Source organism: Nerophis ophidion, linkage group LG11, assembly GCF_033978795.1.
Source record: "Nerophis ophidion isolate RoL-2023_Sa linkage group LG11, RoL_Noph_v1.0, whole genome shotgun sequence".
Classification (NCBI taxonomy): Eukaryota; Metazoa; Chordata; class Actinopteri; order Syngnathiformes; family Syngnathidae; genus Nerophis; species Nerophis ophidion.
The window spans coordinates 53,523,694-53,595,782 of record NC_084621.1 but is presented as its reverse complement, the minus strand read 5'-3'; positions in this window follow the sequence as shown (position 1 = coordinate 53,595,782).

The window sequence follows — 72,089 nt, the reverse complement described above, 5'->3', positions numbered from 1 at the left end:
TGATTATGATAATTAACATACTAAGCAATGCAGTTTATTTACCAAAGTGGAGGTGGTGATTAACTTACTGTACTTTATTATATTGTATTGTTTTTTTCAATACAATATTTCTAATCTGAAAGTTTGTTTTTCTTTCTAATAGGTATCTGTGGAGGGGGGCGTGGTCTGCGGGCCTGCCGCGGAGTAGGGTGTGAAAGGACTGGCCTCAAAGCAAGCGGCAGGTGAGTGTACTGCCCGGCTGGCACTGGTTATCTACTCACCTGTCGCCCTTATTAGTGTGATGGAACACAAGTATGGAATTTTATCTTTTTATGTTTCATTGCCATGCATGTCTTAGAGTGTTTTATTGCTGTGGATGTTGATTGCATTTTTATACTTGTGGCATTTGATTGTATTTTTAATTGCATGTTTTTACTCCTTGTGAACTTTGCTTGTATTTTAAGAGGTTGCCCCTTTTAGCTTGTTGCCCTAACAGCCCAATCAAACGGCACCTGAAATCAGACGCACCTGTGGAGCATTAGGACTGCACACATTTAAAAGGAGAGAACAGGCACGGCATGGAGGAAGGATCGACAGGCTTTGACAAGAGTGACCGAGTGGACACACGCAGGCTAGGATGGAATCCCCAGGACTACACAGCAGACCCCGCAGGCTACCGGAGCGAACCCCAAGAAGCCCACAACACGCAGTAAGTGTTGTGCATTGTGGATCTGTGGGGGTGTTCAACTGCCTTGGGCTGTGGTCTTGCGGGCTCGTGTGTTGTGCGCTGGCTGTGTGGTTCTGTGGGCAGGAGCGATCAGGACCCAGAGACCTGTGGTGATCCCCGGGAGAAACCAAGAGGCAGAGCGAGACGGGACGAGTACGGCCACGTAGGTCCCATGAGAGACTTTACCGATCGGGACCCGGAGACCTGCAGTGACCCCCGGGAGCGACCGAATTTAACAAAGTGTGAACAACCATAATTATCTTTCCTTATTTTGGGACGGTTGCTCTCACTACATTGGGTTCTTAATATTCATATTTGTTTAAGCAAAATTGTATTAGATTTTAATATTCTACCACTCGGGTCCGTTACATTAGCAGCAGCCGGTCTGAGACACGTGGTTGGAGTTGGAGCGAGAGCGAGACACTTGGTAGAGAGCAGAGCGAGACACATGCTGGAGAGCAGAGCAGAGCAGCAGGAGAGATAGAGAATGGAAAGTTGCAAGAACGATGTGCTGTGTTGGCACGTGTGCGCACAAATAAAAGACCTACACCAGACTACCGGGCTCACGAGGTGGTCTATTGCGGTCAGGAGGACACACAAGGGGGAAACTTTACTGAATCTTAAATATTAAAATTGTGATTTTTACAGTTAGATTGATTTTTAAACCATTTAAATAGGCAACGTTGATTTGAGATACAAGTGTTCTGTGTTACAAGCTCGCTCGTACCAATTAAGCTTCTACGTTGAAGTTTTAAAAGGCAGGTATCCTCGTCGTTGCTACACTGACTTGAATCAGCCATCGTTGTTTAAATTACTTCTTCACATTCACGTTTCTGCTGCAATTTGGATTTACTTTGTATTTTTTAGCATACACATTTGTATGCAGGACTTGTCATTGTTGATGAGTTTCTGCCTTCCTGACCTTGACATGACACATGTCCTAAATGGGGTAAATGGTTAAAAACCAGGTGAGGTAAATCCAGCTAAAGCTGATGACTCCACTGTCAACACATTCACAAGCATTGGTCGAATGTGGTGCGTAAGAACGTTATTTATTTGTATTGTTATTTTATTTATTATCAATTCACTAAAATACTTCTTCTTATTTTAAATTGACCCAAAAGATCTTCTAAATTTATGCCTATTGGAAGCACATTCTTGTCAGAACTGGCTGCGGTGCCTTGGTCCTTGTTTTTGACCGTGAACATTCTCTTCTTCTTTGTCTTCTTCACACCTTTTTTAAGCAGACAGATGCCTCCCTTCTGTGATCAGAACAATTTCTATTTCCTGTGCGTCGCGCCCGCTTGGTCTCCACCACTTTTTTCTAAATTTATCACTTCACCTGTTTTAGTTCTTTACACAAAAAGTGAGGTCACAAAACTTTCAAAGACAAATAGATAAGTACATATATATATATATATATATATATATATATATATATATATATATATATGACGTGCGGTGAACTAAACACTAGATGAGGCATAGCTACTTTTGGAGTTTTTGGTGTTGTTTTTTTTTACTTAAATTCAAATGTGCAGCTCTAATCATTGTATATTTAGGATGCACATTAGAAAAACAGGAAAAAGAAGGGAGTTATTCGCTTTCATAAAAATGGTGTCATAATGAAATGATAAATGGGTCCAAAAAGTATTTGATAAAGGTGTTATTGAATACTTGTCTGATCCATTTGCTTTTAACAAAATGAATCAAGTATTGTGAGTGTATCTTACCTTTCTGTATTTGTATATGAAGCAGCAATAGCTATCCTCCATGAAAACCTACTTTGCATGATCACATTCATTTTTTCTTAAAGTCGAGTTTAGAGAACTATTTAATATTGGATACAGTATATAATCCTCCATATTAGCGGATGACACCACAGTAGTGGGGCTCATCTCGGAGGGAGACGAGGCTGCATATCGGGACGAGTTGGAGAAGCTGCCGGATTGGTGCACAGTCAACAACCTGGCCCTGAACACCTCCAAGACCAAGGAGCTGGTCATAGACTTCAGGAGGAGTAAAACGGATATCCTGCTCCTGATCATCAGCGGTAACTGCGTGGAGAGGGTCTCCGACTTCCGCTTCCTGGGAGTCCACCTGGTCGACGACCTATCCTGGAGCATCAACACCACGGCTCCTATCAAGGAGGCTCAGACTGCACTTCCTGAGAATACTCTGGAACAACCACCTCTCACAGGAACTGCTGGTGTCCTTCTACCGGTGCTCTATTGAGAGCATCCTGACCTACTGCATCTGCGCGTGGTTCAGCAGCCGCACGGCCGCAGAGAGAACGGCGCTCCAGAGAGTCATAAAGACCGCCCAGAAGATCACTGGAAGCCCCCTCCCCTCCCTGGCGGACCAGTACAGTTCCCGCTGCCTCAGGAAAGCACAGAGCATCCCGAAAGACCCATTCCACCCCGGGCACTGCCACCTAGAACTGCTACCCTCGGGCAGACGCTATAGGGTGCTAAAAGCGAGCACAAATAGACTAAAAAACAGCTTTTACCCAAGAGCCATAGTAGCATTGAACAGGTACTGAGTGAGCACAATATGTCCATCATGTCCTCATGTGTCATGTTTTTTTTATTTTTTTATTTTTTCGGACTATACACATATATATATATATACATATATATATATATATATATATACATATATATATATATACATATATATATATATATATATATATATATATATATATATATATATATATATATATATATATATATATATATATATATATATATATATGTATGTATGTATGTATGTATGTATGTAGGAAAAATCACAAGACTACTTCATCTCTACAGAACTGTTTAGTCTTGTGATTTTTCCTACACACATATTGCGCTCTGCCACGGTATCGAGCACTATTCTCTGGATAATTCAATTTATATATATATATATATATATATGTATATATATATATATATATATATATATATATATATATATGCCAGAGAGAAAGACAAGTGCCAGAAGGAAAGCGAGAAAGAGAAAGAGAAAAAAAAAAAATAAATATATATATATATATATATATATATATATATATAAATGATAAATGGGTTGTACTTGTATAGCGCTTTTCTACCTTCAAGGTACTCAAAGCGCTTTGACACTACTTCCACATTTACCCATTCACACACACATTCACACACTGATGGAGGGAGCTGCCATGCAAGGCGCTAACCAGCACCCATCAGGAGCAAGGGTGAAGTGTCTTGCTCAGGACACAACGGACATGACAAGGTTGGTACTAGGTGGGGATTGAACCAGGGACCCTCGGGTTGCGCACGGCCACTCTCCCATATATATATATATATATATATATATATATATATATATATAATATGTTTAATCCTGGACCTGATGCCACCCAGGTACTCGGGGGCTTCCGGGACTTGAGCGACAGGGGCTCGGTCCTGGAAGAGCATCGGTTCTCGTGACACACCCCCGGACTCCTCCCTTTCCCTTTTCCCCCCTCTAACCTTTTGGTAAACATGACTTGCCATCGGAGCGGCCCCCACCGGCCGGCGTCAGCTGGTTACCCAGGTGGGAATATCCTCCGGAACTGCAGGTCTGGCTCTATTGCCACCCGGCAAGCCTGATTTGAAGCGAGACCAAGACGACCCGTCTGCCCTAGTTGTCCTGCATCGGACCCGCTCTGGCTCGGCCCTAGCGACTCCCGTCGGCGGATACCACCTGGGCCCACGCCCCAGGTGGTTCCTTCAGGCCTGGGCAGCGACGGCTGCGGTGCTTCCGGAAACACGTTTTTTGAACCCTCGGCCGCGCCTTGAGACACTGCGCGCACCCCATGCCACCCCATCGTAGACCCGGCAGGACAGCGAGCCGAAAACCACTCTCAGCCGAGCATGACGTCGGCCCCGCGGGACTCCCTTGGTCGTCTGCGACAGCCCACAACCGGGGCAAGCCGCTTGCGTGCTGACCGAAAGGTCATTGTCACTGAACGTTCGGCTTGGCCGCTGGGCATCCCGGCCCGGGGTTCCAGAAGCCAGTAAACACGCTAGCGGGTCTACCTGGTTGATCCTGCCGGTAGCATATGCTTGTCTCTGGTCAAAAGTTTACATACACTTGTAAAGAACATAATCTCATGGCTGTCTTAAGTCTCCAATAATTTCTACAACTTTTATTTTTTTTTGTGATAGAGTGATTGGAGCACATACTTGTTGGTCACAAAAAACATTCATGAAGTTTGGTTCTTTTATGAATTTATTATGGGTCTACTGAAAATGTGTCCAAATCTGCTGGGTCAAAAATATACATACAGCAATATTAATATTTGGTTACATGTCACAAGCTTCTTGCAAGCTTCTGGTTGAATTTTTGACCACTCTCTTGACAAAATTGGTGCAGTTTAGCCAAGTTTGTTGGTTTTCTGACATGGACTTGTTTCTTCAGCATTGTCCACATGTTCTCATTGCGGTTTAAGTCAGGACTTTTGGAAGGCCATTCTAAAACCTTAATTCTAGCCTGATTTATCAAATCCTTTCCCACTTTTGATGTATGTTTGGGGTCATTGTCCTGTTGGGACACCCAACTGCGCCCAAGACCCAACGTCCAGGCTGATGATTTTAGGTTGTCCTGAAGAATTTGGAGGTAATCCTCCTTCTTCATTGTCCCATTTACTTTCTGTAAAGCACCAGTTCCATTGGCAGCAAAACAGGCCCAGAGCAAAATATTACCGCCACCATGCTTGACGGTAGGGATTGGTGTTCTTGGGATTAAAGGCCTCACCTTTTCTCCTCCAAACATATTACTGGGTATTGTGGCCAAACAGCTCAAATTTTGTTTTTTCTGACTACAGAACTTTCCTCCAGAAGGTCTTATCTTTGTCTATGTGATGTCAGATGACACACAAAAAATAGCTGTTTGGCCACGATACCCAGCAATATGTTTGGAGGAGAAAAAGACACATATGAGTATAGTACTCCCAAACATAGGTGGCGTTGATGTGGTTCCTTTTTAGTTATCCGACCACAGACCCATCCATTTAGTCCAGCAGGAGTAAATATTTTTATCAGCCACTAAAAGCATTTTAAAATCTTGACACTTAAACTTGTGAATCTATTCAGTGGTGTTTTAGCCATCTTTACCTCGGACATAATTCTAAGCACTTTATATCTTCTGTAATTCTGGATGCTGCCGGTGAGTGGAATAAAATGCTGGCACAGGAGGATAATGTGTTCCTAGTCTCTTCATGTTTGATTTGTTTATACGTCTATACTAGTCCGTTTGCAGAATTTGGTTTCAACAAAAATTTAAAAGTGATTTTATAATAATAACACTTCTCATTTTCAGTTAAATCTTTATTTGTCCCATTTTTTGACAATGATTGCAGACTAATAAGAGGGATTGAACCATTTAGCCACGTCCTTTTTCATTACATGTCACCTAAGGATGGCCAAATACAGTAAACACTAAAGATTATTTTGGAAAATAAGTTAACTACAAACTCACTCATCTAATTATGAAGGAAAAAGTGCATTGTTACACGATTATCTTTGCTAGTGAAGAAACAATCAAGCCACGTCCACATGGAGAGAAATATTTTGTCTTTTTCTGCAATAAAAGTGGATATTACATTTTCTAAAAAATATTTTCATATACAAATGTTTTTTCATCAAATAATTGTTATGGTTACAAATCGTTTTTTATTTTAAAAAACTGTTTCCTAGGTTTCCTTGTTATTTCCACCTCGCATATTTATTGTGACGGGACGTGAGTTGTATGGGACGTATAATCTGAGCAAAGACCTATACTGAACAATAAAACATATTTATTTATAATATGTTGCAAAAATGATTTTCAAACAAAAATATCTAGTTGTAACCCCAAAATATATTTGCAACTGTAATTTATTTTTGTTTGAAACTATTTTTTCAAATATCAAATTCATCTTTATGGTTGCAATTATATTGTTTGTTGGCCAATCTTTTTTTGGTTTGGTTGCAAAAAAATACATAACTCTCCATTATATTCTGTTAAAGAAGTTTTGAAAAAAATAGATAACGTTGACCATTTCTTATCACACAGATCAAAACGCTCAGTTTTACACATCGACTGTTATGGTTAAACAGGGAGGACTTTGGGGAGGTGACGGCAACCGACACCAGAGAATTGGGGGAGTATAGTTTTAATTATTTATTATATGAATATATACTTACTATATACAATAAACAAACAATAATAACTAAACTAATTAAGGAAATGGAGCGTGACAAAATCCTAGAGTGTGTATGGTGTAAGAAATGTGTGTAGATTAACTAAAATGTGCGTTACCAAGTGTTGTCGAGGGCAAAGGAACATGCAAGTCCGTGGGCCAAGCAGATGAACCAAGGCAAGGGAGAGGTGTCGAGAGAAACGTGTCCAAGCAGAAAGTCGAGAATCCAAAAAGAGCAGTACGGGAGGGAAGGGGAACAACGGAAGAAAACACGGGAAGCGAAAGGAACAAAAGACTATACTCCGGCGCCGCATGGCAGATTGTGCGAGCTTATGAAGGCAGCTCGTTCGTCCCATGCAGGTGCGCTGATTACAGATATCCTGCAGCCATGCAGAGGTGCGCCCGCAGCGGAGAAGAAAGCCCGTGTTGTGCTCTCACTGAAGCGCACAGACGGATGAGTGGCGTTGGCAGCAGTCTGAGCCGTAACATCCACACACTAACGCTAAAGCTCTTAGTTTTTCTAAAGTCTTACATTTAGGGCCTGATCTACTAAGATCAAACTACCACACGCCAGACACCGTGTGCAATCCAAAAGTTTTGTAAATCAGGCCCTTAGACCTTTTTTTGAGGGTAGACGAGAGGACAAAATGCACGAATGTAATCATGTAGACATGACATAAGAGCTCCATTATTTAAAGTCAAAGTCTTACATCAACAACTTCTCTGACTTGAGCCAATCAGTGATGCGTGAAAACAACAAATAAAATGTTTTTTTGATGAGTCGGGATTGTTTGGTGAGGGTGTGTCCTCCGGCGGCAAAGCAAGGCGGACAAGCACAATCCAGTTTGTTACTAGTGTGAAGATGAAAAAGAAGCATCTGCGATGGTATTTGGTAGAGTCGAATGCGGGTGGCTGTTAGCGCCCGTGGCGTCGTATGTTACTTGCACATCTGTGATGGCTCTATTAATGCTGAAAGGTTTTACCGCAACATATGCTGCCATCCAGATGACATATTTCTCAGGGGCGTCCCTGCTTGTCCTAGCATTCTGTTGCCAACTTACATTCTGCATGTGTTACTGTAGCATGCCATTATTTTACAAGACTGCAAATAAATTGGCCTGCCTGCAGTCCTCACCTGACCTCTGATAAAGATTTAGACATGCAAACCTCACCAGCTCGCATGCTTGGAAGTACATTTTCAAACAGCTTTGCCTAAAATCTACCCAATATGCAATAAATAGGGGCGGCATAGCTCGGTTGGTAGAGTGGCCGTGCCAGCAACTTGAGAGTTGCAGGTTCGATTCCCGCTTGTGCCATCCTAGTTACTGCCGTTGTGTCCTTGAGCAAGACACTTTACCCACCTGTTCCCAGTGCCACCCACACTGGTTTAAATGTAACTTAGATATTAGGTGTCACTATGTAAAGCGCTTTGAGTCACTTGAGAAAAGCGCTATATAAATATACAAAAGGGAGGGCAGGGACAACAACCTCTTGCTGAATGTCAGCAAGACAAAATAGATTGTTGTCAATTTCCAGAGAGGCCACACTCAACACCTGCCACTGACCATTGATGGTGCTGCAGTGGAGAGAGTAAGGAGCACCAAATTCCTGGGGGTGCACATCAGTGAGGACCTGTCATGGACTACCAACACTGCATCACTGGTGAAGAAGGCCCAACAGCGCCTCTACTTCCTGCCAAAACTAAAGCGGGCAAGTGCTCCACCACCCATCCTGACCACTTTTTACATAGGCACCATGGAAAGCATCCTTTCTAGCTGCATCACTGTGTGGGGCGGGAGCTACACTCAACACAACAGAAGAGACCTGCAGCGCATCGTGAAAACAGCTGGGAAAATCATTGGTGCACCACTCCCATCTCTTCAGGACTTATACACCACCCGCCTCACCCGCAAAGCACTCACAATTGTGAGCGACGCAAGCCACCCTGCACACAACCTGTTCAGTCTCCTTCCCTCTGGAAGACGATACAAGAGCCTCCGCTCCCGCACCACCAGACTCACCAACAGCTAAATCCTCAGCCCGATCCATCAGGATGTCAGGACTTTGAAATCCCCCTCCCTGTAACAACCTGAACTCTAAACCCCATGACCCACAGAAAAAATGACTATGCAAAATTGCACACATCTGCTGCTATATCATAAGTATTTGCACTACTGATGAAACACTCATTGTTTACAGCCATATCCTATTTAAAAAACAACAGAAACTATATATATTGTCACTTTAGTAGGTAGACATATTTATGTTGCACTTTACTGTTTGTGTTTTCTTTTTCTTTTTGTCCACGCATGGGAGAGTGCGAAACAAAATTTCGATTCCTTTGTATGTCTTTACATGTAAAGAAATTGACAAATAAAGCTGACTTGACTTGACTTGAAAAGCACAACACAAAATGACTACAAACTCTTGAGTGACAAAGTATGATATTATATATTATACATGCACTAAGAGTCGTCACGGTGATGGAGCTGTTATAACAATTGACAGTCAGGCTGTCTAATAATGTGATTAAACAGAACATTATTTTTCTGAGTATCTGACTTGATTTTCAAAATGATTAAAGTATTTAGATAATGGTATGATGATACATCTGTCATGCCCTCGTGACTGTTTTGGACTCATGTTTACTTTTGCCCGGGATGTGGTATTTTAGTTCCTGTCCTGTGCCCTTACTTTGTTATTTCTACTTCTTCCCTTTTTGCACAGGCATCCGCACCTGCTACTTGACCCGGGTTGTCAATCGCGTCTGTTTAGTCCGGCGGTCAGTTCATTGTTGTTTATGTTGTCGTACATCAATGCTAGATGCTCTGTTGTTTCAGATCGCTAAACCTGATATTAACAAAACTATTCTCGTGTCAATGCCCTATTTAGTTGCAGTTGCCTTCTTTTCTTTCCTTCTTCTATCACTTCAAATTATTTCTGTTCTGTTTCCCAGTGCGTTTTCGTTTGATTATTAAATCATATTATTTTGACTCATCTCCCATTCTTCTCATTTCAACGCCATTAAACAATCCAACAATTTTTTGTCAATCTGAATGCTATTTTAGACTGATATCCTGTTACCAAAAATAAATACTTAATTTTCTAGTACCTCTAGTAGTATCTTTAGAGGTACTAAACTACCTTTAGAGCACTGCAAAAACATATTAGAGATCTACCAACATCTTGGAGTTCAATTTTAGTTGTAACAGCAGGGATATTCAACTAAATAGTTTTGAGGGCAATTTTTCCAGAAAGCTAAAGACTGAGGGGCCTTCAGAATTATTCCTAATTTGTGTATTTCAGAGAAACATTGTCCTGTACATTAGACATTTGATTTGTGTCTGTTTATTTGGTCAGACCAACAGAAGCGCTCTGCTATTTTCAAGGACCTTCAACAAAAAAGCTAGTCAAAGATAATCTTCATAACAGACCTCTCATGTGTTTATGAATCTGCTGCAATAAGGTCTTTCACAAGTTGTTTGAACTGAATTCGTGGGCCACCAGTTGAATTGCCCAAAGAGGACCTAAAGTGGAACATTGAGCAACACTACCAGTACAACTTAAGAAGTCAAACAGATAAATAATGACTTCATCTGAAGTAAACAAGCTACAGCAACAACAAATCACATAACAAAAAAAACAAACAAATAAGTAACTGCCAGGAAGGAGAGGACTTAAAATGGTGCCAGGGTTCTATGTTGTTTTAGCAAGGTTAACATGTCAATGCAAGGAACTGCCAATGTGTTTACAGTAATCCAAGTTCCTCTATACACTCTTGTCTTTTTAGAAATTTTACGTAAAAAGTTTTACCTGAACTCGGTGGGCTGGAATGATGTCGGGCTGCCAATTAAATATAGGCCTTGGTTTCAATCCAGAGAATGAGCAACAGAGTGCAGTGATCCCACATAGAATACCACAGTTATTATATATATGCAATGGTCGATTAAATATGTGTAAATGTGGCCCTCTAGCCAGTTTTTTTGTTTGTTTGTTTGTTTGTTTGTTTTGTTTTTGTTGAAAATGTATTTATTTGCTGTGTTAAAGGATTTTAAACAAAACAGTGAAGATCCAAACTAAACTAGTTACAAATAAGAGAATGCATCTGAGACCATGTCAGAGCACCAACAAGTGGATCGGCCTGGGTCAGCAAGCAAGGTGTCCTCCACCATAATATTCTGGCAGATAAATGTGTCGTCCTGGATCAGCGTTTCTCAAAGTGTGGGGCGGGCCCCACCTGTGGGGAATAGAGACATGACAGGTGGGGCGCGAGGAACGGGAGGGAATTTCACTTGAAAACTTTGTTTTATTATTATATTCTTGCGGCGGCAATGACCAAGAAGAACGCGGAGTTGGAATATAATTACAACACTTTATGTACATATTTATATCATATTTACATATTTATATAATATGTAACTACAAGCTCCATTCACAGACAGAGTCCCACTGCTTTTATGAGTGGTCAAGCGAGTCAAAAGTCAAATTTTTTTTAAATTTTTTATCTGTGGCGGCCGTATTTCTTTCGTGGCGAGCCGCCACAAATAAATGAAATAAATGAATGTGTGGGAAACCCTGACTTGAATGTTACTTGATGTTCGATAAATTTGAAAATGTTAAGCTTGGCATTAGCGTTCTGTTGTGGCGATGGGGGCAGGTGGGGCTTGAAAACTCCCCCTTGTCCAAAGTGGGGGATGACAAAAAAAGTTTGAGAACCACTGTCCTAGATAATCACAATGGGGCCAATATTGAAGAACTTAAACTGTTAAGTTAAGTTAAGTTAAGTTAAGTTAAGTTAAGTTAAAGTACCAATGATTGTCACAAACAAACTAGGTGTGGTGAAATTTTTTAGCATTAGCCAGTATGCTAACATATTGACAAGTGTTTGTGTTAGTATTATTAACTTACAATGGCATTCTTTTTGTATTGTTTCAGTTTCGTCAATTCACCTAGAGGTCACCGGGGAGTTATTGAGTCTGATTCGCTACTGTAAAGCTAAATCCGCAGCGAGTGGGTCCATGACGATGACTTCTGTTTTGTTTGGTCAGCCGTTTTACTGCCGTGAGACAGGCACTGCTTGGAAATTAAGGTTTGTAAATAAACATTGACAAAATATTTTGTATTGATGTATATATCTGCGGCTTATAGTCCGGTGCGGATAATGTATGTAAATGTATTCTTCTCAAATTTGGTGGGTGTGGCTTAAATAAGGGTGCGCGCTCTAGTCTGGAAAACGCAATAAATTAGTGGCAGAGATGCATGTGTAGTAATGCTGTTTTCAAAATGTATTGGTTTAGGTCCAATTCGACATTACAAATCAGCATTAGTCCTTTTTAATTATAAGAAAAATACACTAACTCTAGTTTGAGCAGAAAATGACTTTTATCTTCACAAAATAGATCACAGCTTGCAGACTGCACACAATGTGGGTGAAAGGAACAATAAATGTTTATCCAGCAAGTCTCATTGTCCTTTATGTGCTAACCTCTCACTCATCAAGTCCTATGTATTTAATAACAATATTACCTACACTTTCTGTGAATTGCATCAATAATTATACTGTTTTTGGACGAATTTTTAACAATATATGACGGAATCACTAAGGGGGACCAAAGTCATTTGATTGCCGTCTTCTTCCTTGTTCATACCGCATTCTGCTCCAAGCTATTACATCCAATTTCCACCCTGATGATTATTATATTGTATGTTCTAATAGAATAATGGCTGAAGAATAGAGGAGTGCCAAGGTAATTAAGAAACAGTGGGTTGTGCTGTTTCTCCAGAGGAGGGTGTGAAGAGAATTACCTGGTCCATTACAAAGGGAGGAAAAAATGAGAGAGGAAATCAAATATGGAGGGAGAGACAGAAAGGAGGATGAATAAAAAAAAAAAAAACTAAGTGAGACTAAAGAAGTGAAGTGCAACAGAGGCTGGCAACGGCGACGAGAGACGGAAAGAAAACAATGAGACTGGTTTCATTTTGAAATGATGGAATATGTTCCTACCCCAGAGCTCCGTTCAATAAACCACCTTCTGTTGTTGGTGGAGATGGAAAGCGTGTGTGTATGTGTGTATGTATGTGTGTGTGTGTGTGTGTGTGTGTGCGTGTCCAACCTGCTATTTTAAAGCAACATTAGTCGATACACACTACAGCCTTCCATGACTTCCACTCATTCAATGATATGACTGATTATTTTGGAAGAACCATCTATGTAGAAAAATATGACAATGATAATCTGTCAATCAATCAAATATTTTCCTTAGGGATGGGCAACACTGGAAATTTTGGTATCGATTCAATATCTGTTCATTTCATTTTCATTTGATCCAAAACTTAAATATAAAACGAAAACCTGTTTTTGTTTTATATTTTTTTTTTAAAATGAAACAAAAAAATGAAGAATATATTTCTTATTAATTTAATCCTGTATGAAGTGATTCAATTGATAAGAAAAATATTATTAATTTTTTTGTTTCACTTAAAAAAAAAAATGTAATCATGTATGAAGAAGGGTTGGTGCGTCTGCCTCACAATACAAAGGTCCTGGGTTTGATCCTACGCTCCTTTACTCTCTTTGTGGAGTTTGAATGTTCTGCCCGTGACTGCGTGGGTTCCCTCCGGGTACTCCGGCTTCCTCCCACCTCCAAAGATATGCACCTGGGGATAGGTTGATTGGCAACACTAAATTGGCCCTAGTGTGTGAATGTTGTCCGTCTATCTGTGTTGGCCCTGTGATGAGGTAGCGACTTGTCCAGGGTGTATGCCGCCTTCCGCCCAAATGTAGCTGAGAGAGGCTCCAGACCCCCCGCGACCCCGAACGAGACAAGCGGTAGAACATGGATAGATGTATGGATGGATGGATGAAGTGTATGAATAACAAGCGTCTAAACCTAATTTTTGCAAATCCATTTGATTTGCAGACTTTACCTGGAGGTAGTTGTACGTGGACTTGCTCTTGCAGGTAAACACACAATGAAGAAGACAAAGGAAGACTGTAATGCCATAGATTTATGTGTACTGCGATTTGAGTTAAAGTTAGCCAAGATCTCTTCTTGGTTTTTCTACCATAACCAGCTATAACACTGAAAATGTGGAATATAATTTACAGCATAGAATGTTTGTGTCAGTGGTGATGTTCTGAAAAAAAAAATGCCGCTTCATAGTCAGCGACTTAAGTAATGGATGGATTTTAATGATACTTTCAGAAAATGTCCGAAATGGGTCCTGGAAGTGTTTTTTTGTTGTTTTATTATCATTCATATACTGCATGAGTTTGTCAAAATACTTATTGTTGAAGGTCATTCTGTCACGATACAGTTTAAACAAACAACCAGCCGTGCATTTTAGGTTAAACAAGGTTTATATTGTTTTTGTTTTGGTTTGTTTTCTGGTATGTAAAATAACGCTAAAACCAACCACAAAATAGCTAAATGTTTTTTGCCTAATAAATATATACTTATTTTGTTCGCGGAAACCTTTAATGTTGATGAGCATGCATCCGCATGCTCAGTAGCGTTGGGTAGCAATTTTTTACGGGTTGAACATTTTCTCAGAACACAGACCCTGGTCACGGATAAGCTGGAGTCTATGCTACCTGATTTAAGGTGAAAGGCAGGGTACACCTTAGGCCAGGGTTGGGCATTACGTCGATCGCGATCGACTGGTCAATCTCGGAGGGTGTGTCAGTCGATCTCAAGCCAGGCATTAAAAAATAGACATAAAAATGAGCAATCATCAATCATACCAAGACTTCACTTTCGTCAGTTGTTTGACATTCTCGGCACCCGAGGATCTTGTGAGATGACGCTGGCTGCTGCGAGCTCATATTTAAGAAAAAAATCACTAACAGGGCGGACGCAGAGAAACACATTTTATTTCTAGAGACTCCATACCTACTGTCAAAACTCTAAAGACTGACTGCACAGTTCCTGTCTTCACCATAAAAGACCTGTTTCATCCTGCCTGTGCTAACAAAATAAGAGTCTCAGAAAGCTAGCGTGCACAAGCTAGCAAGCTACGGAGTTTGATGCCAATGTATTTCTCCCCCGCCCTCAGCGACCGCTTTCTCACTTGCTTGCCCACCCGCACACTCACTGACGTCACTCACCTGCTGCCAGACATTAAAGGGCCACACACATATGCTACTCTCATAACAAAGTGTTTAAAAACAAGTATGCAAGTTGGACAAATGAGATGCCAAATCCAACCACTTTCATGTGGTATTGGACAGAAAGGAGGACTTTTTTTTCTCCTCCATTTGAAAATGCGTACGTTATCAGCAGCACTGTCTAATTCCAATCAATGCAAGTCATCAGAATCAAATACACCAACTTATATTCTTGTCTTCATGAAAGAAAGGAATCTATGTGTGTTAAACATGCTTGTATTATCATTAAACACCATTAACTTGTTAACAAAAATGTCTCTTTCATAAATAAATAAATATACATTATAAATAGGAATGAGGTAGATCTCCTCGACTTGGTCAATTGAAAAGTAGCTCACCTGCAGAAAAAGTGTGAGCGCCCCTGCCTTAGGCCATGTCCACACGGACATAGATACTTAATAAACACAAACGGTTGAGTGTCATTTCGAAGCTCAACAACACTGTCGTGCTGGCTTTAAACACACTATCAGCTGACTTACTGTATGTTTGAACGTAAACATGCTGCTCTTTTCACTCAACATTAATAAAAAAGACACATCATAATGGGCTTTGCGATACTCCCGCCAGCGCTCATGACAGTCAGCTATTTTGGATATGATCGCTGTTGAACCTCCACCTGATGGGACAACTTTGACAAGCAAGACTTTTTGCTCCATGTCACAAGAAAGATGCAACATTATCTTATGTTTTTAGTCATTATTTAACGACAAATCATGAAGTTAACGTATGTGTATTGCTTCCATTTTTGGAGATGGAGCCTGGCGCGACCGTGCACGCGCGTAAAAAGCGACCAAGCAACTAAAAAAAAAATAATGTAGTGTCCTCCTTGTAGTGTGTACTGATGTTAAAGACAATATACACTTCATTACACATGTACAGTATCACAAAATCGATGATTAAATGTTTTATAATCCCCTTAAACATGAAAACTGATTTCCTTGGTCCGTCAGTGCGTGCTGATTTGAGAAATAATACTTCACTGCACATGTAAACATCACCATGTTGCTGTTTAAACATGTTATAATTCTAGGAGTGTCGGGTTTCAGTAGCACAGGCATGCATTCGCTCTTTAATAACGTTCCCAGGATTCTGTGTTCATGCAGGCTGGTTTTAAAGATAATGTACATGTCATTGTACGTCTAAAGTATATCAAAATAAACATAACAGAAGGTGTAATTCTACCAAGTCAGCTAGTGCTGCTTTTTTCAGGCTTCTGATTGGACAAAATGTGCCTGATGACAGGTGTATGTGTTTGTGTGTAGACATAGATCATTTTGAAACTAAACCTGTGTGGATGAAGACTGTTTTAACCCCAATTATGTGTTTTTGAAACTCTCCGTGTTCGTGTGGACATGACCTTAGAATGCTCACCACTCACCAGTCACTCACAAGTCACATCCTGTATATACAATCAACCATTCATACAACTATGGACAATTTGGACTAGTCTTCGATGAATCTAACATCCATGGTTTTAGAATGTGGGAGGAAGCTGGAGTACCTGCAGAAAACCCGCCCAGGCACAGGAATATCATATAGACTCCACACAGAAAAGCAAAGATGAAGATTTGAATCCAGATCTCCTGACTGTTCAAAATACTGATAGAACTGAATCCTTTAGATAAGAACTGAGGTGCAATTTTGCTTTACATAGGAGCACAGCCTGGCTAAACATCTTCTTCGTCTTGTTCAAACTCAACCATCCCTTCCTCAGCCAGCACCAACATTACTGGTGCCAGGCACAGCAGTCCACAAAGTAGATTTGATAAAACATTTGGCTTTACTGGCTGTTTCTTGGCTCACATCCCAAAATATGTTAGATGAAACATTTCTATCAGGGTCACTTTGAGTTTTCATCACACATCTAATTACTATTTTGCATTTATGTGATCATGTTCATTATGACCCCTGCATTCATACCAGTTTATTTGAGGGATATGGCAGCCTTAAAATCTCGCCCTGTTGTTCAAATGTAGATACACAAACCCTGAAGCAACATGATTTGCTCTGCCTCCCTTCCAACCATCCATCCTTTTTCGTACCACTTATCCTGTTCAGGGCCACAGGGAAGCTGGAGACCATCCCCATTGACATAGGGTTAGAGGTGGGGAACAACCAAGACTGATCAATACTCAATCACAGGACTGACATACTGTGGAGACAGACAACCACTCACAGTCTTGCATTTGCACGTGGAGCATTATCAAGCTTCGGCAAGCGCAACATAAATATTACTGTATCATAATAACCAACATATATTATTATAGTAACTCAGTAATTTGTCTGATGGCAAAATTAAAGTTGTTACAAAAGTTTAAAAAAGCTTGTCAAACAATTGAAATATCTAACACCAGTTTATAATGTTTCATCCATAATCAACTCATAATTATGTATGTGTGTGTATATATATATATATATATATATATATATATATATATAAATATATATATATATATATATATATATATATATATATATATATATATATATATATATATATATATATATATATGTATATATATATATATATAAATATACATATATATATATATATATATAGTGTGTGTGTGTGTACACACACACACACACAAACACACACATACACACGTATACACACACACACACGTATATATATATGTATGTATATACTGTATGTGTGTATGTGTGTGTGTGTGTGTGTGTACACACACACACACACAAACACACACATACACACGTATACACACACACACGTATATATATATATATATATACGTGTGTGTGTGTGTATGTGTGTGTATGTGTGTGTTTGTGTGTGTGTGTACACACACACACACACACACATACACACATACAGTATATACATACATATATATATACGTGTGTGTGTGTATACGTGTGTATGTGTGTGTTTGTGTGTGTGTGTGTGTACACACACACACAAACACACACATACACACACATACACACACACAAACACACACACACACAAACACACCCACGTATATATATAAATATATATATATATATATATATATATATATATATATATATATATATATATACACGTGTGTGTGTGTATACGTGTGTATGTGTGTGTGTGTATACGTGTGTATGTGTGTGTTTGTGTGTGTGTGTGTGTGTGTACACACACACACACACACACACACACACACATACACACATACAGTATATACATACATATATATGTGTGTATGTATATTGTTGCGATCCGCTGCTCGGATCGTTCCATTTTGTAGTTTTGATTCTTTTCTGTATCACATTTTGTAGTTCGACCTCCTTATTTCCTGTTTAGTCCCTCACCATGGTAGCTCTTTAGTTCACCTGCCCCTTGATGTCTACGCACACCTGTTTCGTGTAATCACCTCCCTTATTTAAACTCGCCCCTTTTCGTTCTTCATTCTGGGTTCCTAATTTGCCTTCGTGCAACAAGTGACGACTGCTTCGTATGTACATTCTCGCTAGCTTACATGCTACACCTTTTTTATTCTAGCTCTCATGCGAATGGTTTGTTTTCCCTTTTGTGTGCCTTCGTGCCAAGTTTAGTGTTTCCGTTTATTATTCCTGGCCTCCATGCTAGCACCTTGTGTTTGCTTTTTCTGTTTAGCTCCAGTGTTTTGTTTCTTAGCCCTTTATTAGTTAAATAAATATATTATATCTTACCTTTGCCGTGTTCTTGCCGACGCAACACTGGAGGAACAAACCATCGCTATGCCAACCAGACGTTTTATATATGTATATATATATATATATATATATATATATATATATATATATATATATATATATATATATATATATATATATATATATATAGAGAGAGAGAGAGAGGCGTGGACTCACGTCACATGACTAGGGCTCGAGTCAGACTCGAGTCATGAATTTGATGACTTTAGACTCGACTTGACAAAATGTAAAGAGACTTGCAACTAAACTTAGACTTTAACATCAATGACTTGTGACTTCAATTGGACTTGAGCCTTTTGACTTGACAAAACTTGCTACTTTCCTCAAAACCCAAAGATTAAAAAGTTATTCAGGAGCGCTCCGTATCTTTCATTGTATACGTGTGTGTCTGTCAGCGTGTGTGCTGCCTGTCGGTACATAATCCAATCAAATTACATCCACGTTGTTTTCATCCCGCAGCATTCATCCAAACACATTTCAGAACAACCAATGAAGAAGAGCTGTCAAACAACGTGCCATTGAGGAAAAATTATGCCAAAAGAAAGCATGCGGTTCGAAGATTACAGACGGAGACGCAACAAATTCTACCTTCGTTCAACTTTTGAAGTTGCACAAAGAACGGTAAATTTTAAATGTAAGCTAACCTTTATTAACTAAGTAACATAACTTTTATTTGCTGAGTAGAAAAATCAGTGAGGTTGTAAACTCACTGCTAACGTTATAAACATAGATATCATATAAGTAGACAAAGTATCGAGCGCTACTGCCTACAGGCTGACGAGACGCAGGGCCGCCATCTTGGAGTGGTGATCCGCTCCAGTCAGTGCAATTCATTTGGCAGGAGCAATGAACTGTCAGCATATTTAATTAATCTTACCTCACTGAATACCACTGATTTTCACGCGTTTTATTTTGTCATAGGTGTAGCTATGATAAAGGACACATGTTTTGGCGTGTTTTATTATTCATAGTTTGCAATGTCGGCACTATTTTTTTTCAAATGCACTAGTTTTAATAAATAAATACAGCATTTTAAAACCATACACAATCTGTGTAAATATATTAGTCTGTGGTTAAAAGGACTTGAAAGGACTCGAAACTCAAAATGCAGGACTTGGGACTTGACTTGAGACTTTGCAGTCCTGACTTTGGACTTGACTCGGGACTTGCCTGTTTGACTCGGGACTTGCCTGTTTGACTCGGGACTTGAGGGCAAATACTTGAGAATTACTTATGACTTGTAAAATAAATGACTTTGTCATACCTCTGAGATATATATGTATATATATATACATATATATATATATATATATATATATATATATATATATATATATATATATATATATGTTGTGTCCTTGGGCACGATACTTCACCCACTTTGCTCCTAGTTCCACCCACACTTGTTTAAGTTTAAACAATGGGTTTCACAATGTAAAAGTGCTTTGATACACGACAGCCAACATAATTCACTTCACTTCACTTTAATACGTGTACCTTATTAAAATGTACATCTAACATGGGGCTTGACAATATGTGTGATTTATGCAAATTTTTTTTTAATAAAGGAGACCTATGATAACTGTTCTGACCTCTTGTAACGGCCATCGTGGTCCATCGAAGTATATATATATATATATATATATATATATATATATATATATATATATATATATATATATATATATATATAAAATAATTTTTGCAAGTCAGAATTAACTTGTGCTCAGCTGGGAAAAGAAGTGTATACTTAACTTAAAAGAATGTGGGGATATAAAGAGCATCCGGTGCTATCAGACCGGGCGGAAGCAGAAATTGACTTCACACACCACCTGGAGCACCTGTCAGCCACCGCATGTTTGCTACGAGCCCACTGCATGGAAGGATCCTTATATTTTTGACTGTTTTTGTGGACTTACCTTTGGCCTGTGGAGAAATAGGACGAAGAGACACTCCCTACCTGGAGGACTTTGAGTTGGACTGTGCGGTACCGTGAGCACATTGCGGCTCCTAAACATTTGATCTCTTGCCCGTACGTGCATGCCGTTATGTGCATGTCACGTACGTAACCTGGGGGACTTTGGGGAAACATATGAACTGTGTGGCGGTGAACTGTACTTTGGGCTGTGGGATTGATTGTGTTGTGCAGGTGTTTAACTTGTATTGTCGGGTTATATGGACGGTAGGGGGGAGATGTTTGTTATGCGGGATTAATTTGTGGCAGATTAAATATAAGCCTGATCGTGTTGTGGGTAGTAGTTATATATGTATTCCATCCATCATCATCTTCCGCTTATCCGAGGTCGGGTTGCGGGGGCAACAGCCTAAGTAGGGAAACCCAGACTTCCCTCTCCCCAGCCACTTCGTCTAGCTCTTCCCGGGGGATCCCGAGGCGTTCCCAGGCCAGCCGGGAGACATAGTCTTCCCAACGTGTCCTGGGTCTTCCCCGTGGCCTCCTACCGGTTGGACGTGCCCTAAACACCTCCCTAGGGAGGCGTTCGGGTGGCATCCTGACCAGATGCCCGAACCACCTCATCTGGCTCCTCTCGATGTGAAGGAGCAGCGGCTTTACTTTGAGTTCCTCCCGGATGGCAGAGCTTCTCACCGTATCTCTAAGGGAGAGCCCCGCCACACGGCGGAGGAAACTTATTTCGGCCGCTTGTACCCGTGATCTTATCCTTTCGGTCATGACCCAAAGCTCATGACCAGAGGTGAGGATGGGAACGTAGATCGACCGGTAAATTGAGAGCTTTGCCTTCCGGCTCAGCTCCTTCTTCACCACAACGGATCGGTACAACGTCCGCATTACTGAAGACGCCGCACCGATCCGCCTGTCGATCTCACGATCCACTCTTCCCTCACTCGTGAACTGGACTCCTAGGTACTTGAACGCCTCCACTTGGGGCAGGGTCTCCTCCCCAACCCGGAGATGGCATTCCACCCTTTTTCGGGCGAGAACCACGGACTCGGACTTGGAGGTGCTGATTCTCATTCCGGTCGCTTCACACTCGGCAGCAAACCGATCCAGCGAGAGCTGAAGATCCCGGTCAGATGAAGCCATCAGGACCACATCATCTGCAAAAAGCAGAGACCTAATCCTGCGGTTACCAAACCGGAACCCCTCAACACCTTGACTGCGCCTAGAAGTTCTGTCCATAAAAGTTATGAACAGAATCGGTGACAAAGGACAGCCTTGGCGGAGTCCAACCCTCACTGGAAATGTGTTCGACTTACTCCCGGCAATGCGGACCAAGCTCTGGCACTGATCGTACAGGGAGCGGACCGCCACAATAAGACAGTCCGATACCCCATACTCTCTGAGCACTCCCCACAGGACTTCCCGAGGGACACGGTCGAATGCCTTCTCCAAGTCCACAAAGCACATGTAGACTGGTTGGGCAAACTCCCATGCACCCTCAAGAACCCTGCCGAGAGTATAGAGCTGGTCCACAGTTCCACAACCAGGACAAAAACCACACTGTTCCTCCTGAATCCGAGGTTCGACTATCCGGCGTAGCCTCCTCTCCAGTACACCTGAATAAACCTTACCGGGAAGGCTGAGGAGTGTGATCCCACGATAGTTGGAACACTCCCTCCGGTCCCCCTTCTTAAAGAGAGGAACCACCACCCCGGTCTGCCAATCCAGAGGTACTGCCCCTGATCTGCACGCGATGCTGCAAAGTCTTGTCAACCAAGACAGCCCCACAGCATCCAGAGCCTTAAGGAACTCCGGGCGGATCTGGTCCACCCCTGGGGCCTTGCCACCAAGGAGCTTTTTAACTACCTCAGCGACCTCAGCCCCAGAAATAGGAGATCCCACCACAGATTCCCCAGGCACTGCTTCCTCATAGGAAGACGTGTTGGTGGGATTGAGGAGGTCTTCGAAGTATTCCTTCCACCTATCCACAACATCTGCAGTTGAGGTCAGCAGAACACCATCCGCACCATACACGGTGTTGATAGTGCACTGCTTCCCCTTCCTGAGGCGGCGGACGGTGGTCCAGAATCGCCTCGAAGCCGTCCGGAAGTCGTTTTCCATGGCTTCCCCGAATTCCTCCCATGTCCGGGTTTTTGCCTCCGCGACCGCTGAAGCTGCACACCGCTTGGCCTGTCGGTACCTGTCCACTGCCTCCGGAGTCCTATGAGCCAAAAGGACCCGATAGGACTCCTTCTTCAGCTTGACGGCATCCCTCACCGCTGGTGTCCACCAAGGGGTTTTAGGATTGCCACCCCGACAGGCACCAACTACCTTACGGCCATAGCTCCGATCTGCCGCCTCGACAATAGAGGCGCGGAACATGGTCCACTCGGACTCAATGTCCAGCACCTCCCTCGTGACATGTTCAAAGTTCTTCCGGAGGTGGGAATTGAAACTTTGTCTCACAGGAGACTCTGCCAGACGTTCCCAGCAGACCCTCACAATGCGTTTGGGCCTGCCAGGTCTGTCCGGCATCCTCCCCCACCATCGCAGCCAACTCACCACCAGGTGGTGATCGGTAAAAAGCTCCGCCCCTCTCTTCACCCGAGTGTCCAAAACATAAGGCCGCAAATCCGATGACACAACAACAAAGTCGATCATGGAACTGCGGCCTAGGGTGTCCTGGTGCCAAGTGCACATATGGACACCCTTATGTTTGAACATGGTGTTTGTTATGGACAAACTGTGATGAGCACAAAAGTCCAATAACAAAACACCACTCGGGTTCAGATCCGGGCGGCCATTCTTCCCAATCACGCCTCTCCAGGTTTCACTGTCGTTGCCAACGTGAGCGTTGAAGTCTCACAGTAGGACAAGGGAATCACCCGGGGGAGCACTTTCCAGTACTCCCTCGAGTGTTCCCAAAAAGGGTGGGTACTCTGAACTGCCGTTTGGTGCGTAAGCACAAACAACAGTCAGGACCCGTCCCCCCACCCGAAGGCGGAGGGAGGCTACCCTTTCGTCCACCGGGTTGAACTCCAACGTACAGGCTTTGAGCCGGGGAGAAACAAGAATTGCTACCCCAGCCCGTCGCCTCTCACTGCCGGCAACGCCGGAGTGGAAGAGGGTACAATCCCTCTCGAGAGAAGTGGTTCCAGAGCCCTTGCTGTGCGTCGAAGTGAGTCCGACTATATCCAGCCGGAATTTCTCGACTTCGCGCACTAGCTCAGGCTCTTTCCCCCCAGTGACGTGACGTTCCACGTCCCAAGAGCTAGCTTCTGTAGCCGAGGATCGGACCGCCAAGTGCCCTGCCTTCGGCTGCCGCCCAGCTCACATTGCACCCGACCTCTATGGCCCCTGCTATGGGTGGTGAGCCCATTAGAGGGGTGACCCACGTTGCCTCTTTGGGCTGTGCCCGGCCGGGCCCCATGGGAACAGGCCCGACCACCAGGCGCTCGCCATCGTGCCCCACCTCCGGGCCTGGCTCCAAAGGGGGGCCCCAGTGACCCGCGTCCGGGCGAGGGAACTCTGGGTCCATGCTTTTTCTTCTTCATAAAGGTCTTCGAGCTGCTCTTTGTCTGATCCCTCACCTAGAACCTGTTTGCCTTGGGAGACTCTACCAGGGGGCTTTATGCCCCCGGACAACATAGCTCCTAGGATCATTGGGACACGCAAACTCCTCTACCACGATAAGGTTGCAGCTCAGAGAGGAGTTATATATGTATTGTGTTTATTTATTGCTTTAGTCATTCCCAGCCGAATTTCAGGTCTCCTTAATTTGCGTAGTGGCCGTGACACCTGGAGAACTTGGATGTGTTTGTTATAATAACCTAGATTTATATCGCGCTCTTATAGACATGCAAAGCGCTCACAGAGAAGTGGGACTCATCATTCATTCACACCTGGTGGTGGTAAGCTACATCAGTAGCCACAGCTGCCCTGGGGTAGACTGACGAAAGCGTGGCTGCCAGTTTGCGCCTACGGCCCCTCCGACCACCACCCGTCATTCATTCATCATTCATTCACCAGTGTGAGCGGCACCGGGGGCAAAGGGTGAAGTGTCCTGCCCAAGGACACAACGGCAGCGATTTTTTGGATGTCAATAGGTGGGAAGCGAACCTGCAACCCTCAGGTTTCTGGCCAGCCGCTCTACCCACTACGCCATGCCACCCCTTACACTCTAAATGTTACGTTTGGATTACAATGTTGGATACTCGTGGTAAACAATGACAAAAAATAAAATCATAAGTTTCATGAATTTTAGTGTAAGCATGCAAGCAGTTTTGGATCCTTCTGTGGGCAAGGAAACATGACGATAGGACAATGACGAACAGAGAACTGCAGTAAGTACACAGGCTAATTGGACAAACGAATATACCTGGACTAGACACAAAAGAAAATAGACAGCATATGGGAGGAAACTAGGACCAGGGCAAGACACAAGTGCAAATAGTGAACAAACGAGTACATAGGGAACTGAACACACGACAACCAGACACAGATCAATGACAGTATCCTCCCCACAAGAGACCGATTCCAGACATCCCAAAGCCCAAACCCTAGAACATGTCCAACATTTCAGGACAGGCTGGGTGGAGGGAGGTCTAAGTCCAACATAAACAGTCACTTGACCAACCACAAACGGAGGGAACCTTGAGAGAAGTCAGTGGGCTGGCCAGGACGGAAAGGCATGTGAAAACGACGGAAACCGGCCGCCCACAGGAATTGACGCAAGGCCTCCGTAGGCCGGCGGAGTCAGTACGGCCAGTGGAGTAAAAACTTCCCAGGGTATTTGACCAAGGATGGACTGGAGTTGGGCTACTGCAGGAAATGCATAGCTAAGCTAGGCAAATATGAGGACACTATCTGCCCAGCTGGAACAGAAACTGCAGGAGACGTTGAAGTGGTTTTGGGCTTCCCGCTCAGCCGGAACAGGAACTGAAGGCCACCAGTTCTAGCCTCTTGACTGTTGTGGCACTGGAACAGGATGCAATTGTGCGTCCCCAGCACCAGCCGGGCAAGGAAGGTCAAGTAAACTAAAATAAATGAGCTCCTCTGCCTCACCAGCGTAGTCCAGTGGTTGCGTTGCCACAAACATTTGATGCTTTGAATTTTAGCGTTTTGCCTTTGACAGACAAATATAGTGTGTGAAAGTTCATTTTTAAAGTATCTTCACCCTGTTAGTCATCAACCCCGACATGCCTCATGTGGTCTTTTAAAGGGTATTCACAGTGGGAATGGTGATAGAAGGCCTTGATTGCTAACCTTTTGATGAATTAAGCAAAATTAAAACCCTCTTCCCTTCAGAACACTCATTTCGAAACGGTATTATCATGGATTTTTTTTCACCCCGTTATATTCCTGTTGCGTCATAGTTTTTTTCCCCTTGTAGTTTAATGCTAGATTCAAGAAGAATAATGTCTTAAAACAGAAGATCCATATACGTCTACCCCATCAGAGGAGAGAGGACTAATAAAGAAAGTCTCACTGCAGTCCGTCAACACACACACACACACACACACACACACACACACACACACACACACACACACACACACACACACACACACGCACACACATGCACACGCACACACACGTGAGGGTCTGTGTCTAAAGTAACGATCCTTGTCTATATAGTAGTGCCACATTGTAGTTCATATAAAAATAGTTGATGCCAAACTAAGACACACAGCAAATTATTAATAATATAGTTCACCTAAATGTCGTTTTGTTCCAGTGTAAAAATAGGCATCAGATATTGTTCATTCTGCGGAGACCTACATTTCCCTCATATATATTTTTGTTTTTTATACAAAAAAAAAGATACAAAATAATCACAGAATGCAAAGCCGCCTCATCCCCTTATTGACTCCCTCCCAACAACATGTTCATCTACCACCTGTTGATGTTCAGGCACAGATGATCTACAGTACGTCATCTCAACATATCCTTGATAGATTCAAAATGTTCTACTGTTGGCTGTCCAACATCATCATCCATGGTAAATACGAACTCCATTGGTTCTGTGACAAAGCTCTTAACTAAAAACACTTTTATCTCACATCCAATTGTAATTGAAATCAATTCAATTTGATTCCTGTTCTGTCCAAAACAGCACTTTTAATATGAAACACAAAACCTAACTGAGAAAATATTAAGTATTGTATTAAAATACGATAGATTATAGTAGTAACTGGTATTACGATATCAATCGTGATTGACACATACTCAAAATCAATATGAATTGCGCTTGATAAAATATTCAATATACATTTATATTTTTTGGTCGCAAGATACTAGAAATGATGATGCAAGGTTCGTTTCATGAAGTCAATCACACTTGGGGAACCCAGCGAACAGGAGACAGGAAGTTTGACTGAGCAATGGGAGAGACACTCAAACAGTCAATCACGTAACTGTCAGGCTTGTCACTGACAGGTTGGTTATGTTTCAGTTTTTCCTCTGTGTTTGTGTTTTATTTCCTGTCAGTGCTTCTAATGTGGTTCAGTTTCCTGCTTGTCTCCCTGAGCAATGTTTCCCCTCACCTGCGGCTGATTGGCAGCCTGGCCACACCTGTCAATCAGCCGGCTACTATTTATACCTGCCTCGCCCTACAGTGCTGGAGTATTGTTAGCTGTGTCCTAGTTCCTGTTTCCTGAATGCTGTTAGCTATTTCCACTTTGCCTGGTTCCTGGTTCCTGTTTTCCTGAATTTTATTTTTGACATTAAAATCCTGTTTTCCTGCAACAAGCCTGCCATCTCTATATCTTGTTATTCGTCACCAACGCTTCCTGACTGTAACAGTATCAACTACTGAGTGTTACACCATTCCTGCTGTTCGGCTCCCAGTTCCAGACCGTAGTCAAGGAGCAGAGGGGAGATGTTCCCTCCTGGACCGATGTGTTTGTCTGGGGTATCACCCTTTACTTTACCCGAGACTGGGTCTGCTAAGCTCCGCTTTCAGGTCGGAATGACGAGCTCGCCAACTCGTGACAATTTGGTCGCTGTATTCTTATTTCTGCTGGACAAAACCTGATACATTGGCAAGTCGCCACTACTGCTCCACTTGAATGCGACCGCTTGCTTTCGTCACTCTTTCGCTCCCTCACTGATGTCACTTACCAGACATTACACACTGCCATTCTTAAGGGAGTACACACACACATACACTACTCTCATAACACTAGCGTGATTGCATCGTCTTTCTGTCTTGCTGTGGATTCTCTTCATGGAGTGGGAAGAGAAACTGTAATATCTTGTTACATCGACTCAGTAACTTGTCTTTAGTTTTATGCAGATGTGTGGTAACCGGTAATGTGCGTCAAACACATCTTGAGCAGATTTTTAGATATTATTTGAACATTATCAGCTGGTGTTATCGACTCATTTTTTTTTTTTTTTTTGATGCTGACTAGCAGTGATACACACATGTTGCTTTGCCAAGATGGTGACTCGCTCAGTCATGTTTTTGATGATTTGTTTTATTAATTCCATAAACATCATCACTTCTTCCTCTCAGCACTGTCCATCACACCTACTTTTTTCAATGTAATGGTCTGAAAACACAGTTATGTTGATCTCTAGCTATAAGCTAATGCTAGCGTTAATTTTTTGGGCGATGTTACTAGCTTCACTGTGACATTTGGTACCTAATCAAATTTGCTTATACTCAGCTTCCGGTTTGGGCAAGATGGAGTAGACACAGGTTGAGTCACCCTCCCACTACTTTTTACATTGCCACTCTTTTAAAACTCCACAAACTACGCCAGTGAGCCGGCGAACGGGTGATTATATTACACCAGAGTTGCAACCGACAAGAAATGCCAACTCACTCGACGAAGCGGAGCCCGACCTAACTCCTCCGATGGGAGTGCCGTCGAAGTCAACATGTTGGCTATAGCTAGTTTTCTGGAAGAAGACCGCCAGGCCCTCTCCACGGACTTCAGGACAGCTATTTCTTCACTCGAGACAAAGATTGACAATGTACACACCAAGGTCTCTGAACACTCTCAGAAAAGTATTTCACTCGAGGAAAATGACACCTTGCAAGACGAAGGCCTGCTAGCATTGAAAGCAACATGTGCTAAGCTAACGGAGATCGAAGCTAAGCTACGGGCTAAAGTTAGCGACCTCGAATCCCGGAGTCGGTGAAATAACATTCGAGTGGTCGGCATACCAGAGTCCGTGGATGGGCCACGTCCAATTACATTTTTTGCGAAGCTACTGAAGGATATATTTGACGAGGATTTCTTTGAATCACCGCCGGAGTGCGACCGGGCTCATTGGACACTCGCCAGCAAGCCAAAGCCAGACCAGAGACCGAGGCCTGTTCTGATACGGCTACACAAGTACCAGGTGAAGGAGAGAATTATCCGCGAGGCCAGGGCCAGGTAAGGCAAGCTACAATACCGAGGTTACCCCGTCACCATCTATGAGGACTACGCGCCTGAAGTGGTGGAACAACGCCAAAAATACCGTGATGTGATGTCGGAGCTTTACCAAATGGGCCTAAGACCAGCATTATTGTTCCCCGCCAGGCTTGTTATAGTAACGAAGGATGGTGGTAAGAATAGATTTGGATCGGTTACAGAGGCCAAGAACTTTTTGACATCAGCCCGCAAACAAGATACCTGATGGCTTGGACGACTATTCACCCCTACAAAATGGCTGGACATGACAACAATTTGCACCTTGACTGTGCAACTCCTGGAACAAACACTGTAAGTTTAACTCTTTTTAGAGTCCTGTCTTATGACACCTTTTCACTCACTGTGGACACTGTGGACTTTTGTTTGTTTTGCTGCTCTAAACCCTGACCGCCACTTTAGATGTGTGCTCACAACAGGAAGCAATATTTGAGTGTTGCAATTGACACACTGGCCAACGGTGGTCACATAATTTCCATCATAATTTCCAACATGGACTGTCATGACTATTTCTGTTTTGTGCGTTTGTTTCGTTCTGTACCGGGCGTTCCTTCTCTTTTTTTTTTTTTGTCTGAGGGGCCAAACTATTTATAACACTTTTTGATCACATTTAACCCCAATTATTTACATCAGTTTGGGGGTTCACCCAAGGGACATACAGATGGCGTCATGACAAGGTGCTCATGACACTGGCTAACACCCTGGAGCAGCAGAGATGCAAGAAACAGCAACCACAAGGGAAAACAAGATCCATCCAGTTTGTGAGGGAGGGAGAAAAGCCACCAACCACAGCAACATCAAGGAAGAGCCTACTGCAAATGGCACGGTCTTGGGATATGAAGGTAGACCTGGGAGGAAGGCTGCAGTTCCCCCAGGTTGTACAAACAACCCTGAGACCGGATGTGGTGCTGTGGTCAAAAGAGGCAAAGAAGATAATTCTCATTGAACTCACAGTCCCATGGTAAGAAGGTTGGGATCAAGCCTTTGAAAGGAAAAGTCCTAAATACCAGGACCTTTTAAATGACTGCAGGGGAAAAGGATGGCAGGCATGGCTGTTCCCGGTCGAGGTCGGCTGCAGAGGATTCCCTGCCCAGTCGGTATGGAGAATGCTCACAGCTTTAGGAATAACAGGGTAGGAGAGAAAGACAGCAGCTCGCAGGATGGGGGAGGCAGCGGAGAGAGCCTCTTGCTGGTTATGGAGCAGGAGAGATGAGATGAGCTGGAAGCCAGGAGGAGGAGATAGGCAGTGACTTGGCCACCACTGCCGGCCCACCAGTGGTAGGGTGTTACGGTTCAGGGTCGAAACACCCAATGACCGCTGGATACCGTCTGAAGATATCAAGTTCTCCTGGCCAAGGCTCCATTCACCTAAGGTGAATGAAGAAGAAAGCATCTCCGAATGTAATGCAAGCAATCACATCAGTTTGGGGGTTCTATCAAGGACTGGTGCCCTCCTAATTTGATTTAGTCATTCGTATGTACGTTATGAGGCACTCCTTGGTCCAAAATACACCACTAAAACTAATGGTGCGCTGTACATTTTGGTGTTGAGCCAACGCTGCTTATGTGCCTTGTTTGTTTACTTCTGTCTAATACTTCCTATATTAATATACTCTCAGTTTGGGATGTGTCTCGCGAGCCTAAGCTCACTTTAATTCTCATTTCACCTTATGGAGTTGATTACTGTCACTGTAAGGGAGGAGACTCCGGAAGTTAGCATTAGTCAAGTAAGCCTAAGCAAGAGCAAGAGAGCTCAGATAGGGTTCTTATTTAGGGTTGGTAGTAAGGGTAATTGCATTCTAATCTGTTGAGGTTTATTGAAATGTGTCTTTCTGTAATTACTAGTTTTTATTTAGTTTTATTCTTTTTATTATTCTTTTATTTTTTTTACCTTGTTGTTTTGCACCACTTTGTTATTTTTCTTTTTTGTTGCTATACCTTCCCTCTTTCCTTCCCGTCCCTCCCCGTGGGGTCTAAGGCGTGTCACACAGATTTACTGTCGGGGTCTATTAGATGGCGGATGCTGGTAGGATGAGGAGTAGCGGACTGCATATCATCTCTTGGAACGTCGAAGGCATGAACAACGCTGTCAACATTGGTAAGGTCTTAACTCGGCTGCAGCACCCTAAAGGGGACATTATGTTTCTGCAAGAAACACACCTGAAGACATCAGAAATTCTTCGTATTAAGAGGTCTTGGATGAGCCATTTATTCCATTCTAAATTTTCTGCTAAGGCTAGGGGTTCACCCATAATTATCCATAAACGTGTAATGTTTGAGCCAGCAGACATTATAGAAGATAATGAGGGTCGCTATGTTGTGGTTTCGGGCACGTTACAGAACACACCGGTGATTTTAGTCTCTGTGTATGCACCTAACTGGGATGATGACACTTTTTTCACAAGGCTTTTTGCTAGAATCCCCAACGTAGATCGCCACCGCATAATCATAGGCGGGGATTTTAACTTAGTCCAGGATGCAATTCTTGACCAATCCTCCCATACCCGAGCAGAGGCTGTGTCAATTTATGCAGACCATGTCGGACTTTTGGATGCCTGGAGATTCAGGAACCCGCATGGGAAGGCATTTTCATTCTTCTCGCACGTTCACCATTCGTTCTCCAGTATTGATTTCTTTTTAATAGATAACAATCTCTTGCATTGTGTCAATGCATGGGACTATCACCCAATAGACGTCTCCGACCACGCGCCAATCTCAGTCAACATTACATTTCCACAAAGTGTAACCGGCTGCACAATGTGGAGGTTCAGCTCTCACTTGCTTTCAGATATTTAGTTCAAAGATTTTGTTGAAACAGAAATTCATACCTATATTGAGTTGAATGACACCACTGACATTGCGAATAGCACTTTGTGGGAAGCACTTACAGTTGTGAGGGGGGAGGGGGGGGGTGGGCGACATTGGGATGGGTCAAATGCAGAGATTCATTTCACCACACCTATTGTGTGTGTGACAATCATTGGTACTTTAACTTTAAATAATAGCAAGTGAAGTTTTAGATAGATAGATAGATAGATAGATAGATAGATAGATGGATAGATAGATAGATAGATAGATAGATGGATAGATAGATAGATAGATAGATAGATAGATAGATAGATAGATAGATAGATAGATAGATAGATAGATAGATAGATAGATAGATAGATGGATGGATGGATGGATGGATGGATGGATGGATGGATGGATGGATGGATGGATAGATAGATAGATAGATAGATAGATAGATTGATAGATAGATAGATAGATAGATAGATAGATAGATAGATAGATAGATAGATAGATAGATAGATAGATAGATAGATAGATAGATAGATAGATAGATAGATAGATAGATAGATAGATAGATAGATAGATAGATAGTACTTTATTTATTCCGTCAGGAGAGTTCCTTCAGGAAAATTAAAATTTTCAGCACAATCCCATTCATGTTTAGACAAACATTACAGGGAGACAGAACAGGATCGCTGACGGGTCTGCCGGCTTCCAGCGCCCCTTACAAAAAAGATGAGATACAGGTAAACAAGGAGGGGGAATAGAAGATTAAAACAAAATTTAAAAAATCGGTCTTAGCCTGGGCCCTGGAGAGGAGGTGCAGACTGAGGCCAAGGGAAAAAACAACAGCTCATAGCCATGGTAGATATCCCTCTTCCATGTGTGTAAGAGGGAAACATCAAACATCGAAAAACACAGAGGACATTAAAGACATTAAAGCAGCAGATACAACCAGACACTTCTACATACTAGCTATGAATAAAAAGTAAAAGAAACATATCCACTGTGGTGGCCTCTGGGGTGTTCCACGCCATCGTCCGCTGGGGTGGAGGGAGCATGGCCAGAGACAGGAGCAGACCCAACAAAGCAACCAAGACAGCCGACTCCATTTTCGGCCTGTGTCCAGTCCGCATGGATGAGCGAGGATACGTCCAAGGTGACTGAGGTGTCCGACAACTGCTCACCCAGCCAAGACACCGCGAAGCCTCTCCGTCCCAGCGCTCAGTGCTAGCTCTTCAGCCCTGTCCCCTCATCCGCACCTCCTCCAGTCCCTCCAAACTCTGCAGTCCTGTCCCCTCATCCGCATCTCTGCCAGTCCCTCCAAACCGATTCCGGTGTGGCAGACACCCAGCAGCTGGTCTCCATGGCCAAAAGGCTCCCGGGAGTCAGATCCAGAAGTCCACAAAAAAAAGCACCACAGAGGTCACGAAAGTGGCACCCCTTGTCACACAGTCCCAAAAGGTCCTGGACCAAAAGTAAAAAAAATATAATAAGACATGAAAACAAGAGGGAAACACAAAAGGATGACACAAGAGCACAGAGCTCCTGCCTACAGGAGCGGATGTGACGCGCTTGACACACATTTTTTTCTTTATCATTTAAAAATAAAAACAACTTTTACGATCAAAACAAAAGTATTTAAACACTCAAATAAATATATGTATTTTAATTAGATGGATCAATATGATTATATAACATATTGATTCTGCCAAGTAAAGTATATTGTGTGGCTATTTAATTGGAATGCCCATCCATCCATTTTCTACCGCTTATTCCCTTTCGGGGTCGCGGGGGGCGCTGGCGCCTATCTCAGCTACAATCGGGCGGAAGGCAGGGTACACCCTGGACAAGTCGCCACCTACTTTTTTAAATAAAACCTGGTTATACATGTATATGAGTACATTTTGAGCACATACATACAGTACAGTGATAATAATGATGACCGTGAGATGATAATTTCATCTCCTTACATCCCCATTCAGACGTAAGACGCTGCATCAGCAAGCGTTTATCCCTGATCAAATAATACATCTGTTCAGCCGCTCAAATCTTGTTAGAGTAAACATTTGATTATATAATGTACAGTAGATTAAATTTCATTTAAATTAAGATCAATGAAAGTGCTTCACACAGCAACTCAACTTTGTATTTTGCTAATTCATTCAAGCTGCATTCAATACAACATCCCAAATGTAATGTAATTGTATCATAATGTTTTTACTGAGAATGATTATTTTTCCAACTCCAACTTTCTGTAGTGTCTGAAATGAATAGATTGTATAATAACAGTGGGCCCCTATTTTTAGAATGTTGACTCATCACTTGTAACGCAATGTACATGTTCACAGTTCTGCCAGTGCAGAGCCCCACTTTAAAGCTGTAAAGGATGGAAAATCTGTTCAACTCGATATCTTCACGGTAGGACTCTCTTATACAAAAGCATATTTATTCTTTGGATAATAAATGCATAACACCAGTGGTGTTTTGTTACCTTTTTTGCATTAAACTCAATTCATTCTGTAAATATTATGTAAGGTCTTTATTATGCATTCTGAGGTCATGACATTTTTTTTCTTGTGATTTCTTGTGGTTTTCTTGTTATGAAATAGAAACCACCCTCTGAAGATTGTAGTCCATACTCGAACAATTTGATAATAATATAGTTGAAGAAAATTACAGAGCCAAAAGCAGTTAAAGAGGGCATGGGAGGATGGGGAAAATATAGACTTGTGCTACTTCAGCACCATGGACAGAACCTGCACATGTTCTAAATAGCATCTTGGAACACTTCCTGTTGGACAATACAAACACAAATATTTAGTTGCATATTCAAAGTGTCGCTGAAAAGATTTCACCACACTATGTTCATGATTTTTTTATTTAAAGAGAATGATCAGGATATAATAAAATCAAGGAGTGTAGATACAATAGGTTCGGTTGTCATATGCACAAAGGGGAACTTCACTTTTTTATGTTTTTCGTTCACAATTATTATGAAAGACATGTCGATGGATGATTTTTTTTTTTTTAATGCATTTCAAATATTATCCATCTATCCATTTTTACCGCTTATTCCCTTCGGGATAGCGGGGGGCGCTGGAGCCTATCTGAGCTACATTCGGGCGGGAGCCGGGGTACACCCTGGAAAAGTCGCCACCCCATCGCATATTTTAAATATTAAATACATTTACATAAAACTCTGCTTACAGCGGAGCCAATGGGAGGTCCCTATTCTGCCCATTAAGTTCAATAGATAACCAACAAATAAAGCACCAACAATACTCTATTTACATTTTGTGATTTGAATATTAACCAAGTGTTTTTTGTTTTTTTCATATCGCCTAGCCCTGTAAGGATGTGATAATCAGCTTCGGGTAATCCTAAGTAAAGAAGCAACAACACACAAAAGTTTGTAACTGTATTGTGGTGGTCGCATGGTTATGAGCGGCTCGTTCTCCCAAGATGCAGCAGGAAGTCCGTAGGCAATGTGTAGGTAAGACAATGATTTATTCGAATAAATCATACAGGATACAAAATAAATAGCGTTCGGATTGCACGGGAAGCAAAGCTAAGGAAGCTAGCGCATAAGGCATTAAATAAGTAGACGACGTAACTTGTTACATAAAAGCAAGTAAGACAGCCAGACAGTGTGTGGCAAAAGACAGGAATGTGTTGCTCTCTGATTAGTGCCCAGGAGCAGATGAGGGACTCAAACACTAATCAGAGACAGGTGAAACTAATCAGCACCCATGGAAACTAAAACACAAACTCAAGAGTGCTGAAAACAGAACCGAAGTAGTCAAACTAACAGAACAAAACATGATCTGGGCAACGGACCATAACAGTAACGCAACAATATTTCCTCCTCAAAAGACCCTCAAATTCCACTGTTTAGCGATTCAGTAATCCACAGGCCAATATCAATCCACTGAGAAAATAAAAAAATGTAAGTGCTATAATAATCCATTAAAGGCCTACTGAAATGAGATGTTCTTATCTAAACGGGGATAGCAGGTCCATTCTATGTGTCATACTTGATCATTTCGCGATATTGCCATACTTTTGCTGAAAATATTTACTAGAGAACATCCACGATAAAGTTTGCAACTTTTGCTCGCTAATAAAAAAGCCTTGTCTTTACCGGAAGTCGCAGACGATGACGTCACCTGTGTGAGGGCTCCTCAAATTGTTTATAATAGGAGCCTCCAACAAAAAGAGCTATTCGGACTGAGAAAACGACAATTTCCCCATTAATTTTAACGAGGATGAAAGATTTGTGGCTAAAAATATTGATAACGAAGGACTAGAAAAAAAAAATAATAATAAATAAATTTAAAAAAAAGGCGATTGCATTGTGAGCGGTTCAGATGTTTTTAGACACATTTACTAGGATAATTCTGGGAAATCCCTTATCTTTCTATTGTGTTGCTAGTGTTTTAGTGAGTTAAATAGTACCTGATAGTCGGAGGGGTGTGTCCACGGGTGTCTTGACGCCAGTCTCTGAGGGAATTAGTCACGGCATTAGCAGCACAACAGAAGCTCCACTGATCTCCGGAAAGAGGCGACTTTTTACCACAATTTTCTCACCGAAACCTGCCAGTTGACAAGAGATCGGGATCCATGTTTGCTTGAACGCTCTGATCCCTAATAAAGCTTCACCTCCGGGAATTTTAAACAAGGAAACACCGTGCATTTGTGTGGCTAAAAGCTAAATCTTCCCAACTCCGTCTTTCTACTTTTACTTCTCCATAATGAATTGAACAAATTGCAAAAGATTCATCAACACAGACGTCCAGAATATTGTGTAATTGCGCGATGAAAAGAGACGACTTTTAGCCGCTAGTGGTGCTGCGCTAATATGTCCCCTCCAACTCGAGACGTCACGCATACACGTCATCATTCCGCGACGTTTTCAACAAGAAACTCCGCGAGAAATTAAAAATTGTAATTTAGTAAACTAAAAAGGTCGTATTGGCATGTGTTGTAGTGTTAATATTTCATCATTGATATATAAATTATCAGACTGCGTGGTCGGTAGTAGTGGGTTTCAGTAGGCCTTTATAAGTTGCTCAGAAGCAATTGATAGCATCCGCGGACAGGTCTCGCCTCGCTGTCTGATGTCACTCCATCATGCCGCTCTTGCGTGGCATCAAAACACATCTTGTGTAACTGCACACCCACCTACTATGATAATTGATTGTATGTATTGGTGTGATGTATTTGATATGATATCAAGTATGATATGGTGCACAGTACCATGTAAAAGATGTGTGCTCTGCCTACATAAATATCCTTTAGATTGAGTGTAATTGTAATGAATAGAAAATCCAGGCTTTACAAGATGATGACATAATTGCATTACACTGCAAACATAATCGACATGTTTAGGAATTACAGAACAGCTGTTGATAAAAGACTTCCCTGCTGTGAAATGTTAACCTCTTGTACCAATAAAAATTGTAATAAAAATGCATTTGTTACATTTTTATACCGGTATCAATAAGAAATATTGTTAAGGGATTGTATTGATTGTATTGATAAAATCTTAATGATGTACTGTACATCCCTACTCAAAAGTGTAAGAAAACAAGATAAAACAACTGGTCAGCACAGGTGTCATTATCATCCATCCATTCATTTTCTACCGCTTATCCCTTTCAGGGTCGCAAGGGGTGCTGGAGCCTATCTCAGCTGCATTAGGGCGGAAGGCGCACCCTGGACAAGTCGCCACCTCATCGCAGGGGCAACACAGATAGACAGACAACATTCACACTCACATTCACACACTAGGGTCAATTTAGTGTTGCCAATCAACCTATCTTCAGGTGCACGTCTTTGGAGGTGGGAGGAAGCCGGAGTACCCGGAGGGAACCCACGCATTCACGGGGAGAACATGCAAACTCCACACAGAAAGATCCCGAGCCCGGGATTGAACTCAGGACTACCCAAGACCTTCGTATTGTGAGGAGCATGCACTAACCACTGTGACACCGTGCTGCCCACTGAGCATGTTTGAGCTGTGGTGTCCTTATCAGCTCATTATTTAATGTTAAATTTGAAAAATATATTTTCTTAGAACCAATCCTATTAATATCGTAATCGATTCCCAGGTAGCGTGTTTATTTAAATGTGAGAGATACTCATCTCTAATAGACAGGCCTTTTTAAAAAAATTGAATCTTTGGTTGGTAGAGCGGCCGTGCCTGCAACTTGAGGGTTGCAGGTTTGATCCCTGCTTCCGCCATCCTAGTCACTGCCTGTCACAACAGGGCTTGGTTTAAAGTTGTTTCTTCGATGCAGATAATGATTTGCACGGGCGAGACGTGACTGTGAGTACATTTTCTTTTATTTAATACTATAAATAATAAGACAAACAAAAGGCACGCACGAGGGCGGAAGTACAAAACTAGGCTGTGAAACAAAAGACTGGCACAAATGCTGCAAACTACAAACATGAAACAAAAACACTTGCTCGATTGGCATGAATGATAATGACTATAAACAAAACTAGCACAATAGCATAAATACACAAACTTACAAGGCATGGGACTGGATGAGGGCATGAAGGAGGTGCATGAAGTTCCAGGATGGCGGCGCCAGGACGGGCTGCGTCCTCGAGGGGCTATTGCTAAAGATGGAACATTTGGCAGAAATACCGGAAAATTCTACAAACTTTATGGCTGGCTCACATCGTGGTCACTCCGTGATCATCTTCTGGATGTGGACATATCGGGCCGTTTTGGACTGATAGACGCGGGCGTGCTAAACATGCTAAATAGCATGGGAATACGTCGGCGGCTACATCCAGCGGCCTGTGAAGCAGCGGAGTCTAGTAGCAGCGGGGGCCGTCTACGGAGCAGACGCCAGCGGTGTGATCGGAAACGCGGATGTCGAGCGGGGCTAAAAACAAAGCAGAAGGCTAATCCCCACAGAACACCACTTCCCTCCATCCTGAAGACCGATTTAAATGGAAAATGCGAGACTACTGGTCTGGGTAAGGAGTCAGTTAAATTAGAACACGTTTTTTCTGCTTTGAGTGTTTCAGAGTTGGACATGTGTTTTACCGTGGTGGCTAACTATGATGCATGCAGTTTATCAAAGCAACAAACAAACAATCGGAAAATCCCCGTTACTGAGGTGGCTAACCATGATGCGTGCAGTTTATCAAAGCAACAATCAAACAATCGGAAAATCCCCGTTACTGAGGTGGCTAACCATGATGCGTGCAGTTTATCAAAGCAACAAACAAACAATCGGAAAATTCCCGTTACTGAGGTGGCTAACCAAGATGCGTGCAGTTTATCAAAGCAACAATCAAACAATCGGAAAATTCCTGTCGTATCAATTCCTAGATATGGTCGTAACTATACTAAATGCACTGGGCATAATAAACACAACATTATTAATATTGCTACTACGGATAATTTGATCAAAAACTCCCTAAAACAGCCCACTACCTATAATATAGGTTTTTTAAACATAAGATCATTGTCTCCCAAAACGTTATTAGTTAATGATATTATCAGAGACAACAATCTTAACGTCATCGGTCTCAGTGAAACCTGGCTTAAACCAAACGACTTTTTTGCGCTAAATGAGGCATGTCCTCCTAACTTTACACATGCGCATATTGCCCGTCCGTTTAAAAGGGGTGGGGGGGTCGCACTAATATACAACGAAAACTTTAACCTTAGTCCTAACATAAATAATAAATATAAATCGTTTGAGGTGCTCACTATGAAGTCTGCCACACCGCTGCCTCTACACCTGGCTGTTATCTACCGCCCCCCAGGGCCCTATTCGGACTTTATCAATGAATTCTCAGAGTTCGTTGCTGATCTAGTGACACACGCCGATAATATAATCATAATGGGGGACTTTAATATCCATATGAATACCCCATCGGACCCACCGTGCGTGGCGCTCCAGACTGTAATTGATAGCTGTGGTCTCACACAAATAATAAATTAACCCACGCATCACAACGGTAGTACGATAGACCTAGTGCTTGTCAGGGGTATCACCGTCTCCAAAGTTACGATACTCCCGTATACTAAAGTATTGTCCGATCATTACCTTATAAAATTCGAGGTTCAGACGCATGTTCGTCAAACTAATAATAATAATAACTGCTATAGCAGCCGCAACATTAATACAGCCACAACGACAACTCTTGCTGACCTACTGCCCTCGGTAATGGCACCATTCCCAAAGTATGTGGGCTCTATTGATAACCTCACTAACAACTTTAACGACGCCCTGCGCGAAACCATTGATAACATAGCACCGCTAAAGTTAAAAAAGGCTCCAAAAAAGCGCACCCCGTGGTTTACAGAAGAAACTAGAGCTCAGAAATTATTATGTAGAAAGCTGGAACGCAAATGGCGCACGACTAAACTTGAGGTGCACCATCAAGCATGGAGTGATGGTTTAATAACTTATAAACGCATGCTTACCTTAGCTAAAGCTAAATATTACTCAAATCTCATCCACCGTAATAAAAACGATCCTAAATTTTTGTTTAGTACGGTAGCATCGCTAACCCAACAAGGGACCCCTTCCAGTAGCTCAACCCACTCAGCTGATGACTTTATGCAATTCTTTAGTAAGAAAATTTAAGTCATTAGAAAGGAGATTAAAGACAATGCGTCCCAGCTACAACGGGGTTCTATTAACACTGATACGATGGTATATACAGCGGGTACTGCCCTCCAAAATAGTTTCTCTCGTTTTGAGGAAATAACATTAGAGGAATTGTTACAACGTGTAAATGGAATAAAACAGACAACATGCTTACTTGATCCTCTTCCTGGGAAACTGATCAAGGAGCTCTTTGTATTATTAGGTCCATCAGTGCTAAATATTATAAACTTATCACTCTCCTCGGGCACTGTTCCCCTAGCATTCAAAAAAGCGGTTATTCATCCTCTTCTTAAAAGACCTAACCTCGATCCTGACCTCATGGTAAACTACCGACCGGTGTCTCACCTTCCCTTTATTTAAAAAATCCTTGAAAAAATTGTTGCGGAGCAGTTAAATGAACACTTGGCGTCTAACAATCTATGTGAAACCTTTCAATCCGGTTTCAGGGCAAATCACTCCACGGAGACAGCCCTCGCAAAAATGACTAATGATCTATTGCTAACGATGGATTCTGATGCGTCATCTATGTTGCTGCTCCTCGATCTTAGCGCTGCTTTCGATACCGTCAATCATAATATTTTATTAGAACGTATCAAAACACGAATTTGTATGTCAGACTTAGCCCTGTCTTGGTTTAACTCTTATCTTACTGATAGGATGCAGTGTGTCTCCCATAACAATGTGACCTCGGACTACGTTAAGGTAACGTTTGGAGTTCCCCAGGGTTCGGTCCTTGGCCCTGCACTCTTCAGCATCTACATGCTGCCGCTAGGTGACATCATACGCAAATACGGTGTTAGCTTTCACTGTTATGCTGATGACACCCAACTCTATATGCCCCTAAATCTGACCAACACGCTGGATTGTAGTCAGCTGGAGGCGTGTCTTAATGAAATTAAACAATGGATGTCCGCTAACTTTTTGCAACTCAACGCCAAAAAAACGGAAATGCTGATTATCGGTCCTGCTAGACACCGAACTCTATTTAATAATACAACTCTAACATTTGACAACCAAACAATTAAACAAGGCGACACGGTAAAGAATCTGGGTATTATCTTCGACCCAACTCTCTCCTTTAAGGCACACATTAAAAGCGTTACTAAAACAGCCTTCTTTCATCTCCGTAATATCGCTAAAATTCGCTCCATTCTGTCCACTAAAGACGCTGAGATCATTATCCATGCGTTTGTTACGTCTCGCCTCGACTACTGTAACGTATTATTTTCGGGTCTCCCCATGTCTAGCATTAAAAGATTACAGTTGGTACAAAATGCGGCTGCTAGACTTTTGACAAGAACAAGAAAGTTTGATCACATTACGCCTGTACTGGCTCACCTGCGCTGGCTTCCTGTGCACTTAAGATGTGACTTTAAGGTTTTACTACTTACGTATAAAATACTACACGGTCTAGCTCCATCCTATCTTGCCGATTGTATTGTACCATATGTCCCGGCAAGAAATCTGCGTTCAAAGGACTCCGGCTTGTTAGTGATTCCCAAAGCCCAAAAAAAGTCTGCGGGCTGTAGAGCGTTTTCCGTTCGGGCTCCAGTACTCTGGAATGCCCTCCCGGTAACAGTTCGAGATGCCACCTCAGTAGAAGCATTTAAGTCTCACCTTAAAACTCATTTGTGTACTCTAGCCTTTAAATAGACTCCCTTTTTAGACCAGTTGATCTGCCGTTTCTTTTCTTTTTCTTCTATGTCCCACTCTCCCTTGTGGAGGGGGTCCGGTCCGATCCGGTGGCCATGTACTGCTTGCCTGTGTATCGGCTGGGGACATCTCTGCGCTGCTGATCCGCCTCCGCTTGGGATGGTTTCCTGCTGGCTCCGCTGTGAACGGGACTCTCGCTGCTGTGTTGGATCCGCTTTGGACTGGACTCTCGCGACTGTGTTGGATCCATTATGGATTGAACTTTCACAGTATCATGTTAGACCCGCTCGACATCCATTGCTTTCCTCCTCTCTAAGGTTCTCATAGTCATTATTGTCACCGACGTCCCACTGGGTCATTATTGTCACCGATGTCCCACTGGGTGTGAGTTTTCCTTGCCCTTATGTGGGCCTACCAAGGATGTCGTGGTGGTTTGTGCAGCCCTTTGAGACACTAGTGATTTAGTGCTATATAAGTAAACATTGATTGATTGATTGATGAAGGAGGTGCAGCAAGGGTAGCGTGTGTGCGTGTGAAGATCCCAGAATGAAGACAAGAAAAAGAGTGACTTAAGTAGCCGTGATCATTAGTGAAAACAGGTGTGAGGCTGAGAACAGGGATGTGAAATGACAGGTGAAAATTAATGAGTTGGCATGGAGACGAAAACAAACCAGGAAGTGCCAAGACAGAACCAAATGTCCAAAAAAACCAAACCGAACATGAACAAAACAAAACATGATCCTTAGGTGTGTCACTGCTGTTGTGTCCTTGGGCAAGGCACTTTACCCACCTGCTCCCAGTTCCACCCACACTGGTTTAAATGTAAAAATTAGATATAGGGTTTCACTATATAAAATGCTTTGAGTCAATAGAGAAAAAGCACTATATAAATATAATTCACTTCACTTCACTTAAATTTTAATATCAATTTTGTATTAAATGTATTTGTATATTCTGAATATAACAGGCTTCCTTTAATATTAATATGAATGATTAATGAATAACTATTATTATAAATTACTAATGAAACATGAATAATATTTATCATTATTATTATTATTTTATTATTACTATTATTATTATTACTATTATTATTATTATTATTATTACAAAAAATCATAATCATATAGAATATGATTGGGGTCAAAGTTGAAGAAAATAAATAAGTGAACAAGCTTTCTCGTTTAGGGTTGCTAGAAAACTTCCCTGGTAAATGGAAATAATCAGGAGACAAGAAAGAAAAATGCAATCCAAATTATAATAGCAACTACTTAAAATACAGTTTTGTTGCTTCAAGGTAAGCTTAAGTTCCCGTTATATGCGGGGAGAAGTTGGTTGTTCAGTCATTTTGGATGAAAGTTAAAAACATCTATCCCGAATGTTCCACAATGGTATTAAAGACGTTGAGTCTGGATTGTAAGAACTGGGTGATAAAAAAAAAAAAACATGCTGTGCCTGTCACTCATGCACATCAAACCCCGCTGTTATCTCCGCTCTGAAACTGCAATTAGTGAGTCATTATTGCTTTTTTCCTGGGTTCCATGCTATTTATATTTTATACTATGTGTTTTTTGCCGTTGGTAAAACCCTAAAATTATTTAAATTGATGGTGAACGTGGGTATTGTGACATTAAAAAGCTCCAGCTAACTTCTTGAAAACAATTGTTGAAGCTGAACCGTCTTTTAAAACAGTGTCACCAAAAAAGCTTAAAAATATATATTATTTATGGCACTATGCGGGTTACATAAATAACATGTTTTTTTATTGCAGCTACATTAAGTGGCATACTATATAATCCCTGCTTTGTAAATTTTGACCTAAACATAAATGGGGATATTTATGTTTTAGACTCAGAATATGTAACACGTCACAACACTGCACCAACAGTTTCCCCCTTAGTACACATTTCTTGTCAGTAGTATCGGACACACACTTAAACATCCTGTTGAGTGCCCTTCACAATAAGGTACATCCTGTTGACAAAAATAAAATACATAATACATTTTTCAAAAAAAGTTATTGTGTCCATTTCCATTCAAAATATATATTTCTCCCAAATACGGTGGATTTACAAACCTAGTTGCTTTGTGAACTGGGTTTGTATATAGAAAAGTTTGTACATTAAAGCACATTTCTCAATAAGACACAATTTAAATATGAATAATAAAGTTAAAGTTAAAGTTAAAGTTAAAGTACCAGTGATTATCACACACACATTAGATGTGGTGAGGTCACCACCAACCCCTGGGAGGTGAGACGAGCAGTGAGCAGCAGCAGTGGCCACGCACGGGAATCATTTTTGGTGATTTACCCCCAATTCTAACCCTTGATGCTGAGTGGCAAGCAGGGAGGTAAAGGGTCCTATTGTAATAGTCTTTGGTATATCTCAGCCGAGGTTTGAACTCACGACCTACCGATCTCAGGGCGGACACTCTAACCCAGGGGTAGGGAACCTATGGCTCTGGAGCCAGATGTGGCTCTTTTGATGACGGCATCTGGCTCTTGGATAAATATTCGCTGATATTGCTTAACACTGTGCACTTAAGATGTGACTTTAAGGTTTTACTACTTACGTATAAAATACTACACGGTCTAGCTCCAGCCTATCTTGCCGATTGTATTGTACCATATGTCCCGGCAAGAAATCTGCGTTCAAAAGACTCCGGCTTATTAGTGATTCCTAGAGCCCAAAAAAAGTCTGCGGGCTATAGAGCGTTTTCCGTTCGGGCTCCAGTACTCTGGAATGCCCTCCCGGTAACAGTTCGAGATGCTACCTCAGTAGAAGCATTTAAGTCTCACCTTAAAATTCATCTGTATACTCTAGCCTTTAAATAGACCTCCTTTTTAGACCGCTTCTTTTCTTTCTCCTATGTCCCCCCCTCCCTTGTGGAGGGGGTCCGGTCCGATGACCATGGATGAAGTACTGGCTGTCCAGAGTCGAGACCCAGGATGGACCTCTCGTCGGGACCAGGATGGACCGCTCGCCTGTATCGATTGGGGAAATCTCTACGCTGCTGATCCGCCTCCGCTTGGGATGGTTTCCTGTGGACTGGACTCTCGCTGCTGTCTTGGATCCGCTTGAACTGAACTCTCGTGGCTGTGTTGGAGCCACTATGGATTGAACTTTCACAGTATCATGTTAGACCCGCTCAACATCCATTGCTTTCGGTCCCCTAGAGGGGGGGGGGGGGCTGCCCACATCTGAGGTCCTCTCCAAGGTTTCTCATAGTCAGCATTGTCACTGGCGTCCCATTGGATGTGAATTCTCCCTGCCCACTGGGTGTGAGTTTTCCTTGCCCTTTTGTGGGTTCTTCTGAGGATGTTGTAGTCGTAATGATTTGTGCAGTCCTTTGAGACATTTGTGATTTGGGGCTATATAAATAAACATTGATTGATTGATTGAACACCATAAGTAATGAATAATTACGCTGGTAATCCATCCATCCATCCATTTTATACAGCTTGTCCCGTTCAGGTCGCGAGGGGTACTGGAGCCTTCCTCAGCTGCATTCACAGTGTTAAAAATAACGTTCAAAATATAAAACATTCTCATGCATTTTAATCCATCCATCCCTTTTCTAGAAGTCGCATTAATGGTAAAAAGTATTTTATGTAGAATCAGTTAACTTCAGAATAACAATGTTATCAAAAAGAACAAGAGACTTATTATACTCTAAAAATGTTGGTCGTACTTAAATATGCACGTATTTAGTTGTATTCAGTGTTAAAAAATATTATATGGCTCTTACGGAAATACATTTTAAAATATTAGGCTTTCATGGCTCTCTCAGCCAAAAATGTTCCCGACCCCTGCTCTAACTACTAGGTAATAATGGGTTCCAGTCGCGATACAAGTCCATATTTTAGAAAAAGGATGTTTACTATAAACACAATATACAACGCTAAACCGTACTGTATTAACAAACATAAAGGGGTTTTAGATCCATCCATCCATTTTCTACCGCTTGTCCTGTTTGGGGTTGCTGGAGCCTATCTCAGCTGCCAATCAACCTATCCCCAGGTGCATGTTTTTGGAGGTGGAAGTAAGCTGGAGTACCCGGGGGAACCCACGCAGTCACGGGGAGACATGCAAACTCCTCACAGAAAGATCCCGAGCCCAGGACTAAACCCAGGACTAATCAAGACGCTCGTATTGTGAGGCACAAGCACTAACCCCTGTTACGCCGTGCTGCATTCTATTTAATAACATTGTCAAAATAACAACAATTAGCTAAATTGTCCTTGATTGCAGCTGCCTTGCCGAAACACACACACACACACACACACACACACACACACACACACACACACACACACACGCACACACAACAACAAAAATCTCTCTCTCTCTCCCCCCGTCTTAGACACACACACGGTCACTAGCCCTGTGGTGCATTCACAGTTTGAAATCACAAAACTTTTAAAATTTAACAGCTATATAGGTCGATACAATGATTAGAAATATAACATAAAATGGACTTCACCTTGTCGGTTAATCCTCTTAATGTGCAGTCAAATAAGGGGCAAGGGAGGAAGGTAGTGTTGACATCGCTGTGGATACTTTCTGAATGTATCAAACGTCACACGTCGCTAGTCCATTGCTTTCTTTGGACTCATATTGAGCTAGAAAATTTGAAAACTCTTGTAAAAAAAAACTTTTAAAAAAAAGAAAGAAAAACACTTGTAACAGCCCACAAAGTAGCAATGAGGACAGTAGCTAAAAGCAGCAGTCCCTGTGCATTTACCACTGTATTAAAACCCACAGTTACACGGACAACAATAATTCTAGTATTCCTGTCATGTCGGGGTAAGCATTTTATTTCAAATGCTAAAGAAACACATACATTGTTTAAGGAAATTGGAAACAGGCAATTTCCTTTTCAGTCGGGATGCTCATTTTGGCAATAAAGCTCTGAAAAGAGGGAGCAAGTTTAAAAAGTTAAAACCTACGCTGTTTTATTTGTTTATAGATACTTTCCATTTTCTTAATTCATTCAATTTTTAGCCAATTGCAACAGGTTGCAAAAATAGAATACCGTACTTAAAATTATTTTTTTCACTCAAAACCCGACAGTGCGCCTTTTGACCCAGTGCGCCTAGTGTACGGAATAATTCTATTTTTGCTTACCGACCTCCAAGCAATTTTTTTCTTGGAACATGGTGTAATGAAAAGTGTGACCAGTAGATGGCAGTCAAACATAAGAGCTACGTATTAAGTTAAAGTACCAATGATTGTCACACACACACTAGGTGTGGCGAAATTATTCTCTGTATTCGACCCATCACCCTTGATCATCCCCTGGCAGGTGAGCGGAGCAGTGAGAAGCAGCGGTAGCTGCACCCGGGAATAATTTTTTGGTGCTTTAACCCCAATTCCAACCCTTGATGCTGAGTGCCAAGTAGGGAGTTAATAGGTCCCATTGTTATAGTCTTTGGTATGACTCGGCCGGGGTTTGAACTCACAACCTACCGATCTCAGGGCGGACACTCTAATCATTAGGCACTGAGTGTAGACTGCAATATGATAGCAACATGAATCAAGTAAACAACACCAACATTTTATATGCTCTATTGAAAAAATAGAACATTACACACGGCCCTCAAAATGTTTTAGTACAACTGTGGTAAGCTATGAAGCAGCACCACTTGACTTATTGTTGGCACATTAAAAATAAGAGTATTATTATGGTGTGTGTATAAGGTAAGACGTATTATCTAGCATTTTTTTCGCAATATAATGCAAAAGCAACTTTTCTTACCTCCTGGTACCTGCTGATCTGTATTTGGGATCTGCATAAATCCTGAAAATTGCTCGCGTCCGCCTTTGTAGTCCATATTCGTTTTCTCTATCTTCTTGTTTTGGGACATTCATCATCTGCTGTTACCATTTCTAATATAAAGTAATGTAAAGTTCTTACTTATATCCGTCAGTAAACTTGTCATGAAAGCGCTAAAACATATCGATGACGGGGAGAAAACCACGTAAATAAGACTGCCCACAAAACGGGGCATCCGGAAGCGACTATCAGAAATGTGGCTTGTAGATGATTTATAAAATATCATCTATGCAACATTATGACCAAAGAACCACCATTACATGTTATGTAGACCACAAGAAAGTGTTTTCAATTTAGAAAAAAAAAGATAATATGACTCCATTAAAGGGGAACATTATCACCACACCTATGTAAGCGTCAATATATACCTTGATGTTGCAGAAAAAAGACCATATGTTTTTTTAACCGATTTCTGAACTCTAAAAGGGTGAATTTGGCGATCTAAACGCCTTTCAATTGTTCGCTGTCGGAGCAATGACCTTTCACCCGTAACATTACAACGGGAAGCAATCTGCCATTTTCTCAAACACATTACACACACAAGTCAAATCAGCTCTATTATTTTCCGTTTTTTCGACTGTTTTCCGTACCTTGGAGACATCATGCCTCGTCGGTGTGTTGTCGGAGGGTGTAACAACACGAACAGAGAAGGTTTGAATTTGACTTATGTGGAGTGTGCTAATCAGACATTTCAATGGTCACGGCATGCTAATCGATGCTAACATGCTATTTAGGCTAGCTGTATGTACATATTGCATCATTTTGCCTCATTTGTAGCTATATTTGCATCCAGCCTTTCCCTCCACCCACATGTAATGCCAAACAAACACATACCAATCGACGGAATCAAGTACACCAGTGGTCAAAAGATGCGAAAGTCCCTCATTTGTTCTGCACATTTTACCAACGATAGCGATGGTATCGACAGAGACGGCACCGAGATGTGTGGATATCCTGCGACACTCAAAGCAGATGCATTTCCAACGATAAAGTCAACGAAATCACAAAGGTGAGTTTTGTTGATATTATTGACTTTTGTGCTAATCAAACATATTTGGTCACGGCATGACTACCAGCTAATCGATGCTAACATGCTATTTAGGCTAGCTGTATGTACATTTGTAACTATATTTGCATCCAGCCTTTCCCTCCACCCACATTTAATGCCAAACAAACACTTACTAATCGACGGATTTAAGTTGCTCCAGTGGTCAAAAGATGCAATCGTTGGTTAGAAGGCGATCGCCAAATTCGTCCTCGTTGCCTTTGTCTGTCGTGATATGGCTCAATAGCTTCAGTTTCTTTTTCATTTTCGTTTTTGTTATCTGCCTCCACACTCCAACCAGCCGTTTCAATACATGCGTAATCTGTTGAATCGCTTAAGCCACTGAAATCCGAGTCTGAATCCGAGCTAATCTTGCTATATCTTTCTGTTCTATCTGCCATGTTTTTTTAATTGGCGCCCCGCAGTGACGTCACAGGAAAGTGGACGGGTGGATCTACAGATAGCGAAAATCAGGCACTTAAAGCCTTTTTTTGGGATATTCCATGATGGGCAACATTTTTAAAAACAACTTTGAAAAAGAAAATAAGCCACTGGGAACTGATTTTTATTGGTTTTAACCCTTCTGAAATTGTGATAATGTTTCCCTTTAATGCCGTGTGCCTTATATATGAAAAAAGATCGAAAATAGATCATTCATAGGCAGTGCGCCTTATAATCCGGTGCACCCTATGGTCCGTAAAACACGGTATGTTGATCTCAGGCATCCTGTTTCAACTATCGCTCACTTTTGTGTTTGTCGCCATGACTTGACAAATATCTTCCATCCTTTTGTGTGACAAGCAACAATTTTTTTTTGCCGCCATTCCTTGAATCAGACTCTGTGCTTAAGCAGCAACAATCGAAGGATATTAGAGTCAAAGTGACATAAGAGTTAAATGTCGGATATGTGGAGGCCTAGTCAGCACAGATGTGATTGAAGTTATAAACTGATGAGGAAAATACTTCACTGTGCATCACGAGTCGAGTCATTTCATTTAAAAACAGAAAGATGAAACACTCTTTTTTTGAAATCTATATTTAATGAAGCATTTCTTCGACTTAAAAAGAATCAGAAGCCGTTTTGATGTTATTCTTATATATTCCCACTGAATCATGACTCAGACAACTGCCCTGAATCAAAGTGATACGATCACGGTGATGGTGATCCTGGTCGGCACACCAGTGGAAATGTCCATGCATATTTCTGTCAGAGAGCCACCATGGCGCTAAAGCTCATGAGAATTTAATACAGGAATTTTGTTTATCCTAGAAGTTATTATGACAAGCAATGTTTTTTTGTAAATCTTTTGAAATTTGTCTAACCAACTAATCCCTAGGAAATAAACTTTTGTATTTTCCAGTGGCATTTAAGGGCTCAATGCTGGGACCCCTATTGTTCAACTTGTACATGCTGTCACTATGTCAGCTAATACGCAGCTTCATTGTGTCCTCCGACAACTATGCAGCTGACACTCAGATTTAAGTGTCACTGGCGGCAACTGAACGTCGATCTGTTGATTCACTTTGTCCCTGCATCAAACAGATCAATGAGTGGATGCAAACAATTTTCTTCAGAACACAGCCAGCTTCAACTCGTCCAGGATTCCCCTCACAAGCCTGGTAATTCCTTTGTTTCTTTTTCCAAACATTCCTTCGGCCGCCCTGTCACTCTCACAGACAGCAGCGGTGACGTCATTTCGGTAACGCCCCCCCCCCCCCGTTGATGTCACCAAATATTTTATTTGGAAGACTGTCCCTTCAGCCTGTTTCTAATGACTTTAACATTAACTATACTTCCAAACACTATCAGGACATCTGTATTAATTCTAGTCATCCTCAATTTATTGTTGACTGTCAAGATCAGCCTCCCATTACTTTGGCCCCACCTCCTATTGCTCAAGCCCCGCCCATTCTTCAACCTTTTTCAACCTGCCCTTACTTCACCTGATTTTGAGACTGAACTTGAAAAATATAGTCCTGCTTGGATGGACGAAAGGTACAGGAGAGCACTAATTGAACTGGCGCTGGCGGAGCAATTTCTTGCCGCTCAGAACAATCATCTCCATGTCCAAACTAATGGGGTGGAGTCCATCCCCCTCCTGACCTCCCACCACCCACCCTTAGGGTCAATCACTGACCATAAGGAGGGCGTCTGGGATCCGCCTCTTGAGGGGGGGTTAGTGCTGGTAATTGTGTTATGGAGGTAGCACAGCTGCACTCGTTCGACCTGCCAAGCCGCGACCTTCTATGCGGCCACCTTTACTTGTTTTTCGGCCCGTAAAACCGCAACCTCCAAGCAGGCCACCTCCACCGGTTTTTCGACCCGCAAAGCCACAACCTTCTGCGCGTCCTCCTCCACCGGTGTTCTGGCCTGCCAAACCGCGGCCCGCTAGGCCGCCTCCACCTGCACCACGGATAGCACTTGTAGCTAGTCCTAGCCCAAGCCTGGTTCTCACAATAGCATCTGACTCAAGCCTGGTTCTCGCACCAGCACCTGACTTAAGCCTGGTTCTCGCACCAGCATCTGACTCTCGCCTCGTTCTCACACCAGCACCTGATCCTCGCCTGGTTCTCACACCAGCATCTGACTCTCGCCTCGTTCTCACACCAGCACCTGACCCTCGCCTGGTTCTCACACCAGCACCTGACCCTCGCCTGGTTCTCACACCAGCACCTGACCCCCACCTGGTTCTCACACCAGCACTTGAGCCTTGCCTGGTTCTCACACCAGCACTTGACCCTTGCCTGGTTCTCACACCAGCATCTGCTCCGGGGCTGGAGCCCACACCAGCGCCGATTACGGGGCTGGAGTCCACACCAGCGCCGGCTCCGGCGTTGGAGCCCACACCAGCGCCTGCTCCGGGGCTGGAACCCACACCAGCGCCTGCTCCGACAACTACACCTGTGTCCATGAAGACGACGAATACGCCTGTCTCCACGACGACCACGACTACGCCTGTCTCCACGTCGACGACTACTATGCCTGTCTCCACAACGATGACTACTACGCCTGTCTCCACGACGACTACCACGCTTTTCTCCACGACGGCTACTACGCCTGTCTCCATGACGACGCTGCCTTCTTCGGCTGCAGCACCCGCACCTGCTTCCACGGGGACGGCGACGCTTCCGCCTTCTGCTTCCACGGCGACGACGACTCCGCCTCCTGCTTCCTCCATGACGATGTATCAGCGTCCTCGAGCTGGCCTGCTGCGCAAGCAACAATCTGGGGCCTGCAGGCGGCCTTTTCAGAGGTAAGTACATGGACGCCAGTGGCGCAAACAGCAGCCAAACTTAAGACTTGCTCTAAGAACTCTAAGGCTGCTCAACTTTTGGCGCCACGCACGCATGGCCTTTTCGAGGTCGCCCACCAAGACTTTCGCGGCAGCGGCGTTCCATCCGCCGCCGCCACCTGACTTGTCCTCGGGGGGATTCGAGGACACACGACCTGGCGACCCTCCACCATGTCCTCACTCCGCCCTCCCTTCTCTTGTGAACTTTCTTATTGTGGGGGGGTGTTCAAGTTTTTGTTTTTTTGGGACATCTGGGATCTGTCCTTTTAGGGGGGGATCCTGTTATGATCCGATGGTCAGATCTTCACATATTGTTGCTTTGTTCCTTTTTTCACATCGTGTTGTTTGGACTTCCTTATTTCCTGTTTGCTTTGTCACCATGGCTGCATATTGTTTCCACCTGCTACTCTCGGTTCCCCCACACCTGTTCCCACTGATCACTGCCTTATATAAGCCTGTCCCTTTTCTTTCTTCTGTCTCGGATTCTAATTTGCTTTCATGCATCAGTTGACGACTTGCTTTCCATGTGTTTACTCGCTAGCTCTCACGCTATGCTTGATTTTATTCCTAGCTTTCATGCTAGTTGTTTTGTTTTCCCTTTTTGTGCCTTCGTGCCAAGTATAGTGTTTCTGTTCATATTCCTATCTTCCATGCTAGCGCCATTTGTTTGCCTTTCTGCTTGGCACCAGGGTTTTTGTTCCTAGCCCTTTTAGTAGTTTAATAAATATTTTTCATCTTACGTTATGCTGTGTTCTTGCCCGACGCATCCCTGGAGGAACAAATCCGGCATCGTTATGCCACTCAAGTCACATCTTTATTGTCAAACAAGTGTAAAAAGATGCTAACCATTGTTGATAATAAATTGAGACATTATTAAATACTATGTATTAAGAGGTTCTTAACTTCTTGGTCTTCATACAAGCCCATCCATCTATCCATCCATCTATTTTTTCTACCACTTGTCCTGCTCGACTAGGGGTGTCATGTCTGTGTGATCATGTTTTGTTTTAGTCATGTTCGGTTTTGTTTCTGGACTCTTTGTGGACTTTTGTCATCATAGCAACCCATTAGTTTCCCGTGTTGAGTCTCGCACCTGTTTTCACTGATCATGTCACTGCTATTTAAGCCGGTCTGTTTCTGTTGTTCGTCCTGGCAACATCACCATCTATCACCCTTGATACCTCTACTCCCTTCATGCCATGTCATGCCTGTTAATCACACTGTCCATAGGTTCCCTCCTGCCCATGCCACGTAGGTTTTTGGTTTATTTATGTCACCGTTATTGAGTTTAGTTTTTTTGTCCATAGTTCTGCCTTTGTGCAAGTTTTTGTTTTCATTAGTCAAGTTTGTTTTCCGCCATTGTGCACACCTTTTGTTTGCCCTTTTTTGTAGTTATAGTGTTAAAATAAAATATATCTTTACCTTCACGCCTTGCCCGCTCCAACTTTCGCTTTGGACCTCGGGAAAACAATCCACGCCCAAGTCCAACTTGTGACAAGCGGCCATCTAATTAAATACCCTATTTGAAGATATAAACAAATGAATGTTGTCATTTCATTTCAACTGATGACTCGCTGAATATACAACATTATAAATCACTAGACTGTAATGACTGATCGATATAGTGATAGATCGATTGATATTTGTAAATTTCAAGTATATCGATCTGTGCTCAGCAAGTATACCTTCCGAAAGATAGGTTTCGATGCAAGATCACTTAAAAAGAGAATCGATCAATTTTATCAATACTGGAAAAAAAAAAAAGATGACATTGGGAATTGACAGACTTTATGTACATTTTAGCACTTTTAATGATACAGACGTTAAACGTTGAGTCAGTTTGCCCGTCTGTGGTCAAGAAAAGTCATAACAAACACAAACGACACAAGACAATATCATAAATTACAACAAAAAAACTTTCAGTTACAAAATTATTGAAAAAGCCACACCACATAAAAAACACAACAAAATAATGTAAGGCTGAGGAGAAATATAACCTTAGAAGAAAATCTAATTTAAAACATTTGTATGCTCATACAACATTTAAAACCTTTAGCATATCAGTATGTGGAATTAAATTATGGAATGGATTAACCCAAGAAATCAAACAAAGCACCAATATGATTCAGTTTAAAAGACTTTTCAAATTACAAGTGTTCACTAAGTACACGGAACAAGAATCATGATGAACATCTTGAAAACTTTTTTTCATTTAATTTTTTTATTGTTTTTATTGTGGCAATGAATTTTTCTGTATTTAATATTTGTATTCTTACAATGGTTTATTATTTATTCATTATTTATTTGTTCACTGTTCTGTTACAGAGAACAAGGAAATTGGATAAAATTGCTCTGGTATGAAAAGGGGTAGGATTAGATAAGCTCTGCTTCTTCCTACTCCTTTTCGGACGTGCTGTAATGAAACAACTGGAATTGTGTGGTGAATCATTATGTCTTGTATGCATGTTCGAAATAAACTGAAACTGAAACTGAACTGAACTGAAGTAAAGCTGCAACACAACTTTAAGCTACAAAAGACAAAACCAACACAACAAAAATAACAGCGGAGCAATGTATCGCAACACACCGACAAAACAACTGGCAGCCAAGGAAAAGTCTATTTTTTTTTTAGAAACAAATAAATACAGGAGATGAGTGAAGGAGGCTATGGAAATGAGGAAGCGAGGGGCCAACACCATCAACAGGATGAGGGGGCATACATGCTTCCACACACCTGGGACGCTGTCTGTCATTGACAGTGACAGAAAAAAAAAATGTGAGCAGAAAGTATTTCTTATTGTTAATGCAACCTAAAGTGTCGGTTGTATTTTATTCAACCACGATGTGATTGCATTAATTGGTGTTTTACTTGCTTGTTTGTATCCATAGTTCAGTTAAACATTATTCCTTTGCAAGAAATAACAGGAATATAGGAAACTTTACCTGCAGTGTCCAGTGTCCAGAATTTATTTCATAGTCAAACAGGTTGATTTGTTTTGTTTAAAATGTACTGAATCGATTTCAACTCACTAAATCTTTTCGCATTTTATCGTTCTAAAAATATAATATCGTCACAGACTCATATCGGCAAACATAAATTCTGATAATCTCTAGTAGAATTGAACGATATACCGGTATTTTACCGCGATACTAATGAATCTTATTCGATACTATACCGCCTATGAAAAGTACTGGTCCGCTAAACACTCCCCCCCAAGCTTTGAGACTTGGTATCAGATTGATACCCAAATTTGTGGTATCATCCAAAACTACTGTAAAGTATAAAACAACAGAAGAATAAATTATTATTACATTTTAACAGAAGTGTCGATAGAACATGCTAAAAGAGAAAGTAAGCAGATATTAACAGTAAATGAACAAGTGCCCTTGATAATTTTCACAAAATAATAGAATGATAAATGACACAATATGTTCATCGGCGGTCACTCGAACGAGTATGACGATCCTCCTGGTAGGAGCGTATCCCTTTACGTAGGATGCCTGTGCGTGACTTGGTTTAACGTTGGTAGACTGGTGCACAGACAGTCACCACACAATCCTTGACAGAATCGGGTCAGGGTCCAGTGGCATGGAGCGTAAAATGACTGGGGACCCTTTTCTGCTCCAGCCTTCTCCCGCCATCGCAGCTGTTGTGGTAGTTCTTAAATCTACCGTCTTTCGCCTGCTCTGCCGTTGAGGTCTTCACCGTATCCCTGACTAGGGGGCAGTCAGGTACTAGGCCTTTGCCAAGGGCCACCTGGGGTAAGATGTAGTAAAGGGGTTAATGTCCAAGTGCCCCAAGACCCCATAGAGGAGCCTCCACTGCCGGATGCACTTTATTGTCATGCCCAGGACACAATATGTTACTGCATACGTCAGCAGACTAAATTAGGAGCCTTTGTTTGCTTACTTACTAATAAACGACAAGTTGTCTTATGTGTTCACTATTTTTTTAAAAGGGGAACATTATCACCACACCTATGTAAGAGTCACTATATACCTTGATGTTGCAGAAAAAAGACCATATGTTTTTTTAACCGATGTCGGAACTCTAAAAGGGTGGATTTGGCGATCTAAACGCCTTTCAATTGTTCGCTGTCGGAGCGATGACCTTTCACCCGTGACGTCACAATGGGAAGCAATCCACCATTTTCTCAAACACATTACACACACAAGTCAAATTAGCTCTGTTATTTTCCGTTTTTTCGACTGTTTTCCGTACCTTGGAGACATCATGCCTCGTCGGTGTGTTGTCGGAGGGTGTAACAACACGATCAGGGACGGATTCAAGTTGTCTTACTTAGAATGTGCATCAATTAGCACGGCATGCTAAATGATGCTAACATACTATTTAGGCTAGCTGTATGTACATTTGTAGCTATATTTGCATCCAGCCTTTCCCTCCACCCACATGTAATGCCAAACAAACACATACCAATCGACGGTTAAGTGACACCAGTGTCAAAAGAGGCGAAAGTCCCTCGTTTGTTCTGCACATTTGACCAGCGATGCTACGACAGAGATGTGTGGATATCCTGCAACACTCAAAGCAGATGCATTTCCAACGATAAAGTCAACCAAATCACAAAGGTGAGTTTTGTTGATGTTATTGACTTATGTGCTAATCAGACATATTTGGTCGCGGCATGACTGCCAGCTAATCGATGCTAACATGCTATTTAGGTTAGCTGTATGTACATCTGTAGCTATATTTGCATCCAGCCTTTTCCTCCACCCACATTTAGTGCCAAACAAACACTTACCAATCGACGGATTTAAGTTGGCCCAGTGGTCAAAAGATGCAATCGTTGGTTAGAAGGCGATCGCCGAATAGCTTCAATAGATATTCATCTGTTTGTATTGGCATCACTATGTGACGTCACAGGAAAATGGACGTTAGATTTACGGATAGCGAAAATCAGGCACTTTAAAGCCTTTTTCGGGATATTCCATGATGGGTAAAATTTGGAAAAAAACTTCGAAAAATAAAATAAGCCACTGGGAAATGATTTTTATTGGTTTTACCCCTTCTGAAATTGTGATAATGTTCCCCTTTAAAGACAAACTTGCAAAAACAAACATATGTTAAATGTACTCAATTATTTTTTTGTTAAAATAAAGCCAGTTATGCAATTTGTTTGTGGTCCTCCTTATTTAGAAATATTGGTAACGGGACAACACTTATCTGTAGCCTTTTCTATTTACTGCATAGTGGAATATTTGAAAATAAATAATAGTTTGTAAAATGCTATTCACACTTTACGGACTAATTTGCTGAACACCATTCATCGTACATGCAGCAGCTAATTCACCACCACCACCTAATTACAATCTTACTCACATACAACGTTCAAATCTCCACTGCACACGCTCTCCCAGCAACCCGCGATCCTGCAGGTAACAGACCTGAGGCATTGGTGCAACACAAGGCATCAGTAGATTAGCACGAGTGTGTGAGGATCCAGAAGCAGACACATTCCTCTGGCGAAATCAAGTCAGCTAATCTGACCTCAGCACTTACTCTATCAACCCCCTACCAGCTGCACTTTGCCTCAGCACATAAACAGACATATCCACGAATAAAATATTACTCAGCTGTGAACACTTCCAGTCATGTGTGTGCAACATTTATGCAAACAGGCGTGTAGACCCTTTTTAGTGTACAGCCCCCCCACGGCAAGCACATGTGATGTACACAAAAACACCCTGACATTGTTATTTAGTCATGCATGCACACCATCCACAAAAAATATTAAGCGTCTGCACGTCTCAAGACCCCCTCGAGGAACGGAGGAGCACTTTGGTCTGTGTGTGACATGGAAACCTTCCCAGGCATCAGCACTCACAGGTGACCACTACTAATAACAACACACTGTGGCAGGACTCACAAGCACAACGGCATCAGTCCCAGGGGGGGAAAGTCCGTCAATGCAGTCATTGGAGCAGCTCAGTCGGTTGCCTGCTTTAGTCTTGTTCTGTTGGTAAAAGTGCATCCAGCAACATCAATTCCCCTCTGCAATGGAATAAAGTTCACTGATGTTTGCACAAACACCTCCTAATACATACAGATAAGAACTTTCGAAACAGATAAAAGAATAGTAGATATCTTCTGAGTGACTTGAATATTTGTGTTCTTAGAAGAATTGAGTTGGAAATTATATTTTATTTATATTACTTTTACAGATGTAGTTTTTTTTACATGCTCACTTATGTCATTGGATGCAATACAGGTTGTCCTCAGGATAAAAAAAATCAACAGCATTGTAAGGGAGAGAGAGAGAGAGAGAGAGAGAGAGAGAGAGAGAGAGAGAGAGAGAGAGAGAGAGAGGGATGCTTTTTGGTTGCGAAGAAGTCTCAATAATGAGACTAGGCTTACAGTTTTTTTCCAATTGCTTACACACACAATTTTAAATGTTCACACAGTTAACAAAGTCTACACACAGTAAGCAAAACCAGTAGGGGTGTGGGAAAAAAATCAATCCGAATACAAATCGACTCGAACACGTTGTGCGATTCAGAATCAATTCTCTTTTTTTTTTTTTAAATCGATTTTTTTTTTTTTAGTAATCTAATTTATTTATTTATTTATTTATTTTTTTAAATCAATCCAACAAACCACTACACAGCAATACCATAACAATGCAATCCAATTCCGAAACCAAACCTGACCCAGCAACACTCAGAACTGCAATAAACAGAGCAATTGAGGAGAAACAAACACGACACAGAACAAACCAAAAGTAGTGAAACAAAAATTAATATTATCAACAACAGTATCAATATTAGGTATAATTTCAGCACAGCCTCATTTACATTATCATTAGACATCCATCCATCCATCCATCCATCCATCCATCTTCTTCCGCTTATCCCAGGTCGGGTCGCGTGGGCAGCAGCCTAAGCAGGGAAGCCCATATTTTCCACTCCCCAGCCACTTCGTCCAGCTCTTCCCGGGGGATCCCGAGGCGTTACCAGGCCAGCCGGGAGACATAGTCTTCCCAACGTGTCCTGGGTCTTCCCTGTGGCCTCCTACCGTTTGGACATGCCCGAAACACCTCCCTAGGGAGGCGTTGGTTGGCATCCTGACCAGATGCCCGAACCACCTCATCTGGCTCCTCTCGATGTGGAGGAGCAGCGGTTTTACTTTGAGCTCCCCCCGGATGGCAGAGCTTCTCACCCTATCTCTAAGGGAGAGCCACGCCACCCGGCAGAGGAAACTCATTTTGGCCGCTTGTACCGGTGATCTTATCCTTTCGGTCACGACCCAAAGCTCATGACCATAAGTGAGGATGGGAACGTAGATCGACCGGTAAATTAAAAGATTTGCCTTCCGGCTCAGCTCCTTCTTCACCACAACGGATTGATACAGCGTCCGCATTACTGAAGACGCCGCACCGATCCGCCTGTCGATCTCACGATCCACTCTTCCCTCACTCGTGAAGAAGACTCCTAGGTACTTGAACTCCTCCACTTGGGGCAGGGTCTCCTCCCCAACCTGGAGATGGCATTCCACCCCACTGACATAAATGTAAAGTTAAAAAGCAAATCAAACATTTTTGTTTTTCTTGCTCAGTGTAGCCATCTGTATTACCTGCCTATGTATTCTTCGGCTGTAATTAACAAGTTCTCTTTTTCTTGTGATACAGTATTAATATTTCATAACAACAAAACGTAACGTAAAACGAGGACCACCTGGACTGCTGCAAGGAACTCCAAATGTTATTTTACTTGGAATACATTCATGTTGATACAACCTTTACTTATTTACTATATCATTAAACATGTAATATAGTTTACTGATAGCCCGACCCAGATATTTTGTTGGTGAAAATTTAAATAAAGTCATTTTATGCGCTTTTATCTAGACCTCATTGGGACGGCGTGGCGCAGTGGGGAGAGTGGCCGTGCGCAACCCGAGAGGCCCTGGTTCAATCCTCCCCTAGTACCAACCTCGTCACGTCCGTTGTGTCCTGAGCAAGACACTTCACCCTTGCTCCTGATGGGTGCTGGTTAGCGCCTTGCATGGCAGCTCCCTCCATCAGTGTGTGAATGTGTGTGTGAATGTGTGAATGTGGAAGTAGTGTCAAAGCGATTTGAGTACCTTGAAGGTAGAAAAGCGCTATACAAGTACAACCCATTTATCATTTATGATACATGCAAGATTTGGTGCTTTTTTATTTGCTATGCAAACACCTTGCCAGATTTCATACTATAAGACATGCACACTGTTTTTGAAACTCTGTTATATTTTCTGCAAGTTTTGCTGTTGTACAATGACAATAACAACTTTATTATTACAAAAAACTTTTCTTCTTGATTAAAATTATTCAGCTTTTTCGGGCATCATCCAGCTGAATTCCCATATGTAAAGTTTGTTTTATTTATTAATTCAATAATAAAAGCTATATAGTTCTCCTGGCCAAATTTGATGTAGTCTCTGGAAACATTATCTCAGTACTCATTTGATGAGCGCATAGCCTCATTGTGAATTGCATCCTTGAATCTTACGATCTTACAATATCATGAAAAATAAATCCATTCTTTATTACTTGAGCCTTGAATTTACAAGCACCAAGGTTTAAAAGAGAACTGCACTTTTTGGGGGGAAGTTTACCTATCATCTTCAATCCTATTGTGAGACAAGAACACAAGTTTTTTTTTTTTTTTTCGTTGTAGATAGTAAAAAACTTCTAGCACGAGGTGGCTAACTCTGGGGATTCACCTATTCCACCTATCAAGCATTCTAAAACAACGTCAACAACATTTTATATACATGCTGTAAGGACATTTGTGTTGCGATCCGTTGCATGGATTGTTTGTTGTTTAGATTTTTAAATTTGTTTGTGCTCTTCCTGATTTGTTTCTATCACCATGGCCACTTCATCTGCTCCACCTGCACTGCCTTTCTGTCGCACACCTGTTTTTGATTATTGTTTAAGTACTTAAGCTTGCCTGCTACCTGAGTTCAGCCTGGATCTTTTGTTTGCTCTATGCAACGGTTGCGTTGGTAAGTCTCATCTTAGCTTCGCGTGCGCTCTGCACGTCTTTCCCTAGTGGACTTTGAACTCGACTCTTGCTAACTGTTAGCATTTAGCTTCCCGTGCGTTGGCACGTCTTTGCTTTACCTTTTGTCAAGTGTTATTTTGTATATTAAACAAGCTCCTACCTTCTATCCTGCCTTGTCCGAAGACCTGTAACATCTGGGGGTGACAACTCGCGCTTCATAATGCGGCCAAAACGCAACACATTTGTAATGTAATAACAAACACATTCATAATAACATGTAATATGTACAGTACTTTGGTCAATCAATCAATCAATCAATATTTACTTATATAGCCCTAAATCACAAATGTCTCAAAGGGCTGCAGAAGCCACAGCGACATCCTCAGCTCAGATACCACATCAGGGCAAGAAAAAACTCAATCCAATGGGATAACATTGAGAAACCTTGGAGGTGACCGCAGATGTTTTGCCGCACCTTTCTGAAAAAGCTGCTACGTTTGCAAAATACCCGCCAAAAAAGGTCCGCAAAACCCCAGAGGGACTGTTTAATAAGCAAGTCAAGGAATGTTCGGTATATGTTGTTGGAGGTTGTCAGGTTTGTCACTAACAGTTTAGTTATGTTTTGTTTTTTTTCTCTGCCTTTGTTTCCTGTCAGCGCTCTTATTTTGGTTGTTTCCTGCTTTTTTCCCTGAGCGCTGTTTCCCCTCAGCTGCGGTTCATTGGCACCTGGCCACACCTGGTGTCAATCAGCCGGCTGCTATTTAAACCTGCTTTGCCCTCCATTCAATGCTGGAGTATTGTCATTGTCGTTGCTGTCGCTGTTTGCGGTAAGCTGTTCATGTTTGCTGGTTCCTGGTAGCTATTTGCAGTTTGCTGTCTCCTCACTCCTTGTTTCTTGTTTTCCTGTTAGCTATATCCTGTTAGCTGTTTCCAGTTTTTGTGCTTGCTGGTTCCCTGTTTCCAGTTTGCCTGTTCCTGGTTCCTGGTTTGTAATTAAGCATCATTTTTGGACATGATATCATGTTTTCCTGCACCAAGCCTGCCGTCTCTGCATCTTGGGGTTCGTCACCAACACTTTGTGACAGAGGTGTATGAATGTTTTTTTGTCTGCATTGTTAGCTGCCTCGTGCTAACAGTTTTTCCTTATTTAGAACACACATAAATAAATATTGTGACTGGACAAAGATTGTGAATGATGGGCAAATACCAAAAAAAAAAACCCAAAAAACTGTTTGCCTTTAAAAGGGAACTTCACTTTTTTTTTTTTTTTTTTAATGTTGCCCATCATTCACAATCCCTATGTAAGACAATCACACATTTTTCTTTTATGTATTCTTGTTAGCAAATAAATGCGATCTAAAGTCCGCTTACAATGGAGCCTATATGGGAGTGGCTCCATTCTGCCTATACAGTGCTTAAAAAAACATAAAAACACTTATAATATTTATGTATTTTGCTCATTTGGAGCAAACGGCAGCACATTAATTTCACAAACATGTCACGTTTTCTTTTTCCTTCAGCAATACCACTTATTACTACTCACTGCAGACTTCATAAAAATAATAATACATCACTTACTCTACACTGTCTGCTCTCACTGGGATGCCGGCAAAAAGGCTGTTGATATATCCCCGTTTAGATGAAGAATTAATCATAATCCTCGCGAAGTGAAATGGTGGGTGGAACGAAACGTCTTTTGGGGTTATTTTTTGCCATTTCCGAGTCAGTGTTGGCTGTCCAGACGTACCAACTTCTCAGTTTGTGTCCGCATTATTTTACCATTAAGGTGAGAGGCATTATTTTAGATCTCGGATAAACTTTCATGAGCCCCAAGGCAAGTAGGCTGCTCACCAGCTGATGACGTCAATACAGCATCATAAAGAAGTTGCCTCTCTCCGATTAATGCAGCGCTAAAAAAAGTTCCTTAAAGTAATAATATAATTAATATTTGGTTAATATTTAGGTCACAAAATGTAAATGGAGTATTGTTGGGACTTTTTGGGAGGTTCTTTATTGGGTTTTATGGGCGGAATAGACGCAATGACATCACGGCTCACGTAGGCTCCTTTGTAAGCGGACTTGTGTTTACATTTATTTAAAAAAATGCAGTTCCCCTTAAAGGCTTAGCAACTGTTACCAAATTTATTGTGGTTAAAAATTAAAGATAGCTAGACGGATAATACTTTATTGATTCCTGCAGGAGAATTCCTTTAGGAAAATTAAAATTCCAGCAGCAGTGTACAGAATTGAGATCAAATTTAAAAAATAAAAAATAAACAATGGGGGTTTAAATGGAAATACAATAGAAAATATTACAATAAGAATAAAAAATCAAAAGCAACAATAAGAATAAAGATATAACAGTAAAAATAAGAATTTACAAGAGAAACTAGAAAATAGTGACCGTATTATGAAAATGTAATGCGCTGTTATTGCACTTGTTTTTTGTTGCAGTTTATTTGAGTATTGTTATTGTTTTGCATCCCCTGTCATCCTAGTGCCCCCCTCATCCCAGAGAGGGGTTGTACAGTCTGATGGCGTTGTGGGACAAAGGAGTTTTTTAGTCTATTAGTCCTGCACTATCTTGCACTAAGCACCATCCTATGAGTAAATGTTATCACAGAGTTGAATACAAATATTGCTGTCATTTACTTTATTAAAGTCCCTTCAAATGAGTTCAATAAATGATGCTGTTTTTTCCATTCGCAGGAGTAAGTCTTTATCTCACAGTCCAACCCCATATTTATCTCGCATGCAACTGTGAGTACATATGTTCAAATCACATTTAGACAGACACACACACACACACACACACACACACGCACACACACACACATACACACACACACACACACACACACACACACACACACACACACACACACACACACACACACACACACACACACACACACACACACAAATGAACAGGAGGCAGTGTGATTGCTCATCAAGCAGGAAGTGAAGACTGCCGGAAGGCATCGATACGACCCAAGCCCACTCTCTTGGGCCCACATGTCGATTACAGTGGCGAAGACAAGCTGCCCGCCGTCTCAATACATTCTTAGCAACCTTCACTGGGCTCACAGACACACCAAGAATCCTGATGCCAGGAGGGAATAAGGGACCTTCCCCTTCACACTGCAGATACACAATAGTTTTCCTCTGCTGCATAAACCATTGAGATAAAGAGCTCCACGGAGAGAACACGCATCTATCACTCATGTACTCGCAATTCAGTTGGAAATAGCTGCATTTGATAGATTAATATCAAGCTGTCCTGGCAAACATTTCAAATGAGATTGTGCACAAAGCATAATACATAACATTGAGTTGGAAAATGCACAATCAATCAGAATAAAGAAATAGCTCACAAAACACAAAGCCCATAAAGTGCCGCTGCTATTTGCATCACAAATTCTCCAATAAATCTCAAAGAATTTAATTGTAACTGTGATATTTAGCAATATTTTACCTGCCGAGTCAATTGTGTTTATTATCTCTTCAAGGATAAAAAAAAACAAACAAAACAAGATCTATGCAACACAAGACAAAACCGGAGCTTTCATCCAGAAATATGAGTGGCAATGCCTCTGCATGAGTTGCTCTCAACACACAGGCACCTATAATACGGATACAGTTTAAACTATTATTGTGATGATCTCACGTCAATCAATCAATCAATCAATGATTATTTATATAGCCCTAAATCACTAGTGTCTCAAAGGGCTGCACAAACCACAACACAAACCACAACAACATCCTCGGTAGAGCCCACATAAGGGCAAGGACAACTCACACCCAGTGGGACGTCGGTGACAATGATGACTATGAGAAACCTTGGAGAGGACCGCATATGTGGGCAACCCCCCCTCTAGGGGACCGAAAGCAATGGATGTCGAGCGGGTCTAACATGATACTGTGAAAGTTCAATCCATAGAGGATCCAACACAGCCGCGAGAGTCCCGTCCACAGTGGAGCCAATAGGTAACCATCCCAAGTGGAGGCGGATCAGCAGCGAAGAGATGTCCCCAGCCGACACACAGGCAAGCGGTCCATCCTGGGTCCCGGCTCTGGACGAGCGATCCATCCTGGGTCCCGACTCTGGACAGCCAGTACTTCATCCATGGCCATCGGACCGAACCCCCACCAGTGAGACAGAGGAGAAAAAGAAAAGAAACGGCAAATCAATTGGTCTAAAAAGGGGGTCTATTTAAAGGCTAGAGTATACAAATGAGTTTTAAGGTGAGACTTAAATGCTTCTACTGAGGTAGCATCTAGAACTGTTACCGGGAGGGCATTCCAGAGTACTGGAGCCTGAACGGAAAACGCTCTATATCCCGCAGACTTTTTTTGGACTCTTGGAATCACTAATAAGCCGGAGTCCTTTGAACGCAGATTTCTTGCCGGGACATACGGTACAATACAATAGGCAAAATAGGCTGGAGCTAGACCGTGCAGTATTTTATAAGTAAGTAGTAAAACCTTAAAGTCACATCTTAAGTGCACAGGAAGCCAGTGCAGGTGAGCCAGTACAGGCGTAATGTGATCAAACTTTCTTGTTCTTGTCCAAAGTCTAGCAGCCGCATTTTGTACCAACTGTAATCGTTTAATGCTAGACATGGGGAGACCTGAAAATAATACGTTACAGTAATCGAGACGAGACGTAACAAACGCATGGATAATGATCTCGGCGGGGTTGGTGGACAAAATGGAACGAATTTTAGCGATATTACGGGGATGAAAGAAGGCAGTTTTAGTAACATTCTTAATGTGTGACTCAAACGAGAGAGTTGGGTCGAAGATAATACCCAGATTCTTTACCGAGTCGCCTTGTTTAATTGTTTGGTTGTCAAATGTTAAAGTTGTATTATTAAATAAAGGTCGGTGTCTTGGCAGGACCGATAATCAGCATTTCCGTTTTCTTGGCGTTGAGTTGCAAAAAGTTAGTGGATATCCATTGTTTAATTTCATTAAGACACGCCTCCAGCTGACTACAATCCGCCGTGTTGGTCAGCTTTAGGGGCATGTAGATATGTGTGTGTGTGTATAAGCATATATGTGTGTACATATGTATATGTATGTATGTATGTATGTGTGTACATACGTATATGTGTACATATGTATACATATATATATATATATATATATATATATACTGTATATATATATATATATATATATATATATGTATATATATATATATATATATATATATATATATATATATATATATATATACATATATACACATATGTATTTTTTCCCAACCAATCACTTTTCATACAGGCCCTGTTTACACTGCACACTACATTTTTTGCCAGTCTAAATGCTCCAAAGTGCTTCAAATCCGATTTTGTTTTTCACATCTGGAGGTAGTCCGAATCCGATTGGAATCTGATCTTTTCAAATGTGACGTCAGTCCAAACGGCAAAGCGACCTGAATGTCACCTGTATGTGACTTTTTCGTCAGCTTTGGGTGTGCTATGTCTTTCTTGTGCACAGGGATAGGGTGAGAAGCTCTGTCATCCGGGAGTAGCTCCAAGTAAAGCCGCTGCTCCTCCACGTTGAGAGGAGCCAGATGAGGTGGTTCGGGCATCTGGTCAGGAAGCCACCCGAAACGCCTCGTTTCGGGCGCGTCCGACCGGTAGGAGGCCACAGGGAAGACCCAGGACACGTTGGGAAGATTATCTTTCCCGGCTGGCCTAGGAACGCTTCGGGATCCCCCGGGAGGGGCTGGACGAAGTGGCTGCGGAGGGGGAAGTCTGTGCTTCTCTACTTAGGCTGCTGCCCCCGCAACCCAACCTCGGATAAGCGGAAGAAGATGGATGGGTGGCTATTAGAACATTAACATTTGGTATTGGGGTATTGATATTTCAGTATTGATCCGCACATCATTACTACACGCAACTGTAACTATGACTCAAAATTTTTCAGAAACACACTATAACTTATCTATTCTACTGTTAAAGCAGGGTAGGGGCATGGTCAAATAAATAATACCTTTCCAGTTATGATCGCAACATTTAGCAATATTTTAGCCGCAGAGTTTGATTATAATTTCTCTTAGTATGAGCAATTATAATTCCTTTGGCCTCGATATTTGTTTATTAGACAAAATTACACTACTTTCCACCATTTTCTCCTGCAGGAGAAGCAAGGCGAAAGGTTATAGAGCCTGACCAATACAATTTATGCAGGCAAAATGTTAATGAGTGAACGATAGGCAAATTAATGATGTTTGTTACAGTAAATACAGATTTTACATGAAAGATTGAAAGGTCATATTACTCATCCCAACAGCTGTTTGGGAACAGTGTTGCAGTACATTTTTTGTTTTGTTTTAATTCAGTGAGTCCATTATAAATATGCAAGACAGAAAATTAATAGTTCAGTTTTGTTTATCAGGATCCCTTTTGCAGCAACAATCTGACAGTGATGTTGTTTACAGTTTAAATTTAAGCATAAACTGGAAATAACACTGCAACAACAATGTGGATTATTATACATGAAAACATATTAAAAAGCACATGACAAAGCGTTTACATGCAATAAGGATATTTACAGCTTTTAGAAGTTGGGTAGTAGGAGTCATTTAGTAGATTTGTATTAAAAAAATAACACCATCAGGATGTCTGTCATAAGTTCAGGTCAGAGGTCTTCAACAGGGGGTCCATGACAACGCAGAGCATCGGCAAAGGAATTGCAGCCTTTAAAAAAATAGTTTATTCCTCATGCAATTTAAAATGTCTTCATATTAAGACTTTCAAGTAATACATTTTTAATCAAATTAATCTCTTGAACTGTGACAAATTAAGATTAAGCACAGGTTATTTGTTTGCTTGAATATATTTTTGTTTCAGAAAATACACATCTATTTGAAAGAAATGCAATTTGGTAGTCATAATGTCGGACAGGAACAATTTTTCAAATGTTTTACTGAACTGCAAGTCATTGATTTGACAGTAAGTATAGTAATAGTCAAGTGCACATTTTGAAGGTCCATTCATTCATCCACCCACCCATCCATTTTCTACCGCTTGTCCCTCTCAGGGTCTTGGGGGTGCTGGAGCCTACCCCAGCTGCACACGGGTGGAAGGTGGGGTACACCATGGACAAGTCACTCCCTCATTGCAGGCTCAACATGGATACACAACATTCAATTTAGTGTTCGCTAATCAACCTTTTGCAATAATACAGCAAACTAGGTACAGAGGTACTATATAATAATAAATAATGTTATAAAGACAACATTACATTGTGTGCCATTTACATCCACCTTTACTTTTTCTTAGTTTAACCAGTTGTTTTAACAAACAAACTAATTTACCTTTCCAGATGACAGAGAAAAACCCATTTTTCGTACAACCTACCTCTTGTTTGCGCAAAGGTAGTTGACGACATGAACAACATTTTGCAGCACTATGTCTTCACAGATGTTTGGTGTCCTCCATGCGGTGGATGTCCATTTAAAAAAGCTGGTGTAGTGCGTTAACTAGCTGGCAAGTACAGCGCTAATTGTTACTGTAGCTGGCAGCTTGGCCGTTGATTACTAGACGGAAACCAGCACGTTAATTTCTAGCAGACAACTCGTGCGCGAATTGATCGCTGACAACTGGCACGCCAATCGCTAACTAAGGCACTAAAGCAGGGGTCACCAACGCGGTGCCCGCGGGCACCAGGTCGCCCGTAAGGACCAGATGAGTAGCCCGCTGGCCTGTTCTAAAAATAGCTCAAATAGCAGCACTTACCAGTGAGCTGCCTCTATTTTTCACATTTTATTTATTTACTAGCAAGCTGGTTTCGCTTTGCTCGACATTTTTTATTCTAAGAGAGACAAACCTCAAATAGAATTTGAAAATCCAAGAAAATATTTTAAAGACGCGGTCTTCACTTGTTTAAATAAATGCATTTATTTTTTCACTTTGCGTCTTTTAACTTCAGAAAGACAATTTTAGAGAAAAAATACAACCTTAAAAATTATTTTAGGATTTTTAAACACATATATACCTTTTTACATTCTAAAATCCTTCCTCTTCTTTCCTGACAATTTAAATCAATGTTCAAGTAATTTTTTTAATTTTTTTATTGTAAAGAATAATAAATACATGTTCATTTAATTCTTAATTTTAGCTTCTGTTTTTTTGATGAAGAATATTTGTGAAATATTTCTTCAAACTTGATTAAATGATTAAAATTCAAAAATGTAAATATTATTTCAAAGTCTTTTGAATTTGTTTTAAAATTTTTGTTCTGGAAAATCTAGAAAAAATTATGATTTGTCTTGGTTCGAAATATAGCTGGGTCCAATTTGTGATATATTCTAACAAAGTGCAGATTGGATTTTAACCTATTTAAAACATGTCATCAAAATTGTAAAATTAATCTTAATCAGGAAAAATTACTAATGATGTTCCATAAATTATTATTTTTTTTTTTTTCAAAAAGATTCGAATTAGCTAGTTTTTCTCTTCATTTCTTTTTTCGGTTGAATTTTGAATTTTAAAGAATCGAAATTGAAGATAAACTATGTTTTAAAATGTAATTTTCATTTTTTTCGTGTTTTCTCCTCTTTTAAACCGTTCAATTAAGTGGTTTTTTCATCATTTATTCTCTACAAAAAATCTTCCGTAAAAGGAAAAAAAATGTACGGGGGGAGGGGGGGTTTGCCCACATATGTGGTCCTCTCCAAGGTTTCTCTCTATGTCACTGTCACTGACGTCCCACTGGGGGGAGTTTTCCTTGCCCTTATGTGGGCTCTACCGAGGAAGTCGTTGTGGTTTGTGTTGTGGTTTGTGCAGCCCTTTGAGACACTGATAATTTAGGGCAATATAAATAAACATTGATTGATTGATTGATTGATACGATGAAATGACAGACATATACCCATTTTTATATATATATATATATATATATATATATATATATATATATATATATATATATATATATATATATATATATATATATATATATATATATATATATTTATATTTATTTATTAAAGGTAAATTTAGCAAATTGGCTATTTTTGGCAATTTATTTAAGTGTGTATCAAACTGGTAGCCCTTCGCATCAATCAGTACCCAAGAAGTAGCTCTTGGTTTCAAAAAGGTTGGTGACCCCTGCACTAAAGGATACTTAAAATAAATGGTAACATGAGGATAGTAATTTTTTTTTTTTAATTGTTTAATTTTAAACCTAAAATGTCCAGACCTGCTCAGTGGCCTTGTGGTTAGAGCCCGCCCCGAGTCTGGAAGTTTTGAGTTCCAACACTGGCCGAGTCATATCAAAGACTATAAAATGGGACCCATTACCTCCCTCCTTGGCACTCAAGGGCTGGAATTGGGGGTTCAATCACCAAATGATTCCCGAGCGTGGCCACCACTCACTGCTCTCCTTACCTCTTGGGGGTTAACAAGGAGATGGGGCAAATGCAGAGGATAATTTCACCATCGTTGGGACTAAAACATTTAACGTGTTTAACTTATCTTTAGCAGACGCAGGTGATCTCAGCCAGCATAGTTTTTTTGTTGTCTGTTTGCTGTCCATGCAGTATTCATGCTGGCGACGCCATCCACTTGTTTATGTTTCGCTTTAAGATAATATTTCAAACGCCAATGATAAGAATGTTTGTCACATTTAACGTCATCAAATGTGGAATGCGAACCACCTTCCTGCAGTCAGAGGAAACACTGTGTTAATTAATGGTAACACGATCATTTTTTTTTATTAATTACATGTGCTAACACGTTACCGTTGACAGCCCTTGTTATAGAAACAACATTGATCCAATACACTAGCAATATAGATGCATGACACCCTATTCACTGTAAAATAAAAGTACCGCTGATAGTCACACACACACTAGGTGTGGTGAAATGATCCTCTGTATTTGACCCATCCCCATGTTCAGCCCCTGGGATGTGAGGGGAGCAGTGAGCAGCCGCGGTGGCCACGCTCAGGAATCATTTTTGTGATTTAACCCTCAATTCCAACCCTTGATGCTGAGTGCCAAGCAGGGAAGCAATTTTTATAGTCTTTATGACTCGGCTGGGGTTCCAGTCTCAGGGCGGGCACTCTAACCACAAGGCCACTGAGCAGGTCTGGACTTTTTAGGTTTAAAATTAAAAACAATTAAAATTAATTATATTACTATCCCTATGTTACCATTTATTTTAAGTATCCATTAGTGCTTCAGTTACTAACTAGCGATTGGCTTGCCAGTTGTCAGCGATCAATTAGCGCACGAGTTGTCTGCTGGTAAATTAACGCGCTGGTTGCCATGTAGTAATGAACGACCAAGCTGCCAGCGACAGTAACAATTAGCACTGTACTTGTCAGCTAGAAGTTAACACACCAGCATATAAATTGAGTTTGAGTTTATTTTGAACATGCAAGCATACAACATGATACATCACAATTTCCAGTTTCTCTTTTCAACATGTACGTAAAGGAGAAGAAAGAAGCGGAGCTTATTTAATCCTACCGCTTTTCTTTTACATAACCTTTTTAAAGAACTTTTGTACACTTCCTGTGTGACGTTTGGATGGCATCGTGATGCGGGTCGTTCTCTCAATGATGCAGTTCGGGGTCATACACAGCGTAAGGTAAGATATATTTATTTATTTAAACTAAAAACAGACTAAGAACAGAAAAACTTGCACGAGGCACAAAAGGCAAAACCAACAGAACTAGCATGGGAGCTAGAAAACACAAAAGCAT